Raw genomic sequence first — 72089 nt, forward strand, 5'->3', positions numbered from 1 at the left:
ACACGGAGAGAGACAGAGAGTAACAGAGACAGAGAGAGACAGAGACAGAGAAATAGAGAAAGTCAGAGACAGAGACAGAGATAGAGCCAGAGTGACAGAAAGAGAAAGAGACAGAGAGAGTGAGACAGATATGGACACCCAGAAAGAAAAGGTGACAGAAAGATGGACAAAGAGATACATTAAATTTAGTAATTCTAATAAGATAAAATAGTTTTAAATAATTCCTAGAGAATTAACACCCTCACTCCATTTGACTTTATTCTAATGATGATATAACTCATTATCTATGTGATCTTGAGTAAAATATTTACCCCCTATGGACAACAGATTCTTCATCTATAAAAAATGAGGTTAGAGTCAGTAACCTCTAAGGTCTCTTCCAGATCTAAATCTAGGATCCTATAATACATTTGTCCCTTTCACCTTGCAGTTGTCTCACAGTGGGAAAAACAGGATATAGCTAAAAACTGGGACATCCCTCAGTAGGCAAACATGTCCTCTACTTCATAGTCCATTTCTCTGTCTATAAACGAAGGATATTTTGACCCATCTTCTTCCAAGGACATTTCACAGATGAATCAGCTAATAAAATCGGCTCCTTCTCAGTCTCAGAGGAAAGCTGCCAAAGGATACAAATATAAAATACAATTTTTTTTAATAAGTCCACTTTCTCACAACATTGTCCTAGCAATTCATTCATCCTGGTTTCCATAAGGCACATTGTCATGCAAAATAGGACTAGCTGCACCAAGTGAATTATTGGCAGCACATATAATACACTGGCCAGCCAAGAATGACAAGCCAGCTTTTCTTAACCAGTTTTATGACTAACCTGAAAAAGAAGAAAGTCAATAGAAGAAAGGAAGATAGTGTGATCTTATAAACAGACCTGAAAATGAAATGAGATATTGACCAGAAATTAATTTCAAAGGAAAAATATTGGGGTACAAACTTAGAATAGTGGCATTAAATAGAGTTTTTTCTTCTATTTTAGCTTACACAGGTATGTGATATAAAAAGCAATCTGAATGGTTTTGCTTCTATAACTTGACATGTCAGGACTTTCTATGTGTGCATTTATGATTATCAGAATGAAATATAAGTGCGCAATATATTTTTTAGCTTTCCATTAACTCTGATGGATGTCATCCTAACAGAATTGCTTGTACTGCATGTGTCAGAAAATAAGCACACTGTTTGAATCAACTATCTCACTATATACCCAGATATTATACATGATACTCAAAAAATTTTATAAATAAAAAATGAGATATTGAAATATGTAAATGAATGAACTTTGCTAAGATTCAGCTACTGGTGTAATAAATTATCTACCAGTGGGAAGAGACTTGAAGCATCATTTAATTCAACCCATACCATATCAAAAATTTTCTCTTTAATATCCACAACCACAGGACACTTGATTTCATATGAGGGTCTCCAGTAAAAATAAACTGACTGCACCCTGATGCAACTCTTTTCACATTTGCACAATTCTAATTGTTCTATTGCCCTGTCCTTTCCACCATGATATGGCTCTCTATAACTACCAGCCATGGATTCTAGTTCTGTCTTCAGTGGCCAAATAAAATACATTTTTCTTAATTTCATAACACATATCTTCAAATACTATAAAATACCTATTATAGTTAGCTGATGCAGTGGATAAAGCATGGGCTTGGAGTCAGAAAGAGACAAAACTTCATGAGTTCAAATCTGGTCTCAGACACTTAACTCTGTCTCATTGTCCTAATCTGTAAAATTAGTTGGAAAAGTAAATTGCAAATCAGTCTGGTGTTTTTGCCAATAAAACCTCAAATGGAATCAAGGAATCTGAGAAACATGAATAACAAAAGATTCCTTAAGTCTTTTCATCTCCAAGTTAAACATCTTTTAATCAATTACTTGTTGGGGCTTTCAAGTCTTTTGACTATCTTGGTTATCTTATGTGGACAAACCATAAGTGATCAGTCTTTATTTTTATAATGGTATCTAAAAATGGTCACAATTCTCCATATGTGAACTTAAAAGGTTGAAAAAAGAGGCTATGGAACAGCTTTCATTCTGGACACCACGATTCTATTAATGTAGCCTAAAATTGTATTAGCTCTTAGCACGGCAAAATTATATAATTGACTTAATGTAGCTTTTAGTCCAATAAAATGGCCAGCATCTTAGATTTAGAGTAGGGAGAAACCTTAGCAGTCATTTAATTTAACTCTTTAAGTGAATAGATGAAATTCAAAGACTCACTAACACAATGTCACACAATGAAAGATCCACAATTTGAACAAAAGTTTTCTAACTACAAATCTAGCACTCTTTCCACTATGTCACACTGTTGAACCTACCCCATTTTTAGATTTGTCCAGTTGATTTTCAAGCCAAGTATCATGATTTATATTTATCTTAAGAATTCTAAGGGTAAATTTTAATACATTTTATTCTCTGTCCATATGAGCCATTGCAATTTACTTACTTCCAAATCATTTCCCCAACTTTATCAATTAGTTTAGCAGCTTCTTCAAGAGCTTCCCTTTTTGTCTGTTATAATTTAAGATTTTAATATTATCTTAGATGCCCCCCAATCTCTCTCAATTTCTTAAATTCCTCACCTTCAACAACTTTCTTCCCATTCTACTTCAACCATACATTGACATGATCACACTCTATAATTAACCTTCTTTAGAGATCACACAATTTTCAACTTAATAAACTTCTCTATGTCACCATTTGATCACAACTCTTTCCTTCACTTCTCATACTTTCTCATTTACAAGAATCTTTCTTATTTCCCTTACTTCTATGTAATTTTTTGACTATGTTGTCCTATGATTTATGAAACATTGGAGCTCATATACTTCAATCTGTTCTTTTGACAGGTGAGGAAAATGAGAGAAGTTAAGGGATCTACCCAAGGTTACATACTTAGCAATTGCCAAAGCCAGAATTTGAACTCTGTCTTCTAGCCATGATCATATGATATGCCACAATAATTAATTTAATGAAATATAATAATATACAAATGTAATTATTATTAAATTATACATATTATATATTATGATAAAATATACTTTTGATTTCAAAAATTACTATGTTAAAAGACCTGACCTCCCTGACCTTCTATTATTCATAATCCACAAGTCCCTATTTCTGGGTAATTTGTACCATCTGATTTCACTTTTCTGACTTCAGAGATGTCTCCAAGAAATCTCTGTCTAGAGGATCTACAAATACAGAAATGCAACTTGTCCAAAACTGAGATAATTATTTCCTTATATTTTCTCCTCCTAATTTCTTTATTTCTATCCTTGACCCAGTCTTTCATTTTTATGACCTTGGAATTTTGGTTTTCTGAGAGCTACAGCACTTCCTTACCCCTTATCTAACCTTAATGGTCCCACCACCTCCTCTCTGTTTCTACTTCCTATATATTAATACACTAGCACAAATCCTTATTAGCATCATCCTGAACTATCTATTTCATTAGCCTAATATATCTTCCCTTCTCTGCTCTCTTCTCTCCTGACCATTCCATCTTCCCTACCCTTGCTAGTATACATATTTTCTCATGCATATATCTGGTCACATCACTTCAGTGCTCAAAGATCTTCAGCAGTAATTAATTTAAAGACCTTCACATCTTGACACCTTTTTGCCTTTCCACATGTATCTTACTGCTATCCTTTATGTACTCTGTGTTGAACATATGTTGAACAAAAACAGGGTACCTAGATTTAAATCCCAGTTCTGATACATCTTATTCTCATGGACGTTAGCAAGCAAATTAATTTCTAAATCTCAGTTTCATGAATTTTTAAAATGAATACCGTGCACTTGATGTTCTCCAGGGTCTTTCAGTTTTGACTCCTATGAGTTTATGGTCTATATTGTAATCTTGAAATCTGTCACATATCATCTTGCTCTGTAACTTTGAAAATATTACTTCCTTTGTTTTGAATATCTTCTTTCTTCCCTCTTCATCTGCTGACCCTTTAAACATAAACTCAAAAAAAAAATCAATATGTCTCAGCTTGGCAAATTTTGTCCTACTTTAGAGGTACCAAGAGAACAATAGACTTGAATTTAAAAGAGCTGCTTAGAGTCAGTCTCAACTCTGCCACTCACAAGCTATGACCTTATTTAAAAATCTGACCTTGATTTATTGATAAAAAGGAAACAATAATAGCTATTCTGTCCATTTCATAAGATTATTATGAGGGTCAATAAAATAATGTATACAAGAATGTTTTATAAATTTCTTAATGTAACATCGTAAATCTTTTTTATACAGTGTTATTTACATAGGATTAATGGTTGACCATAAAGAGCAGGATACTTTGTTCTACATATTTATATACTATAAATTTTATATATACTATATATTCATATATACCATGTTAATTTATATATAATATATACTCTCTTTTTTCTTAATTACGAGATTCATGCAATGAAACTTTTTGAAGAGTACCATGACATAATAGATTGTTTTTATTCCAGTGCTTGACTATAATATTGCTCTTAATTTTAAAAGTATTCCTCTATGTTGTTACTTCAACCCTCTCCTTCAAGTATAGTATTGGAATCTCACTGGATTCCAAGGCTCATGTCCCTTTTGAGAAAATATGAGATCATTGGTAATACCAAATTCAATTTGTTTCTGACTGAGTTGACTTAAAGACACTTTGATCTATCATATCCTATACAAGAGCCAGACTTATTGGCTTCTCTGACCCATTTTATCCTTCTACTCTTCTTATTCTGTCAAATGAACTGTAAACCTCCATGTTTTCTTCTCCTCACTGAAAAATGAAGTATTTGATCCTTTATAATTTTGGTCCTTCACCATCATCTTACAATATATTACAGGTAGAAAAGAATTCTGAGGTCATCTAGTCTGAAACTTTCAGTTTACAGATAAGGAATATAAAACATAGGGAACTTAAATAAATCCAATCAGTATCTAAAATGAAATTTGAACTCTAGTTTTCAGACCTCAAAAGCTGTATCATTTCATTGAACCATGTTGCTTGAAGAGCCTTATTTTACAGAGGATGATACTGATTACCTAAAACAAAGTATGGATACAAACTCAAGTCCTCAAAGTCTAAATCACATAATCTTTCTAGTGTCATGTTGCTTCCCTCTTCTGAGTAGGAGGCCAGAAATAGTCCTACTCTATCATTCCTTGTATGCAGACTGAACCTGGAGCACACACAAAAGAAGGTTCTTATCCAGGATTCTTCAGGATAAGACATGTTTTTTGTCTAAGGAAAATACTTTTACTGCTCAGGATTTAGTTTAAGGGGATGGATATAATCAAGTTCATTTATAAAAATAAAGAGTAATCATATCATCTTATGTCCCAGTTAAATTGGTTTTCCTCAGCTGAAAAACTAGAATTTATTTTCCCCTTTTAAAAAACTGGTCCTGAATTAATTATAATTTGTGAAGAATAAATAAAAAATACAAAGTACTAGCTTTGGTTTGTCCTCAATGGTTTGTTTAAGTCAAATCTTTGTCTTGTCCAGGCAAAAATTCTGGTCAAAATGCATATATTTTTTGCTTTTCTAACTGACACTGATGGTGTTAGTGAGGCCTTTTAAGTCTCAGGGAGCTAAATTCTCAATGTTTCTTTGTCTTATAAACCTTTTTTTAATGGAATTGTTTCAATTCCATCTTGGCAAAACCAATTTGCATTTTTTTCTCAGATATGCCTCTCACCTTGTTAAAATTAGCTTTCATTTTCTCAGTTATGTGCTTTACCTTGGAAGGGAACAGTGGGGACTTCACAGCTAAGAGTTCTCACCTGATTAAAATTAACTTCTTTTCACATGGAGTGAGGAAATGTGGCTTGAACTACTTTGTGACTGAAAGAGTACCCATAGGCCAACTATAACCCTGAATTTTCACCCTTTTCCTTAGGCAAGTAAATATCACAATGGATACAGTGCTGTATGGAAGTTGGGAAGAGTTGAGTTCAAATTCAACTTTAGCCACTTTCTAGATGTGTTACCACGAGATGTGTCCCAGATAAGTTTCCTGATCTGAAAATGGAGATTGAAAACAATACATATTTCTCAGGAGTGTTGTGAGACTCAAAAAGAGTTAATATTTGTTAATCTTTTTTAAATGACATTTTGCATAGTACCTGCCTAATAAATGCTACCTAAATACATATTCTCTTCCAGTACTTATTTTCTTATGTGTTTATCCTGAAAAAGCATCATGGTACAAAGAAAGAGCGCTGATCCTGAAGTCAGAAGCCCTGGACTGAAATTTTATCTTTCATGATCTTAAGCAAGTTATACTATTCATGGGTCTCATTTGCTTCATCTATACAACTGAAAAGTTTGGACTAGATGTTTGGAACGTAGTTATTTCCCTCTTTAGTCCCATTTGGCTCTAAAGATATAGTGCCATAAAAAAAAAAGTTTCTGACATGGTACATCAGTGCAAAATAGAATGGAAATTATAGCTAAGGGACAATTTAAATAAACAAAATTTATCTACACTAAAAGGGAGTCAAATGCCATTTAAAATTACACCTTTATTTATAGTTCAATGATGATTATTTCCTAAACTTGAATCTTTCCTAAAAAGGCTAATTAATCCCTTTGAATTTTTTTCAAATATGTTTGATTTATTTCATGAATTTTTTCCAATTATATTTTAAGGTTTTTATTTTTTTTTAATTTTGATTTCCAAATTCTCTCTTTCTCTTCAGTTCATGCCTGACCCATTGATAACATATACAAAGTCATATAAAACACATTTCTACATTAGCCATGTTGCATAAAAGCCACACAGAAATTCCAGAAAAATAAAGCAAGAAAAGTATATCTCAATCTGTACTCAGAGATCATCAGTTTTCTTTCTGGAGATGGATAGTATTTTATCTTAGAGCCATTGGAATTGTCTTGGTTCAATATTGATCAGAAGTGCTGTCTTTCACAGTTAATCACTGTTAAAATATTACTGTCACTGTGCACAATGATCTCCTGGTTCTGCTCAATTCATTCTACATCAATTCATATCAGTCTTCCCAAGAATTTCTGAAATTATCCCTTAAAATTTCTTATAGCACAATAGGAAAACCTTTAAAATGCAAAAGATTTATATAGCAAGCCTTGATCTTGAAAGTGAATCCAGAGTATACTGTGCACACATGCACACACACTCATAGTGAATAAAGTCAATTTTCTACATGACAGAAGGATAAGACATTTTATCCTCATTAGTATATGATTCCGCCTAAACAAAAATGGTAAAAAAAAAAAAGGCTTGTTTATGTTATGTTCTCTGAATGACTAGCTAAAACTATATAGCCTAAAATATTTCACCACCAGAGTTACATTTTTGTCAAAGAGTAATGCAAATTATAGTGGAGCTCAATATGTATTGGAGAGTAGGCATAAGTCCTTGATGACTCAGGAATAGGACAGACAAGAAGAAGGATTGTCAGAATAAAAAACTATGAAATATTAAAACTGAAAGGGATTTTAGAGGTCTTCTAGTTCCTTATTCTTTCTAATTTCTTGACTTAAAATTCCCATAATTGAAGTTCAAACACTTTTTGTGAGGAAGGAAGGGTATAAGAGGAGAGACCTCTGCAGATGAGATGTACCCATTCTCACATTGGGCTTCAGATGGCTGACTTTACAGCATAGCACAGAAGGATGAGAGTAGATGAAGGTATATTGGTGGAGTTATGAATTAGTCCAGAGTTGTCAAATACTGTTTTTGGCGGCATGAAGGAGTATATCTGAGACAAATTAAAAGATAACCAAGATATACGTAACAAAATAAAAATACAATCAGATATTAATATATTTTCAAAAACTATGTATCCTATAGAGATCCTTATGTAAAGTTTAGTGCTTCCCCATTTCTGTGTGACTTTAATACCACTTGATTCTATTCTATTCTATTCTAGAAAATTTAGGAATTATGGGGAAACAGTGACAAAACTTTTTTTTTAACATTTTTTCTTCTTTGTGCTTATAACTTTTAGTTCAGTAAATTCCTAGGCAGGTGGCTAGAATGCTCAATATAGAAGTAGTTTCCATTATTGGAAAACTATGAATGTGGAGAATTTAGAGAAACTATATAGGTCTTAAAAGACCTTTGAAATGTTGCTGAAGTAAGCATAGCCAAGAGAACCATATTATGTCCACATATTGTAAATGGAAAGAACACCACCAGTAAAAGCTGAGTATTTTGAGTTTTGCTCTGCAGGTAAGTTTAACAAATGCACCTCTCCTTGCTTTTTTGCAAAAATTGAGGATTACAAGTGTGGGAATATAACATATTATGTTAGACATTGTTGGTATATCATGTGACTTTTGCTTAGCTGATTGTTTTTATCTTTTTTATTTAATCTTTTTTACAATGGATGATGGATTAATGGATGGGGAGGAATGGAATATATATTTGGAAATAAAAGGAATATCAAGATAAGTTTTTGTTTTTAACAAAATTTAAAAAAAAAGGTTTTGAGAGTTGGGTGCTATACATATAAAAGGTTTCCTCAAGACTATTATGGTATGCTATCAGGGAATGATTGTTACTGTTCAGTAGTTTTTATGTTTTCTGACATTTTATGAACCTATTTATGATTTTCTTAGCAAAGATATTGAAGTGGTTTGCCATTTTCTTCTCCAGCTCATTTTATGATGAAAAAACTGATGCAAACAAGGTTAAATGTTTTGCTCAGGGTCACATAAGTGGTAAGTGTCTGAAGCCACACTGAACTCAATAAGATATTCTTCTTCCTCATTTCAAGCTTGGCACTCTATTCATTGACCCACTTAGATGTCCCAGCACAGGTGGTAGTGTACAAATTCAGGGGTATGGGTAGCAGATGCCAATTTAAGCATTCTTGGAGATGGATTGGGAAGGAGGCATTGAAGTCAAAATTTCTCTTGAACATTTTTTCTAGAATCAACTTCATAGTACCAATGGATTACCCTTTAAATTTAGCATAATCTGGCTACTTAAAGGACAAAGCTTTTTAGAACATAATTTTCTCTTTAATATACTCTTACCTATGAAGCTTGCTATTCAAAAGCAAATTGCAAGATCTTGCACTGCTTCTCATTTTTAATTTGTTTCTAATTGAATAGTGTGTTACCTGGTAAACAACATAATGAAATTTGTTTTATTTCTATTTATGCTTCTACTATTAACTAGCTACCTATTCTGGAGAAACCACTTCAACTCTTTGGACCACAGTTTCCTCATCTGTAAAAATGATGAAGTAAAGGGTATAGCTATCTTTCTTTTCCAGCAAAAAAGTTTTATTTAAGTGGAGCTTTGTCCAAAGGGATATAAAACTATACCTATCCTTTGATGCAGCAGTGTCTTTTCTGGATCTGTATCCCAAAGAGATCAAAAGGACACACATATGCAAAAATGTTAATAGCATTCCTTTTTGTAATGGAAAAGAATTGGAAATTGAGTGAATGTCCATCATTTGGGGAATGGCTGAATAAATTATGATATATGAATGTATAGGAGTATTATTATTCTATAACAAAGGAGGAGCAAGAAGATTTGAGAAAAGCTTGTAAAGACTTAAATGATAAGATGCTGAGTGAGGTGAGCAGAATCATGAGAACATTATGCACAGTAATAAATTTATGTAATGATCATGTGTGACAGATTTGGCATTTTTCAACACTGAGGTGATCCAAAGGCATTCCAACAGATTTGTGATGGAAAGTACCATTCATATCCAGAATGAAAACTACGAATCCTGAAAGTGGATCAGAGAATAGTATTTTTATCTTTTTGTTCTTGTTGTTTATTTACTTGCTTTTTTCCACTTTCTCATGTTTTTCCCCTTTTGATCTGAATTTTCTTATGCAGAATGGTGAATATGGAAATATATTTAGAAGAATTGCCCATGTATACCCTTTATCAAATTGCTTGCTGTCTTGGAGAGGAAGAAGGGAAGAGAAAAGGATAAAAATGTAAAACAAAAAGTTTTGCAAAAATAAATGTTGAAAACTATCTTTTCATGTATTTGAAAAAATATAATAGTACTGGGGGAAAAAAAACTTTGATTTTCTATTTTGCTTAGTAACTGATTAATCTGTTTCTCAGAGCCACAGTGCTGAATTCACATTGAGTTAAATCCTTATCTTTTAAACTATAGCTTTTTATTTTCAAAACATAAGCATGGATAATTTTTCAACACTATTACAGAACTGTGTGTTCCAAATTTTCTCCTTCCCTCCTTCTCCTAAATGGCAAGTAATCCAATATATGTTAAATATGTTAACATATATGTTAAATCCAATATATGTATACATATTTATACCATAATTTTGCTGCACAAGAAAAATAAGATTGAAAAGAAAAAGCAGCCAGAAAACAAAATGCAAGCAAACAACAATAAAAAGAGTGAAAATGCTATGTTGTGATTTGCCCTCAGTTCCCACAGTTATCTCTGTGGGTTTAGACAATTCTCTTCATCACAAGATCATTGGAACTGGCCTCACTGATCTCATTATTAGAAAGAGTCATATCCATCAGTGTTGGAATCCTTACAAACTGCTAACTAATTAGAGTTGATCTAATCTTACAAGAAGATGTTTTGGGCAGAACCTGAAACAATCCCACAAATTCTGGTATGTTGTCTCATTATTGTCATTCACTTGGACAAAGTTATTGATTGTGTCTATGATTTGTTGTTTCATTCATTCATTCTTTAGGATTAGATTATTTAATTTCCAATTAATTTTTGGTCTATTTTCTTCTGGCCATTTATTGAATGTAATATTTATTGCCTCATCAACTGAAAAAAAAAATGTATTTATTATGTCTGCCTTTCTGCATTTGATTTTGAGGTTTTTATGCCCTAATATATGGTCAGTTTTTGTATAGATTTCATGAACCACCTAGGAAAAAAATATATTCCTTTTTGTATCCACTCAATTTTCTACAAAGATCTCTCATACTTAACTTTTCTAACATTGTTTACTTCCTTAACTTTTATCTTATTTATTTTGTGGTTCCATTTATCTAGTTCTGAAAGATCAAGATTGAGATCTCCCACTAGTGTAGTTTTGCTGTCTATTTCTTCTTACTGCTCTCTTAACATCTCCTCTAGGAATTTGGATGCTATACCACTTGGTGCATATATGTTTAGTACTGATATTGCTCTATTATCTGTTGTAGTGGACTACTGAGAAAAGAATACTTGAAGCAAAGACACTTACAGCAGGGTGTTTACTCTGTGTAATTAATGAGATAATGGTCCTCTAGTTCACATATAATTAGTACTTCGTATGGTGATGTAATGGTTCTCTAGATCACACATACCTAGTGTGCTGTAATGAAGTAATCATACCAAGGTATTTAAGGGCTGAGAGGACTGAAAATGAGACATTCCATCTTTGACTATCCTTTCCTTCCTCCTGCACTCCTCCAAGATCAAGACTGGGTCAGACTGTGATAGACACAGACTATGAAGGAGACAGATTGTGAGAATAAAGACTTTAGACTCTATTCCTGACTATCCTTATTGAGATGACCATGTTAGCACCCTGGATACTTTAGAATCAGCCGGAGTCAGGATAAGCAAAAGTCCTTAGTCTTTATTCTTGGTCTTTAAGGGTAGAAGTGAAGGGGATAGAAGCTGGACCTCCACAACCTCCTTCTTCCTCATCTACTACCAAAGTGACTCTGGCTAGTCTTACTCCTCCCCCTAGTCCCTCCTACAATCCTCTCCAATTATCCAGCCAGCCAGGAAGGGCCATTTTCCAAGCATATGCCCATAGAGTATTGTCTAATTGGTAGTTAGCCTCAAGCACTCAGCTGTCCTGACCTCAGTGAATCAACTAAAGAGTTTCAGCCCTCTACACTTATAGTGTCTATCTTGCTGAGAACAAGGCCCATTTGGAGGATCATCAGAAAACTAGTCCAGACATTACATTTTGGCTTCTGATTGTGAGGTACTGAAAGAAGCACGCTACATTTTGAGGCTCTGTTGACTGACTTGAATGTAAATTCAGTGGAGAAGTCCATGTGACCTGAAAATAGAATGAGTAAAACTAGTCACTTTTTCTTCTTAACTGAAATAGGGCAAATACTAAGAAAAGAGCCTTCCCCACCCCAAGGGAAGTGTGTAGCAAGCATAGTTAGGTTAATAAAGAAGCAAAATTTATTGGTAACTTGGGAGCAGATCATTGGACTCTTAGAAATATTAGAGTGCATCTCTCCTTGGTTCTCTAAGGAAGAAAAATTAGAGCCAGATAAATGGAAACTAGTGGGAGAGTAACTAATTGAATATTACAATGATAATGATCCTGATTCAATTTCTGATGAAACATTCTATATATACACAATATAATACAATTAGCTTTAAGGAATCCCACAAGTTTTAAAATAAGGAAAAAGGAGAAAGAGCAGGAGGGGGATAGTACTGATAAAGCCACTGAAAAGCATGAAGAATTGGACAAGAAAGGAGTTAAGTACAGTGCTGATGAAATTAAGGAGTTCTGTACTTCTCAGCAGGAGCCCTTAGGGCATTCCCCCATGACCCTCCCCCTTCAATTTCCTGTCATAGGTGGAGGGAGGAGGAGGAATGGGAGAGGCAGTGACACCATCAGCACCACCCATGCAGCAGCTTTGTCCATCCCTTTTGACATGGTTACAAAAGGCACTAGTTGAAATTAAAGAGGAAGGATGGGATACATCTGATTTGAGTATAAAAGCATATCCTATGATTGAAGAGTTTGACTCTTCAGGTCAAGAAAGAAGAAGATACACTCCTTTTAATCTGAAATTATCAAAGATCTGAAAAAGGCTTTCACTCTTTATAGGTCTACATCATTTTATGTTAAGATGGTATTAGAGAATTTGGCTTATGAAATTTTAACCCCTAGTGATTGGAAACCTATATCAAAGACATGTTTAGAACCTGGACAAAATTTGTTGTGCCTTTCCGAGTATAGTAAACTCTGTAGAATACAAACCAATACAAATAGGCAACCTGGAATTAATATAACAGTCACCTTTGATCACATAGTAGGCTTAGGTCCTTATGCAGACATTTTAGCACAGATTACCGTGTAGCAGCATATGTGGATTGCTATCTGCTTCTGCAAAGCATGGGGCACCCTCCCAGGAAGACAAGATCCAAATGAACCCATTGTTGATTTCATGGGATGTTTGCAGACAGCTGTCATATGAACTATTGGTGAAAATGCAGCAACAGAAATTATGAAAAGACAACTTGATAGAGAAAATACTAATGAGGTTTGTAGAAGAATTATATTAGGACTATACAAGGATGCTCCTTTAAAGGAGATCATAAGATACTGTGCCACAGTGAGCACAAATACCTTTTATACCCAGGCTATGATGCAGACTTTTCAAAATCAGAACATGGGAAGACAGGGCCACTTTTGGCAAGGGACTTCCAGATAGACTCATCAATGCTTTCATTGTGGTAAAGCAGGGCATCTGAAAGCTCGGTGTTGTCATAGAAGACAGGGTGGGAGAACAAGACCCAAAACTCTATGTCCAAAATGCAACAAAGGCTTCCATTGGGCATCAGAATGTAAATTGACTCAGGGAAATGGGCAGCAAGGCTCACTTCCAGGGACTGAGGCAAAAAAAAACACTTGGGGCATGATGACAGCCGATATTACACCCAGAGAGTCTTTAAAAGTTCAGTACTCCAACATGATCAATCAGTAAGAAGCAACCTGCTGGGGGAAAGGGATTTCAATTGGGGAGCAATGAAGAGAATGGCTTTACATGATTCACCTGAAAATGTGTCATGGTAGGTACAGAGCCAGCATTGAGACCAGGAGGACTTCATTCAAGACCTACTTTTAAAATATACTGTCTGTGTTTCCCTAAGCAAGTTGCCTAACCTCTGAGCACTCTACTTCCTAATACTATAAGTTGCAGAGAACATTCTAGTCTGCACTAATAAAAGAAGTTTCTTTACTCATGAATTGGCTCTCTTTATACTATTAATTTTTTTTTTATTTTTGATAAGGATGTACTGGCTCTGGCAGATAGGTTTTATAACCCACCAGAAGAACAGTGTCCAGTGTGAACAGCTCCACCATTTTTAGATAATCACCAGGTGATGTGGAAAGATCCAGAGAGTAGTGAATAGAAGGGACCAGATAGGTTAACTGCATGGGGGAGAAGTTTTGCTTATATATCTACAGTTGGAGAACGAATCAGATGGGTGCCAACAAACCATATTCATCTTGCCCATCAGAAAGAGAAAGAGAAGACCCTTGAAACAAAGAAAAGACCCAAGAAAAGAAAATATTTTTTTCTCTTTCTCGCCTTCTGCCTCTGGCAGTGGCTTTACAGAAAGGGGGAAAAAGGGGGAAAAAATAAAATATAGATTGAAAGTTTGGAAAGTTTTGAGAAAATAGAAGAACAGTGGCTATCACTCCTGTAAAGAAGGGGCCTTGTGTTACTAATAACTCAGGCTTGTGGATTCCTGTCAGAGAAAAAAACATTTTAAAGGTAAATCAAGGATTGGTGCTTAACTCTTTCCTGGCTTAATATTTATCCAGGCCCCACTTTTTCCCTCCTTTGAAATCCCTGACAGATTTGGGGTGCCCCTCCTAGCATGGGCAGCATGACTGTCTTGAGCATTGCTATTCTCTATATAAGCAGAAGCTGAGTTAAGTGCACAAATGATATAGACAACCTAACACAGTGAACTGTTCATCTCAAACTGGATTCTCTGGGTGAGTTGAGGGCCTTTGTACTGCTGATAACTCTGGGGTTGTCAGGAAGAGACTTGCCCTTGCCATAAGTCCTTGCATTATCTAGTTTCATTTTGATTTATTTCCTTCACGTTGGGTTGGCCTAAATTATGGTGCTGAGACCTTCCAAGTATCTAAGGGAGGTAATTCAATAATTCAAATATTCAGAAAGAGATTGTGTAATGTTGTACCTCAGTTTCCCTAGACTGTCATCTTTGTTTATTATCTTTGTATTTTTATGTCTGCCAAATGCCTATCTGTTCTGTGATAACTGTTTCCAAGACAGCTGGTGGAAGCAATTTTTATGGTATAAACTTGTTGCAATCAGTGGTATTATCCTTTTGCCACTATGTTTACCCTGTATAATTACATTATAGTACATTAGTAACCAGAATAGTTCAACAGTCCCTACCAAAATATTGCATACAGAAGATGCTATTAAAATGATCATTATTCAAAGAAAAGGCTGGAATATATTAAAGAGGGATGATCTTGATGGTCAACTTATTTTGAACAGTGTTTAAGTTCTTCATAGAAATATGATAAAAATTATTTACATATTACAAAGGGGTAATTGTGTGTAATAAAGAGAGATAAGGTGAAGAACTTACAGGAATGTATGAATTCTTTTTCTGTATTTTATTTTCATTATTTCTATGTTTCTCCTATGACCTGTATAATATGTGCAGGCTCATATTTAGTTGAGCCTTGGACAGCTATAAACATATTTACTTAACCTGAGCTGATGACATTTATCAGTACTTGACATTTATTGATATTTAGTCTATTAGCTGGACCACTGTTTGCTTGATTAAGCCTGTAAGCCTGATTTTCAGTTTCCTAGAAATCAGGAGATTTCAGGCAGATAGAAACCTTCCATTCCAATCTCTCCAAATAGCAACACCAAATTAGATGCCTCCTCCTCCCCTTCTCAATGTTCTCTTACCTGTGATGTAATCTCTTGTATAAAAGCTATGTATCTTTACTACTTCTTTAGCCCTCCTACTATGAGCTTTCTCTTTCTTATCTCGTGATGGGATGGCTCATCCTCCAGAGGTTTTCAATAAACAACTTTTCTGCTTTTAATTGAATGATCTTTGAGTAGTCATTTTGGGTGAGGGGCTTCTACATCCTTCACAATATCTTAGCATCATTAGTAAAGCCTCAAAGAGAACAAGACTGAAATTTCAATCATAGTTTTTCCCAGCACAAGAATCATTCTTTCCAAAAAGTAAGGCATTAAATATTCCTATAACTTTGTTGAGGCATATAGCAACCACTGGAATCTTTGGGTAAAAAGGTATAGGTAGCTGAGTGACTGTTTTGTAATAATTTCAAAGTGTTTTCCAGAATGGTTGCACCAATTTACCTCAAATGCATAGTTATAATACTATCTACTCACAACACTAAATAGTGAACTTTTTGCTTCTTGCATTGCTATTTGTAAGTCATAGGATTGGCCAGAGTCAACTGCCATGTTACAATGTTTCTTCCTTCCATTGTTCCCTGCTTTTTATCTAAACTCACACTTGCTGCCCGTCATCTCTCAGCATGATTGTGCAGTACCATGAAGCTTATTGGTGCTCACCCAACAGTCTCTGTTGGTTCTTGGCTCTTATTATTTGTGAATCAGGAGCCCATTTTTCCTCCATCTACTGCATATGCACTTAGGATCTACATTCATAAGAAAAGTAAAAATGTATCCTTTTTGAAGCCCCTTTATACAAGAGATCCTTCTAAAATTCTAATTCTAGGATATCACCATCTATCTGGGAGTTCTTATAAATTACTGATATTACTTTAGACATTAGTGTAGCATAGAACAAGAAGATATGAATCCCATGCCTAGTTCTGCAGTTGGAAAGGGGAACATATTATCTTTGTATTTGGTGAAAAAAGACTGGGACCTGGGCCAGTTGACTACTTATATAGCACTCTTGCCAAAAGATCACATCAGTATTGAACAGCTAGTTGATGCAGTAAGTAAAGCATATACAATAAGTAGAGCCTTGGAACTGCAGTCCTGAGTTCAAGACTACCTTTAAAAACTTACAAGTTATGTGACAGAAGCAAGTTAGTTAACCACTATCTGCCTCAGTTAATTTGACTGTTAAATAAGGAAAATAGTGGTATCAACCCTCCAGGAGTTATTGTGAAGTTTAAAAGAAATAACAGTGATAAAATGCTTAGCACAGTGCTTAGCACATAGTAAGCACTATTTAATAAATGCTTGTTTTCTTCCATCTTTGTCCTTGTTATTACTAGATATTAAGCATCTTGAGGACATATACTACTTCATATTTCACTGTATGTCCAGAGTACTTGGCATAATACAGTATAGGCTCCCCTCTACACTTACTGATTGATGGATGACAGCAGAAAACAAATACCAACAGAGTATTGAATGTAGGAGATTCTCCTTGAAAAGCTTTTTGCAGCTGTTAGGTTTTTGTTTGCCCCTATTGCCAACTGTACTGAAAATAGCAAGAGAAACACGGTCAGGTTGACATTTGACATACCCTTTTGCTCCAGGCTATAGGCAGAAAATTAATTCTGTCCTAATTTAACAGGGAAAGAGATTGTTTAACTCTTTGTTAAGGGTAATTATCTTCAGTGATTTTAGCAAAAGAAAAATCAAGGTCATTTTAAAGGAATTCTGAAGCTATGCTGCTAGAAGTTAAAAGCTGAATAAGTGCTGATTTAAGATTTCTATCATCTCAAAATGATTTTTCAATGTGTTTAATAAAGCATGAAAACTATCCCTAATAACTTTACAGAAGGCACGTTTTCAGCATTCTGAGACTACACCTATGATGCTATACTATTTGAAAATGAAAGATCTTATTCAGGGCAGGATTAAGATTAAATATTACCTGTGACATTTAAGGTATTCCCTCTCTTAAACTATATTCTGACTCCCTCTTAATGCCTTCAAGCAGGGATAGAATATTGATTCATTAGGAAATACACAGAAGAGATTCTTGGCCAGTCTCAAACTCCATATAGGGCTATGTTGTAAGTCACAAAAACATTGCAGTCCTACACTGGAGGGGATGAGGGGAAAGGGGAACTTATCAGAAGGCAGAAATTAGTATTTTGAACCTCTCTGAGTTGTGATGTGTGTCCTTTCTGTATTTTTGTTTTTTTTTTATATAAAGTCTATCATAAATTTGATAAATCTGAATAATGATGCTTATGGGTCACCTTTTTGGGAAGGCCATGCACTAATATTTTTAAATTGTACCTGACTTAATGGAAGACAAGCTAGTCAGAATACAGACAACAACTGAATTTTCTGATAGCAAAAGAGATTTCCCCCCAAATTAGACCTGAACACATCTTTCTAGGAGAGATCTTCTGACCCAAGTATTCTGTGATTGTTTTTGGACTTTGCCGCCCTGAGCTGTCCTTTTCCCACACAATCCCCCAAATAATTTGGTTTTTTCCCTTAACGACATGGTGGGGGGAGAGAATAAAGGGAGCAGAGAATGCAAGAAATGAAGGGAAAAGGAAAAATGAGAGAAAAGAGGGAAAGGTGAAGATATAGTAGAAGAGACAAAAATTGAGAAAAAGCAAAGGGAATAATACTGTGACTTAATGATTTTAACACAGCTTAGCTGAGTTTAAAATTGAAACAAATTCTGGACAAACTATATATTGTATATATCACAGATCACAGCACCTCTAGAACAGAATTTCTCTGAGATCAATGCCACATATGAATAGTTTCAATTATTTCTTTGGGTCATCTTCTGAGTAGATTTCTTATCTAGTTGACCAAGTCTGTTCCATGATAAAAGGAAAAAAAAAAGGAAGAGAAAAGGGCACAGGAAAGAGAGAAAGACTGATCCATCTTTTTTAATAGTTGTTTTACATAGATTAATAAATATCTAGTCTAGTCCTCAAAATGCAGTAAAGTTGCAAATATATTGGATCTGATGTGCTTATGTGTGCTCACAATTTATTTCTAAGGGCACCATAGGATTATAAGCTGCTAAGTAAGCACAGTGGCTAGATTGCCAGACCTGGAGTCAGAAAGGTTCATCTTCCTGAATTCAAATCTGGGCTCAGACATTTTCTAAGTATGTGAACCTGGGCAGTCACTTAACTTTGTCTGCCTCAATTTCCTCATTTGCATAATGAGCTGGATAAGGAAATGGCAAACTACTCCAATATCCTTGCCAAGAAAATCCCCAATAGGGTCATAAAGAGACAGACCCTACTGAAAAAATGACTGATCAAAAAAATAATGTAATCCATAGAAACTATTAGAAACTGCTTATTTTTAGCAGAAATTATATTTTTGTTGTTATTTTGGATAAAGTATGTTCTTGAAAGCTATCAGTAGTGACACTAATTCACGAACAGTGTGTTTTCCAATAACAATGTTACAGATTTATAAAAGCTATAGCAACCTTAGAATATATCTTCACCAACCTTCTTTGCAACACGGGTAAGGCACAAGATTTGATATCAGAAATACCTAAATTTAGTCTACTTCCTGGGTGGATAACTCTGGCAGGTCATTTAAGCGCTCTCTCTCTCTCTTTTTTTTAATTTCTATATATAATGATCTAATCTAATCTTCTAATAAAGTCTTCCTAATGAGATGATCTTATTCAGTCAATAAGACTGATTGAATTCAATGGCTTCTAAACATCTTCAATCTTTAAATATGTGATTTATGATTTTAAAATAAGTCTAATATCTAAGTGATACAGAAGATAGAATGCCAGATTAATTCAAGAAACTAAGTCAAAGCAATTTACTAATTCAAATCTGAGCTCAAACACTCGTTATCTCTGTGATCCCAGATGAGTCATGTAACCTCTGTTTGCTTCAACTTTGTCAATCATAAAACTGGAATAATAACAGTACCTGCTTCTCAGAATTGTTGTGAAGATAGCTGTGCATTGCATACCTTCAAAAGTTATGTGAATATTAGTTATAAAGAACCAAAATCTAACTCTGGAAATTTTATCATGGCTCAACTCTCTGGCTATATAAAATAAGATTATTTCCTTTTGTATGATAGGCCTTCAAACTATTTCTTTAATAGTTACCTTGTACTACACTATTCAGAGATCTGTGATTTCATTAATGTGGGTACTTCTTTCACTGGGTTATAAACAATTCTTATCTTCTATCATCTTTCAAATAGATTTTCTACAAAGGATCCATTCAACTTGATTGAAGCCCAGGGATTTTTTACATGTTTTATATACCAAGGGAAGATTCTGGTTCTTGGCTTGCTATTTTATTGCATGTAAATCACAACTTCTTTTTCAGTTACATATTTCCTCATTAACATCCCTTATACCATTTTTGAACATATCTCTCTCAGAAGGGTGCTTTTATTTACTTTCCTCTTGCCATTACCTTTTATATTTCTATGATTTTAACTTCTTTGAAACCGTAGTATTTCTAAAATTTTAAAATCATACTCCTTAATTAGACTACCTAGTTTCCAATTGCATCTTTGGCAATTATTACACATGTGACTTTGAGCAGGTTACCTACCCTCCCTATGGCATAGTTTCATCATCTATAAAATGAGGAAATTATAGTATATCTGAAGTTAATTTGAACTCTAAATCCAGAAATCTATGATTCATGGAGCATTTTCCAGAGAACATATATAGTGCATTAGATGTAAGGAAGAATGTTTCCCTCTTTCACTTGCTGCAGCCCCAGAGTGGCAGACTATAATCACAAACATATTAATCAGGTATACTTCCCTAATTCCTTCAATCATATTTCATGCTTTTTATTTGCCTCAAAATTCTGGTCGAACTTTTCTGGACCTGCTCCAGATCATTAAAGAGGTGCTCTCTTAAACCATGATCATCAGAAATAAATGAAATAGTTGGTGTTTGATCTTATCAAAAAAGAGATAAATTACCATATCCCTTTTTCTGGACACAAAAATTCTATGAATGTATTCAAAATTTGCATTATGCATTCATAGAATTCTACTGAGCTTCCAATGAAGTTGCAATCAATTGAAGCTTCTACATTGTTTCTCAAATGAACTACTATCAAGATATTTCCTCCATTATATACTTACACAATTTATTTAGAAATTAAATGTAATTTCTTCTTCATAGAAACAAAGGCAGATGGAATTTGACTTATATCTAGTTGATCCTCTTTTACTCTTTATTTCATAAATGAAGAGGTCCATACAGTTAACATCAATAAAATTCGTAAACATTTATTAAGCATCTAATATGCTCCAGACACAAAATTAAATACTAGGAATAGAAGGGAAAAAGATAGTCTTGCCCTTAAGGGAGAAATCCAATGGGGTAGACAAGATGTGACCAATTATATATAAAGTTAGCTATATATAGGATAAATAGTAAGAGAAGAAAAGAAAAGGTATTCCAAAAATGGCACCAATAGAAATAACCAGAGATGAGTAATGGAGTAATGGAGCTATTTCAGGACAACCAGGAGACTAGTGTCAGGGTAGTAAGATATAAGAATATCAGAAATACATGAAGGGGCATGGCTATGAAAGTTATGAAATGCTCTGCCAAAAAAATCATTTTGTATTAGTCTTGGAGGCAATACAGAGCCACTGGATTTGATGGAATGGGATTGAAATGGAAATGGGGCTAGGGGTAATATGATCATACCTGTGCTTTAGGAAAATTATTTTAATGGCTGAATGGAGGATAGAACTGGAGTTGTGAGTGATCTAAGGTAGACCAATTTATCATCAGGCTATCACGATAATGAAATGAGGAGGCCCTGCATCAGTGTAGCAGCAGTGTCAAAGGCTATAAGGGAGTTGATTCAAGAGATTTTGCAAAGATGAGATCAATAGATTTTTGGCAATAAGTTAGATATAGAAATTAAGATATAATTAAGCATACAGAATGATCCTGAGTTGAGATTTTGAGTGACTAAGATCATGGTATTGCTTTCTATAGTAAGGGAGAAGATGGGGTGGCAGATGGGAGAGTTTTTGGATAAAAGATGAGTTTCATTTTGGACATGCTGAATTGAAGATGCCTACTAGACTTCTACTGTGAGATGTTTAAAAGGTATTTAGATGGGATGAGATGGGAGATAGAGAGTTTGGGGAATGATAGATAGGTCAGTATAGGAATGGTAATTAAATCCATGAGAACAGATGAGTTTACCAAGTGAGAGAGTGTAGTGGGAGAAAAAAAAAATAGCCCCTTCAGGCAATTGGTGGTTATAGGACATGACCCAGAAGAAAATAATAGATGGGAGGAGAATGAGGTGTCCCAAAAACCTAGACAAAAATAGTCTCAAGGAAGAGAAGGCAATGAACAGTGTCAAAGGCAGTTGAGAGATCAAGGAGAATGAGGTTTGAGAAAAGGTCATTAAATTTTGCAACTGTTGAAAAAGACATTTAAATGGAATATAAGGTTGGGAGCCAGAATGTAAGAGGTTCAGAAGAAAGTGAGAGCAAAGTGGAAGAATATATTGTATTTAACCTTTTGAAAAGTTAAGCTACAAAGGGCAGAAAACATATAGAATGCTAGAAGGACTAAAAGTCTCAAGTGAGAATTTTTGCAAGATGTGAGAGATATGGATATATTTATAGGCAGGAAAGAATGAGCTACTAGCAGGGAGGGATTGAAAACAGATGAAAAACAGGATTGCTATGTGTCACAGTGGAGAGAACATTGGCCCTATATTCAAGAAGACTTACCCTGATTCACTTTATACTTATCAGACTTGGGCTACTCACTTCCCCTGATTGCCCTGACCAAAAAAATTAAAAAGGAAATAATTGAAAGAGTGAAGAAATAAGTGAACCATTTAGCTTTAGTAAGGAGTCAGCCCACTTCATAATGTGAGACAGAAGGAAAAAAAGGAAATACTGGAAAAAGGCACCTGAGTAATAGGAGATGAGAAAGAGGGAAGAAGAGGAAGCTCATAGTGAATGACTTCATTTTTTTCTGTAAAATATGAGGAAAATGCCTTAGTTGAGAGAGAAGGGAACAGAGAATGATAGAAAATTTGAGGATGAATAAAAAGGTTTGAAAAAATCACTGAAGAGAGTGGGATAGGGTCTTTTTTTGTTGTTGTTGTTGTAACTACTTTATTTTTTTTTTCTTTATTAAAGCTTTTTTTTTTTTCAAAATATATGTGTGGATAATTCTTCAACATTAGCCTTTGCAAAACATTGTGTTCAAATTTGCCCCCCTTTCCCTATGCTCTCCCCTAGATGGCAAATAGTCCAATATATGTCAAACATGGTAGAAATGTATATTAAATCCAATATATGCAAACATATTTATACAATTATTGTGCCACACAAGAAAAATCAAATCAAACCAGAAAAAGAAAAAGAGAAAAAGAGAAACAAAATAAAATGCAAGCAAACAACAACCAAAATAGTGAAAATGCTAAGTTGTGAACCACAGTCAGTTCCTACAGTCCTCTCTTTGGGTATAGATGGTTCTTTTCATCACAAAACAATTGGAATTTGGTTTGAAACATCTCATTGTTGAAGAGAGCCATGTACATCAGAATTGATCATTGTATAATCTTGCTGTTGTCATATATAATGATCACCTGGTTCTATTCATTTCTTTTTTTTCCTATTTTTTTAAAATTTTTATTTAATAATTACTTTATATTGACACTCGTTTCTGTTCCAATTTTTTTCCCTCCCTCCCTCCACCCCCTCCCCTAGATGGCAAGCAGTCCTTTATATGTTGGATATGTTGCAGTATATCCTAGATACAATATATGTTTGCAGAACCGAACAGTTCTCTTGTTGCTTAGGGAGAATTGGATTCAGAAGGTATAAATTACCCGGGAAGAAAAACAAAAATGCAGATAGTTCACATTCGTTTCCCAGTGTTCTTTCTTTGGGTGTAGCTGCTTTTGTCCGTCATTTATCAATTGAAACTCAGGTCTCTTTGTCAAAGAAATCCACTTCCATCAAAATATGTCCTCATACAATATCGTTGTCGAAGTGTATAATGATCTCCTGGTTCTGCTCATTTCACTTAGCATCAGTTCATGTAAGTCTCGCCAGTCCTCTCTGTATTCATCCTGCTGGTCATTTCTTACAGAACAATAATATTCCATAACATTCATATACCATAATTTACCCAGCCATTCTCCAATTGATGGGCATCCATTCATTTTCCAGTTTCTAGCCACTACAAACATTTTGGCACATACAGGTCCCTTTCCCTTCTTTAGTATTTCTTTGGGATATAAGCCCAATAGAAACACTGCTGATCTCCAGGTTCTATTCATTTCACTTAGCATTAGTTCATTAACTCTCTCCAGGTCCCTCTAAGATCATCCTTCTGATCATTTCTTATAGAACAATAATATTTCATAATATTCATGTGTCATAACTTATTCAGCCATTCTCTAATTTATGGGCATCCATTCAGTTTCCAGGTTTTGCCACTACAAAAAGGGCTGCTACAAACATTTTGGGGGTTTTCAAAGACTAGCTTGTTATAGTCATTGACTATTTTGTTCTGTGAACCTAAGCTATTGCATTGATCAACTGCTCTATTTCTTAGCCAGTACCAAATGGTTTTGATGACCACTGTTTTATAATATAGTTTTAGATCTGGTACAGTGAGGTCACCTCCCTTTGCTTTTCTCTGCTTTAATTCCTTTGAAATTCTAGACCATTTGTTCTTCCATTTTTGTTGTTATTTTTTCAAGATTGGTAAAATAGTTTCTTTGGAGTTTGATTGCTATAGCACTAAATAAATAGATTAGTTTAGGGAGTATTGTTATCTTTATTATATTTGCTCAATCTCTCCAAGAGCACTTGATATTTTTCCAGTTGCTTAGATCTGATTTTATTTATGTGGAAAGTGTTTTATAGTTTTGCTCATATAATTCCTGACCCTCCCTTGTCAGATAGATTACCAAATATTTTATCCTTTTGCTGTTGGATTTTGTTAATGATACATAAGAATGCATATATATAAGAATGCTTATGATTTATGTGAATTTATTTTGTATCCTGCAACTTTGCTGAAGTTGTAGATTATTTTTAATTGTTTTTTAGTTGATTCTCTAGGTTTCTCTAAGTATACCATCATATCATCTGCCGAGTGATAATTTGATTTCTTCATTTCTTTAATTCCTTTAATTTTTTTTTCTTCTCATTGCCAAAGGTAGCATTTCTAATACAATATTGAATAGTAATGGAATGGTGATAGTGGACAAACTTGTTTCAACTCTGATCTTATTGGGAATGGTTTCAGTTTATCTCAGATACATGTGATGGTTGCTGATGGTTTAACTAGATGCTGCTGACTGTTTTAAGGAAAAGTACATTTATTCCAATTTTCTCTAGTGTTGTTAATAGAAATGGGTTAAAGATTTTTTCAAATGCTTTTTCTTCATCTATTAAGATAATCATATGGTTTTTGTTAATTTGATTATTGATATAGTCAGTTATGCTAATAATTTTCCCAATATTGAACCATCCCTGCATTCCTAGTATAAATCTTACTTGGTCATGGTGTATTATGCTGGGGATGATTTTCTGTAATCTCTTTGCTAATATTCTATTTAAGATTTTTGCATCAATATTTATTAGGGAGATTGGTCTATAATTTTCTTTCTCTGTTTTCATCCTACCTGGTTTAGGTATCAGTACCATGTGTGTGTCATAAAAGGAATTTGGTAGGACTCCTTCATTCCCTATTTTTTCAAATAGTTTATTAGAGTTAATTGTTCTTTAAATGTTTGGTAGAATTCACATGTAAATACATCTTCTTCTGGGGATTTTTTCTTAGGGAGTTGATTAGTAGCTTGTCCTATTTCTTTTTTCTAAAATGGGACTATTTAAGTAATTTATTCCTCTTCTGTTAATCTTTTTTTTTAATTTTTTATTTAATAATTACTTTATATTGACACTCGTTTCTGTTCCGATTTTTTTTCCCCTCCCTCCCTCCACCCCCTCCCCTAGATGGCAAGCAGTCCTTTATATGTTGGATATGTTGCAGTATATCCTAGATACAATATATGTTTGCAGAACCGAACAGTTCTCTTGTTGCTTAGGGAGAATTGGATTCAGAAGGTATAAATAACCCGGGAAGAAAAACAAAAATGCAGATAGTTTACATTCGTTTCCCAGTGTTCTTTCTTTGGGTGTAGCTGCTTTTGTCCATCATTTATCAATTGAAACTCAGGTCTCTTTGTCAAAGAAATCCACTTCCATCAAAATATGTCCTCATACAACATCGTTGTCGAAGTGTATAATGATCTCCTGGTTCTGCTCATTTCACTTAGCATCAGTTCATGTAAGTCTCGCCAGTCCTCTCTGTATTCATCCTGCTGGTCATTTCTTACAGAACAATAATATTCCATAACATTCATATACCACAATTTACCCAGCCATTCTCCAATTGATGGGCATCCATTCATTTTCCAGTTTCTAGCCACTACAAACAGGGCTGCTACAAACATTTTGGCACATACAGGTCCCTTTCCCTTCTTTAGTATTTCTTTGGGATATAAGCCCAATAGAAACACTGCTGGATCAAAGGGTATGCACAATTTGATAATTTTTTGGGCATAATTCCAGATTGCTCTCCAGAATGGTTGGATTCGTTCACAACTCCACCAACAATGCATTAGTGTCCCAGTTTTCCCGCATCCCCTCCAACATTCATCATTATTTTTTCCTGTCATCTTAGCCAATCTGACAGGTGTGTAGTGGTATCTCAGAGTTGTCTTAATTTGCATTTCTCTGATCAATAATGATTTGGAACACTCTTTCATATGAGTGGTAATAGTTTCAATCTCATCCTCTGAAAATTGTCTGTTCATATCCTTTGACCATTTATCAATTGGAGAATGGCTTGATTTCTTATAAATTTGAGTCAGTTCTCTATATATTTTGGAAATGAGGCCTTTATCAGAACCTTTGACTGTGAAAATGTTTTCCCAGTTTGTTGCTTCCCTTCTAATCTTGTTTGCATTAGTTTTATTTGTACAAAGGCTTTTTAATTTGATGTAATCGAAATTTTCTATTCTGTGATCAGTAATGGTCTCTAGTTTATCTTTGGTCACAAATTTCTTTCTCCTCCACAAGTCTGAGAGATAAACTATTCTATGTTCCTCTAATTTATTTATAATCTTGTTCTTTATGCCTAGGTCATAGACCCATTTTGATCTTATCTTGGTATATGGTGTTAAGTGTGGGTCCATGCCTAATTTCTGCCATACTAATTTCCAATTATCCCAGCAGTTTTTATCAAATAATGAATTCTTTTCCCAGAAGTTAGGGGCTTTGGGTTTGTCAAACACTAGATTGCTATAATTGACTATTCTGTCTTGTGAGCCTAGCCTTTTCCACTGATCCACTAATCTATTTCTTAGCCAATACCAAATGGTTTTGGTGACTGCTGCTTTATAATATAATTTTAGATCAGGTACAGCTAGGCCACCTTCATTTGATTTTTTTTTCATTAATTCCCTTGAGATTCTCGACTTTTTATTGTTCCATATGAATTTTGTTGTTATTTTTTCTAGATCAATAAAATATTTTCTTGGAAGTCTGATTGGTATAGCACTAAATAAATAGATTAGTTTAGGGAGTATTGTCATCCTCTTCTGTTAATCTTAACAATCTATATTTTTGTAGATATTCCTCTATTTCACTTAGATTGTCAAATTTATTGGCATAAAGTTTGGGAAAGTAACTCCTAATTATGGCTCTAATTTCCTCTTCATTAATGGAAAACTCTCCCTTTTCATTTTTGAAATTAACAATTTGATTTTCCTCTTTCATTCTAATCAATTAACTACAGATTTTTGTTTTGGTGGGGTTTTTTTTCATAAAATAAACTCTTAGTTTTATTTATTCATTCAATAGTTGTTTTTTTAGTTTCAATTTTATTGATCTCACCTTTTATTTTAGAATTTCAAGTTTAGTATTTGATTGGGGGTTTTTTAATTGCTCTTTTTCTAGCTTTTTTAGCTGCAAATCCAATTCATTGATTTTCTGTTTCTCTATTTTATGCAAGTAAACATCTAGACATATGAAATTCCCCTTTATTACCACTTTGGCTGTATCCCACAAATTTTGGTAGGTTGTCTCATTATTATTATTCTCTTGGATGAAATTACTGGTGTCTATGATTTTCTGTTTCACCCATTCATTCTTTAGGATGAGATTATTTACTTTCCAATTTCTTTTTAGTCTATTTCCTCCTGGTCTTTTATTTAATGTAATTTTTATTGCATCATCATCTGAAAAAAAATACATTTACTATTTCTGTCCCTCTGCATTTGATTTAGAGGTCTTTATGTCCTAATATATTGTTAATTTTTGTATTAACTGCTGAGAAGAAAGTGTACTCCTTTCTGTCTCCATTCAATTTTCTCCAAAGATCTACCATATCTAGTTTTTCTAGTATTTTATTACCTCTTTAACTTCTTTCTTATTTATTTTGTGGTTCGATTTATCTAGTTCTGAGAGTGCAAGGTTGAGATCTCTCACTATTATAGTTTTGCTGTCTATTTCTTCTTGTAACTCTCTTAAATTCTCCTTTAGGAATTTAGATGCTACAGCACTTGGTGCATATATTTTAATATTGATATTGCTTCATTATCTATGGCACCCTTTAGCAAGATATAATTTCCTTGCCTATCTCTTTTAATTAGATCAATTTTTGCTTTCGCCTGATCTGAGTTCAGGATGGTTACCCCTGCTTTTTTTTTTTTTAACTTCACCTGAAGCATAATAGATTCTGCTCCAGCCTTTTACTTTTACTCTGCTTGTTTTGCTCTACTTTAAATTTGTTCCCGTTAAACAACATTCTGTAGGATTCTGGCTTTTAATCTAGTCTGCTATCCATTTACACTTTATGGAAGAGTTCAGCCCATTCACATTTACAGTTAAAACTACTAATTCTGTATTTCCTTCCATCTTATTAACCCCAAATTATACTTTTCTCTTTCCTTTTTCCCTTTCCCTCCTCCTCAGTATTTTACTTATGAGCACTACTTATCTCAAGCAGTCCTTCCCCTTTAGAGACCCTCTCCCTTTCTTATACCTTTCCCCTACTGTTTCTGTTTCCCTTTTATTTAGCCTACCCCTTCCATTTTCCCCTTTTCCCTCCCACGTTTTTATTAGGTGAGAAAAATTTCTCAGTGAAACCATAGATATCTAATATTCTTTCTTTGAGCCAAATCTCATGAGAGTAAAATTCACACCATATTCATCACCCTCCCTTTTTTTCTTGAATTAGGTTTATTGGTTTTCTTTGCATTTTTGTGAGGTGTAATTTCCCTCATTTTGCCTCCATTTTCCCCTTTTTTTCTGGTAAATTCTCCTTTCCACTTCTAGTTTCTTTTTTATATTATAACAGTAAAATCAGATTATATATGTACTCTCTGTGTACATCCATAACTGAAATAGTTCTCAATAATTTTTTTTTTCTTTTTAACTTTTTATGCTTCTCTTGAGTTCTATATTTGGAGGTCAAATTTTTTGTTTAGCTCTAGTCCTTTCATTAAAAATAAATGGAATTCACTAGTTTCATTGAATGTATATCTTCTTTCCTGAAAGAAAATGCTCAGCTTAACAGGGTAATTTATTCTTGGCTGCATTCCAAGTTCCTTCACTTTTTGAAATATCAGATTCCAAGCCCTTCCATCCTTTAAATTTGAAGCTGCTAGGTCCTGAGTAATCCTTATTGTGGCTCCTCAATATTTGAATTGTTTCTTTCTGGTGCTTGTAATATTTTTCCTTAGTCTGATAGTTCTCTAATTTAGCCATAATATTCCTTGGGTTTTAATTTTGGGGTCTCTTTCAGGAGATGTTCAGTGAATTCTTTCAATGGCTATTTTACCTTCTGATTTTATGACATCCGTTCTCTTTGATGATTTCCTGAAAAATAGTGCCCAAGATCTTTTTTTTTTTTCATCATGCTTTTCAGGAAGTCCAAGAATTCTTAGATCATCTCTCCTATCTCTATTTACCAGGTGAGTTGTTTTCCCAAGTAGATATCTTTGCCATATTTTTTATTTGCTTGATTGATTCTTGATGTCTCATTGAGTCATTCATTTCCATTTGTTCAGTTCTGATTTTTAGTGAATTATTTTCTTCATTTACTTTTTTTAGTTCTCTTTGTATTTGTCCAATTGAATTTTTAAATGACTTCTTTTGTTTTATGGATTTTTTCCATTTCACAAATTTTGCTTTTTAAGCAGTTATTTTCTTTTTTCATTTCATAAATTCTGTCTTTCAGGGGGTTCTTTTCTTCTTCCATTTTACAAATTCTGTTTTTCATGCAGATGTTTTCCTTTTCCTTTTTGTCAAATCTATTTTTAAGGATTGTATGATTTTTCCCATTTCACTGTCCATTTTGTAATGAATTTTCTTCAGATAGTTTCTGTGTTTCCTTTTCCAAACCCTCTTGCAATTTTCTCATTTTCTTTCCCCATTTTTCTTCTAACTCTCTTTTGAGATCCTTTTAAAATTTCTTCTAGGAGAGCACTGTGTGATGGGGACCAATTTATATCACTCTTTGGGATTTCATCTGTTGATGATCTGCTTTTATTCTCCTCAGGGTTTGAAATCTATTCTTCTCTTTCACCATAAAAACTATCTATGGTCAGAGTTCTTTATACTTTTTTACTCATTTTTTTAAAGTTGAGATTTGCTTTTAGGGCAAGGGATATTGTCCAAGCTTCCCCTACAAATGGCAGTGGCTGTGCTGGGTCAGTGTTGACTGACTTCCGATGCTGAGTGGATGTGCCTGGTCCTGTGAAATTATAGTGTTTCAGGGTTCACTATTCACCTTTTATCTTTGTGTTGGACATTTTATAACTTCTCTGCTAATCTATTGTCTTGCAACCAAGACAGAGTAGCCAACACTGCTGTAGATTCCTTCCTGTATATTCTCTAGTGTGTGGAGCTCACACTGCTCTGGGACTGTGTGCTGTCTGCATTGTGCATCTGTGCTCAGCCCACCATTCTCTGTAACTGATTGAAACAGAACTTTTCTAGAGATATTTGAAATTATCTTCTGCTGGTAGTTTGTTACACTCCCAATATTTTGTGGATTCTGCTAGTCCAGTACTAATTCAGAGGCTGGATTTGCTAGTTAGTTTGAGGGTCATGAGAAGAAGTCAGAAAAATTGTGTATCCTCTCCTCCATCTTGGCTCTACTCCCAGTAATATTCTGAGATAGGGTCTTAATATAGGAGATATAATGCCTAGAATCAGGGAGAGTCCAATTAAGGTTATGTAGCATGAATTTGTAATGGTCTAAGTCATAAGAGTTGTGTGATTTTCTCTATCTTTGCCTAGCAGCAGCACCTATATTAAAATTAAGGCAGTAAATATTGGAAGTGATCTAAAGTTGAGGTTTGGGTGGGTTTAACTGGTGATACACAGAAGACATGTGGAATTTATTTGGTTCATCAAAAGGTCAAGATGGGGAGAAGAAGAGAGATAAACTAATGAAAAGGATTAGCCTGGAAGAGAACTATGGAGTTAAAGGATTGAGAGTGATAGTAAAAATGAAAAGTGGGATTTTGTGAGGGAAGGAAAAAGGAGCAGGAAAAAGATAGTATATCATAGTTAGATAAAGGGATTTTAGAATTCTTGAAAAGAAATGTTGGAGAAAATTTTGGAACACAAATTGCAAGGGTAAATTTTGAAAACTATCTTTGCAATGTATTTTGAAAAATGAAGTTATTAATAAAATAAGTGATCTGCTAAAGTCACAAAAGTAATAGAAGGAGAGTTTGGATTTAAATCCTAGTACTGATACCAAATCCACTTCTTATACTGAACTTTGCTTTGGTTCACAATTTTATCTCTCAATAAATTTTTGAAACCTAAATTTCATTGTTCAATCTAGTACTTCTCTCAGTTATATTAAATAGTTTATTTTTAAGTACTTAGAAAGGAAAGTAATGGTCATTTAGATACAAGATCAATTCTATAGGAACAAATCATCAATATAAACTTGATTTTTTTGATGGTAGCTACTAGACTGGTAAAATAGGAAAAGGTCATAGTCATGATACAAAGATTTCAGTGTAACATTTGGAAGTTTCTCATTATATTGTTTGAAGAAGTCAGAAAAGCATGAATAGGTAGATTTGTAATTGGCTCCAGAACTAATGAGTAATTGATTCATTTCTACCTAGAAGCAAGACCTTACTGACATAACAGAGAACCTCTTTGGTCTAGTTTTACTCACTAGTTTTTTGAATGAAGACACAGAAAGCATGCTTATAGTATTTTCCCTTTACTTCAGGGACTATTGTATTCAGTTCTGGGCACCACATTTTAGAAAAGACACTGACAATTCAGAGAACATCCAGAGGAAGGTGAAAAGACTGACAATTAACAGCATTTGAAAATCAGTTAAATGAAAATGAATAATTTGGTAAAGAGAAGACTGGAAATGTAAATTATAGGTATCTTCAAGTATTTAGAGGACTGTTCTGTGGCAGAGAAACTAGACTGACTTTGTTTTGCACTCAGAGTGAGAAATCCATTGAATATAATTTGTTACTGTAGTTTTTGCTTTTTTGTTAAGTTAAATTAAGATTATTAGAGGGCATAACAAGAGATTTTGTTTTCTATTTTGATGCGATGATCTTGTTAAAGAGATAGTGGTATCACTTCGATTAGAGAGATTCAAATACTGACTTAATTGCTACCTGCCATTGATGATATAATTGGAATTTTTGTTCAAGTGTGGATTGAATTGGATGAACTTTGAAATCTCTGCAATTTCCAAGACTCTGCAACTCTGTGAATAGTGCTTTAGTGATCACAACTGATATTGCTATTCCCTTATCCACTTGAGGTTTAGTTCTTTTTTTCTCCACAGTTTGTTGCTCATTCTTTTCAGTTATGCATATAATTCAATTTGAAAGAAAGAATATAAGCAAAATAAGAAGTGATTTTTTTTCTGTTTTCCTCTTTGTTATTAGCATTATAGTATCTGTCTTGTTATTTTTTTCTTATCCTTAATATGCCTTGAAACAAAAACAGAAGCAAAAAGTTAAGAGCAACAAAAATGTTTCATTGCCTCTCATTAACAGTTATCAAAAGTCTCAACATACTCTAATTGTATCTTTGCTTCATTAATGTCCCAACTGGCCAACTTTGTGCTCTGAAGTAATACATCCTGCTCAATCTTTATGGTCTGAGAGATCAGATAAAAGACAGCAAGACCTAAAGCCAGGGAATGGCAGTATGGGGTCTTCAAAAAATATAAGTAGTAAAAATTTAGCCAGCACAATAGAGGGATGAGTAAAGATAGAGGAAATTTGGCTGAGGAGAAAGGAACAAATTATTTGAGTATAATGTTTATATTACCATATGATTATACACATACATGTATGTTTACATATGTAATTAGTATTTACATATATGGTGTATTATATTTAATAATATACATGCAATGTACAAGTTACATTCAATAATATAACTAATTTGTAAAACTAATATATCTGTGTACATATATATATGTATATATATATATATATATATATATATATATATATTTATACATGTGTGTAGTATGTGTGTGTAAGAGGATGCTCCAGTAAGATTTCATTAAAGCTGAATGTTTGCCTTAGAGACTAGAAGATAGAGACATTAAGGAGAGCAAAATCTCCTGCCCTAGAAAATGTTATAGGTTTGAATATCTTAATTGACTATGAAGAAGTCATTAAAACAATGAACACATATCTCTAAGGCATAGATTATACAGCTGTTCCTAGTCATTCACCTAAGCATGATTACACAAGGAAAATGGAAGAAGAAAAAAAGACTTATCACCCTAAAGGAACATGGAATTATTTGTAGAAAGAGGGAATTGGAGGTTAGGATGAATTTTGTTGAAATAAAAGACAAGTCTTCTCCCTTCTCTTCTTCAGAAGTGACCACCAGAAGCTCTGAGGAAGTCAAAGGGAAAAAAAACAACTTCTGATTATTCTAAACTAAGACCCAATGCCCCGGAAGAGTCATCAATGAACAACAGAATGATTTTGTAAACTTTATGAGGAACTCAGAAGAGAGAAGAAACTTTTTAGCTCTCTAGTCATGGAGTTATGAGTTGTTTTGACTATGCAAACCATTTACATATATATTTTACTATCACTCTATTCTTATTCCTTGTCCTGGACTATGGGTATATTTATTAGTTTTACCCCATTTTTGAAGGGAAACATTTGGAATGGTTATACTTGCTAGGTCAATGAAGTAAATGCATTGGCTAAAAGATAAACTTTCTGACTATTAGTGGGAAGCCTATAAGGGAAAACTCATTGAGCTATTTTTTCGGAAGAAAACCACTGATAGGGTTCTTTTTAGAGTTCCAGGAATAGAAACAGCATTTGTCTAAGAACTCCACCAATGGTAATCTGGGTTGGGTCAGTGAATTCCACATGTAATAGATATATGGCAGAAACATATATTTAATAATATAATTACTGTTTCACTGTATTTGTTAATGAAAACCAAGCCATCATGTTAACTGGTAAACATGTGAGTAAGCACACACACATACATATATACATATACAAGCATTAGAGGTACATATGAACCCTGGGAGAAATTATCTTTTAAATGGGTTGATATAACAATAAAATGATAATTAAATTTAATTATCTTGATTGAGCCTGATATCAGTCATGTGTAATGGTACTACACATATTATATTCTATTATACAATAAAGAAATTGAGTTTCATGTACATTAAATGATTAACCAGGATCATAGAGCTATTAAATATCTAGATCATTACACATTCAAAGTCAGACCTCCCTTGATCCATAGACTGAACTTTTCCTATCATGCAATGTCAATAGATCAGTATCCCTGAAGCCTCTTTCTTCCTCTTGAGTAGTCATATTAATTGTCAACATTAAGCATTAGTGGAGACAAAAGGATGAATAAGACATGACATTACTTCACAGAGTACAATCTATTATGTATGTGAAAAAAATGGGAAATCACTTACAAAACACAAATAAATGAACATACAAGAAATGCATAGAGCTATATGAAGTCATTGGAAAGAAAAATAATATCAAAACCGGGGTAGGGAAAGCTAGCATGATCTCTGGTATCTTTTCCCACTTTTCCAGGAGATGTATTAAAAGACACAGAAATTTCTTAGTCACTGTCTCTCTAATGCTGTGGGAAGCAGAGTGATGCAGATTGAGCTGAGGAACGCAAAAGGCTGCTTACATGAGGGAAAGAGTCCTATTTGAATTCTAACATTTATTTTCATGCTCCTAACTGAATGGTTTCTCTTCTTTCACATTCATTCAGAAGAATGTGAAATTGCAGATTCTTTGAAACAACAGCTGTAGATATCATCCAGTGTTTAAAGGTCTGATCTATCCCTGAATTTGGTGGATTTTCACATAGCCTATTATACATTGCATTAGCTATTCATACATTTATGTTGATTCCATAAATGAATCATACTTGTCATTGTATGTGTTTAATATAATGAAATGTTTCATTAGAAGCAATAATATATCAATAACTGTGCAAGTTTAATAACTATAGGTAATTCAATGATTAAAGTATCAATACATTGCATGCTCTTCTAAGTCTTCCTGATCCTTGTCTATTCAATCTTAACTTGCAATATGATTACAATATGCAATATATTCTTCTGTTTTTCTAGTCCTGACAGATATGCGGAGAGAGAAGTCAATTCTTTTATAAACTCACTATCTACACAGCCCTTACTCACTGCTGCTCTGACCAGAGTAAGCCGAGAGACTTAAATATCTACTAGTAGGTGGGACCTTGAAGATCTTTGAATTCAAAGGCTATTTTTTTTTGAGATTAATGAATTGAGTATGCAACTAAACAAAGGCTTCTTTGTACATGTGAATCAACTATGACTTAGAGAGAGGGTAAGCAAGATAAGATAAGCAATTAATACAAACACTAGATTTATATTAGAAAACCAAATTTAAAATTCTAATTTTCCTACTAGTATTTCACACAAGTCACTAAACTGTCTGAACCTCATTTTCCTATATTAAAAATTGGGTTGTATTAATGATAGCTTAGATCTCTTCAGGCTCAAAATCCCACTAGAAAAATATGATATATGCAAGCAGAATCAGAGTTCAAATCCAAGACCTGTGACTTGGAATATAGGGTCCTCTCTACTATCTTGCACATCATCTGTGACTATGTATAATCATAACAATAGAACTGTACACAACGTAAAATTTGGAAACTTTAGAAAGAATCTTCTTTTTTGACATTCCACAGTTAATCCAAATCAAAGTGACAGATATGGAGAATTTAAAATAATAATAATAATTTTAAAACTTATGATTTTATGAAGTAGATGCAGAAAGAAATCCAGATGTGTTCCTTGATTCTATTCATATAAATTTCTATTACATTAGTGTTTGCAATATGCATTATGTTTTGATTCCCTGTATTAAAGGAAACAGTTAAAGCAAGTTAAGTTTCAACAGCATGATTTTAATCCAGTAAATTAAAATGTCCAGTAATTTTAATTAAAATTAGGTTTTAATTGATTAAAATGTATGGATTAAAATGTCCAGTAATTTTATTAAAAACAAATAAATTCAAATCTAGATTTCTGTTGTTTGCTTCATTCCTTTCCATTCCAAAGAAATATACTTCCAATAATATAGAATCAGATTTATTTATAAATGTTCACATATACATACATATGCATATATGTATAAGAAAATACAAATGTGTATATGTATGCACATACACTTTTTTTTTAATTGGGTTACCCAATCTTACCCAAACTGGAAATATAGTAGTCCTCATAGGCCCAAGTCCTGTATGGATCCACACAGACGCTTGGACCAGTTCTGTTCTGTCTTGTGCAATTTTAGCCCCATTGTAGCTTATAATTCTTGAACTCAAAGGATCCACCAATTTCAATCTTCTAGTAGTGAGATTTAACAGACATGTGTTACTGCTCCACAAAACAAAATTTCTAGATAAATATCTTCTTTTGAAATAACTTCAATTTTATAAAATATTTGGGAAAATATCTGCCAAGGGAAACAGGAACTATATGAATAAAACTACAAAACACTTTCCACACAATAAAGTCATCTCTAAACAATTAGAAAAATATTAAGTGTTTCTGCATAGGTGGAATGAATATAATAAAGATGACAATACTATCTAAACTAACCTATTTATTTAGTGCTATACCAATCAGACTCTCAAGAAACTATTTTATTGATCTAAAAAAAATAACAACAAAATTCATCTGGAAGAACAAAAGGGCAAGAATTTCAAGACAACTGATGAAAAAAAAATCAAATGAAGGTGGCCTAACTGTACCTGATTTAAAACTATATTATAAAGCAGTGGTCATCAAAACCATTTGGTATTGGCTAAGAAATAGACTGGTTGATCAGTGGAATAGATTAGGTTCACAGGACAAAATAGTCAATAACTATAACAATCTAGTGTTTGACAAACTCAAAGACCCCAGCTTTTGGGATAAGAATTATTTGAAAAAATTTTCTGGAAAAATTGAAAATTAGTATGGCAGAAACTAGGCATTGAACCATACTTAACTGATGGGAGAAATTATCTTTTAAATGGGTTGATATAACAATAAAAATGATAATTAAATTTAATTATCTTGATTGAGCCTGATATCAGTTATGTGTAATGGTACTACACATATTATATTCTATTATACAATAAAGAAATTGAGTTTCATGTACATTAAATGATTAACCAGGATCATAGAGCTATTATTGATTATATTAAGTAAATAAGCTTTTATACAAGTAATACTAATGTGGACAGGATTAGAAGGGAAGCAATAAACTGGAAAAACATTTTTACATCTAAAGGTTCTGAAAAAGACCTCATTTCCAAAATATATAGAGAACTGACTCTAATTCATAAGAAATCAAGCCATTCTCCAATTGATAAATGGTCAAAGGATATAAACAATTTTCAGATGAAGAAATTGAAACTATTTCTAATCATATGAAAAGGTGTTCCAAGTCATTATTAATTAGAGAAATACAAATTAAGACAACTTTGAGATACCACTAACCATCTGTCAGATTGGCTAAGATGACAGGAAAAGATAATAATGAATGATTGGTTGGTGGAGTTGTGAATAGATCCAACCATTCTGAAGAGCAATTTGGAACTATACTCAAAAACTTATCAAACTGTGCATACCCTTTGATACAACAGTGTTACTACTGGGCTTATATCCCAAAGAGATCTTAAAGAAGGGAAAGGGACCTGTATGTCCAAAAATGTTTGTTGCAGCACTTTTTATAGTGGTTAGAAATTGGAAATTTATGGGATGTCCACCAACTGGAGAATGGCTGAATAATTGTGGTATAGGAATGTTATGGGATATTATTGTTCTGTAAGACATGACCAGCAGGATGAATACAGAAAGGCTTGGAGAGACATTCATGAACTGATGCTAAGTGAAATGAGCAGAACCATGAGATCATTATACACTTCAACAACAATACTACATGACGATCAATTCTGATGGACGTGGTTCTCTTCAACAATGAGAGGATCCAAATCAGTTCCAACTGATCTGTAATGAACAGAACCAGTTATACCCAGAGAAGGAACACTGAGAAATGAGTATGGACCACAACATAGCATTTCCACTCTTTCTATTATTGTTTGCTTGCATTTTTGTTTTCTCTTCTCAGGTTATTTTACCTTCTTTCTAAATCCAATCTTTCTTGTGCAACAAGATAATTGTATATATATATATATATATATATATATATATATATATATATATATATATGTATGTGTGTGTGTGTGTGTGTGTGTGTGTGTGTATATACACATATAATGTATTTAACATACACTTTAACATATTTAGCATGTATGGGAATACCTGCCATCTAAGGAAGGGGTGGAGGGAAGAAGGGGAAAAGTTGAAACAGATGTTTTTGCAAGTGTCAATGTTGAAAAATTACCCATGCATATATTTTGTATATAAAAAACTATTTTAAAAAGAATGGGGAGATGGTTGTGCACATTAACATCAGCTTTATAATGATCAACTGTGAAAGTCTTAGCACTCTGATCCAAGATAGTTCCAAGAAATCACTATTTAAAAACAAAACAAAACAAAATGCTATGCACCTCCAGAGAAAGAAATGAACGCTGAATACAAACTGCAGGATAACCTTTTTCACTCTATTTTTGTTGCTTTTTTGTGATATGTCCCAATATAGAAATATGCTTTTACAATTTTTTTCATGTATAATTGATAAAGTTTTGCTTTCTTTCTCAATGATAGAAGAGGTAGGACAGGGGGACAGAATTTGAAATTCAAAATTTACAAAGAAAATAATGTTAAAATATATCTTCTTCTTTTTTTAATTTTAATAACTTTTTATTTACAGGTTATATGTATGGGTAACTTTACAGCATTGACAATTGCCAAACCTCTTGTTCCAATTTTTCCGCTCCTTCCCCGTACCCCCTCTCCCAAATGGCAGGATGACCAATAGATGTTAAATATATTAAAATATAAATTAGATACACAATAAGTATACATGACCAAACTGTTACTTTGCTGTACAAAAAGAATCAGACTCTGAAATACTGTACAATTAGCCTGTGAAGGAAATCAAAAATGCAGGTGGGCAAAAATATAGGGATTGGGAATTCAATGTAATGGTTCTTAGTTATCTCCCAGAGTTCTTCTGCTGGGCGTACTGCTCCATTGGAACTGATTTGGTTTATCTCATTGCTGAGGATGGCCAGGTCCATCAGAATTGGTCATCATATAGTATTGTTGTTGAAGTATATAATGATCTCCTGGCCCTGCTCATTTCACTCAGCATCAGTTCGTGTTAAGTGTCTCCAGGCCTTTCTGAAGTCATCCTTTCTGAAGTTGGTCATTTCTTACCAAACAATAATATTCCATAATATTCATATACCACAATTTATTCAGCCATTCTCCAATGATGGACATCCACTCAGTTTCCAGTTTCTGGCTACTACAAAGAGGGCTGCCACAAACATTTATGCACATACAGATCCCTTTCCCTTCTTTATGATCTCTTTGGGTTATAAGCCCAGTAGTAACACTGCTGGATCAAAGGGTATAAAATATATCTTCTTAAAAATAAAGTGTAACCATTTTAGATTAAAAAGAAGAAATAACTTCAGTTCATTTTTTACCTCTCCTCTCTGAGCCCTGTGAAATATTTTAGACTAAAAACTCAAGTTTTCCAATTGCATCCAGGGACATTTCCAGTTACCTTGCCTATGCTTTGCAGCTGGATTTCAAATGACTCTAGAGGAGAGAGTAAAGCTGATGGACTACCCTGCCTCATTTAAATCCAATTCCCTTGAAAACTGAGATATCACCTTGCTGATACCACCTTGGCCTTTTTAAGAATGAAGGATGAACAACAAATGGCATGAAAAAAGCATAGCAGATCATAAAATAGGATATACCTCTCCATATAAAGTCATTAGGTTTGTGGTGGGTAGAGTGATATAAGGTTCTGTAACTTTGGAATTAGTCCTTCAATCTCTCACAGCCTGTTGGTTCATCTGTAAAATAGGGCTAACACTTATACCACATACTTCAAAGGATACTTGTGAGAATTAAATGAGATCATATATGTAAAGTGCTTTCTAATTATAAAGTACTATATAAATATAAGCCAATTATAATTTATTTGCACATCTTATGTGGGAGAATTGGAAACTCAGTGATTAACATTTTTATCAGCATTTATGAATTTTTTTCTCTCTTTGTAATGATCTTACATTTATTCCTTCATAATGCTGAAATTTAGGAACAAACTAATTTGTGTTATGGGCTCAGCATTTTATATTAAGTGCTTAATAGTTATTTTACATAATTGTGATATTTCATGGGACAGGCTTTGTTCTGTGTTAAGTGCAGTCATTTTCCCTAAAATTCGGCTCCGGATTCTAATTATATCAGGGAGATTAATCTAGGTTTGATTATGTAACTTTTTACAAATTACTGTACTTCAGCAAGTCAAACAGCCCATGTCTATTAAATGTGGAAATTGGACTAGATTATCAATTCTCAAACTCTTTGGTCTCAACTTTTCTTTGCCCTTCTAAAAATAGTAAAGATCCTCTAAAAAGCTTTTATTTATTTGAGTTGTTTATCAATATCTATCTAAATATATGTTGCTATTTACTACATTAGAAACCAAAATGTCTTGATATCATCATAAAAATAGTTTTGATCACAGATCCTTTGAAAGGGTTTTGGGAACTTCCATGGATCTCTAAACCATACTTTTAGAACCAATAAGGTAGATGATTGCTAACATCTTTTTCAGATCTAAATTCTTCCAACTCTATCTTTTAATTGGTCTTATTAACCTAGAAAGACTTCAAGTATGGCTCAAGTCTGAAGAGTTAACATGAGATAATCATATTTAAAGTTGTAAGAAGCCTTGGAGTTCATCACAATAAGGTAATTGGGGCTCAAGAGAAAATAAGTAATTTGTCTGATTATATAGCTCATATAGGTCAGAGTCAAACTTGAACAAATCCACACTTCTGCCTACTTTCTGTTTCACAATACTGCCTCAGTGAAGAAGTATTCATATTAATTCAAGCATTAATTTTTGAAGCAGCAAATGCAAAATCATTTAAAGTTTGCTCTGTATATGCCTATATATACTCCTAATTCATTATTCAACCACATCTGGTGAAGACCCAGTCTGAATCTGAGGTCAAATTTGAATTACACACAAGGATACAAATTCAGGAAAGAATCATCTTCTTCTTAATGGGACCTGTGAGAATTTATGGTCTGCTGGCTTATCTGTGGAGACCCAGCATTATTTTCATGTCATGATGAGTCTTCAAAATAAAACTTCAGTGATGTTTGTGTTGACTTTGTATTGATAAGAGGAAAGAAAAAAAAAACAACTCAAAACACTGTATAGCAAGCTTTCAATCAGTTGCCAACATGTCTAAATGACATATTGATATCCCTTGTCTTTAAGAATCAGAGGCAATACTTGTATGTGTCTATCTATAAGAATTAAAAGATCCTTAACAGCTCTCAGAAATTATAAGTTAATGATCTGGCCATTATGGAGAGCAATTTGGAACTATGGACAAGAGGCTGTCACAATGTGCATACCTTTTGATCTAGCAATGTTTCTATTGGGTTTATATCCCAAAGAAATCTTAAAGGAGGTAAAGGGACCCATATGTGCAAAAATGTTTGTGGCTACTCTTTTTGTAGTGGCAAAGAACTGAAAACTGAGTGGATGCCCATCAGTTGGAGAATGGCTGAATAAGTTATGGTATATGAATGTTCTGGAACATTATTGTTCTGTAAGAAAAAATTAGCAGGATGATTTCAGAGAGGTCTGGAGAGACTTACATGAACTGATGCTAAGTGAAATGAACAGAACCTGGAGATCATTGTACATGGCTGTAATGGGCTGAGGCTTGAGTTGATGCACTGAGGTCCCAAGCACATGAGGCTAAATAGTAATTGGACCATACTCTATTAATATATAAGCTTGGAGAAAGAATGGCCTCCACCCACTCTTTGTGCAGGTCCTGATGTGTTGTATAGGAAATGATGATTTTGGTGGGTGGAGGCAGGGGAGTGGAAAAGGAAGGGGAGGAGGGATTTTTGGGATTGCCATTGCCGCGATTGGCTCAGCTTACCTCTCTCTCTGTTAGCTGGCTTCCTGTCACAACTGCCTATATTTGCTATCGCAATCTTTCTTGCCTATATTTGCTATCGCAATCTTTATTCACCTCTTCACTTCAATAAATATTGAAGATTTTCCCCTTAACCTGAATTCCTGACTCCGGCTGATTTTAAATACGGGGTCATTACACATGGCAACAACAAGATTATACAATGATCAATTCTGATGGATGTGGCTCAATGAGATGATTCAGATCACTTTCTATAATCTTGTGATGAAGAGAGCCATCTACACCCAGAGAGAGGACTGTGGTTCACACCATAGCATTTTCAGTCTTTTTGTTGTTGTTTGCTTGAATTTTATTTTTTCATTTTTTCCCTTTTTGATTTGATTTTTCTCATGCAACAACATAATTGTATAAATATCTGTGCATATATCAGATTTAACATATATTTTACCATGTTTACCATATATTGGATTACTTGCCATCAAGGGGAGGTGGTGGAGAGAAAATTTGAACACAATATTTTATAAGGGATAATGTTGAAAAATTATCTATGCATATGTTTTGAAAATAAAAAACATTTAAATAAAAATTTCATTCCAAATTCAAGGGAAAAGTGAATACAAAGAAAATAATTAAAACTCAAAGGTAGTAAAACATAAAATACACTTAGTAAAAATTTCTCTTTCTGTACTAGTATTTTGTTAGTATAGTGTTTTCAAATACTCATGAGTAAACATTCTATTAAAGACTAAGTATATATTTTAAACCAAAAAAAAAATGTAAGTTAAAATATCAAAGCAATTTAGCAACTGCCATCATGTTTAGGCAAAAACTTGTAAAGATTATTTTCTGGTGTGTTTAGGTAAATCAATACAACAACAGTTTATTATTTTTTTTAATCAAGCATCTATTGTGTATCAGCTACTATTCTTGTTGGGATGGATACAAAGTAAAGAAAAATGAAACAGCCCCTGGTCCCAAGAGATTTACTTTCCTCTGATAGACAACAATTTCTTATAAAAGTATATAATCAGTCTAATAACTCTCCTGTCCCACTCTTTCCTTTGGAGCTTTCCAAACACTGAGCTAGCATTGGCAATTGTGTGTGTGTGTGTGTGTGTGTGTGTGTGTGTGTGTGTGTGTGTGTGCCAATCTCATTATCAATGTGTACACCCCTGGAAAGTATACTGTTGAAACAAGTGAACTTATTCATCCACATATCCATCTTTGACTATAATAGGTGGTTCTACCTAAAGGTGATGTGATATTAGTTGATGGAGTACTTGTGTTTTGTTGGTGTTGATTATTAAGCCAAAATTAGCACAAGCAGCAAAGAATTGATCCACATTATATTTCATCTCAGCTATGGAGGCTGCACTGAGTACACAATCAAAAAACATGCACCAACACTCTGCACTTTAGTTTTGGCATGTAGCCTTTTCTATATGAAGAATTTACCATCAGTGTGAAAGCTGTTTTTTATATACTTGCTCCCATGCTTTTTTAACTATCTTCCAGAATATAAATAGGTAAAAGTCCAGAATCTGATACAGAAATTAGAGGAATGATTTCTAATATTGCTATTGTTATATAAAAAGAAGTTGTGGCTATCAAGCAGCATAATAATGGAGAGTTAGAAAGGATAATATTAAGAAGAAAACCATTTATTTTCAAATTAGTTAGGCATTGTCAATTCTGATTGCTAGTCAGCTTGGACTTTTCAGACATAATTACTAAAGACAATGTAGATAGGAAAGGTTATTATGAATTATGTGGTTTATTATCTGTCCAAAGAATATTTGGCTAGAAGTGGCAGCTTTTGGCTTTGTTCCTCTTATTTCCATGTGAAGCTTTTATGAAGTAAAAAGGAAGAACAAAGAATTATCAATAGCACCATACAAAAGAAATTGATCAAGCATTAATAAGGTTGAGGAGATGTTGAACAGGAGGTCCTAGAACATTAGTTTGTAGATTGTTTCTCAGAGTACATGGTGGCATTCAATGCTGCCCAACCAGTACAGTGATGCCTTTGGTGTATCTTTACATCTTTCTTTTTTTTTACGTGTTAAGTATTATTAGTTTTTTTGTATCTTTACATCTTAAATATTGTCATATCTTCCTGCCACTTTTTGATGGGATCAATGGCAGTGAAAACATGAATAGAAGAATGAAAGGAGACTTGTTAATTGTTTAATAAAGGCCAATCACTGTACTAAGCAATGAAATGCAAATAAAATCAAGACCATCTCTGATCTCAAGGATATCAAATGCTAAATAGGGGATAAAACACAAATAATAGCTCCATGGTTGATGAAAAGCCTGAAAGTCATAAAGAAAAAAGCAGTTCAAATGTCAAAACTTCATAAGTTGCATGAGCAAGTTAGAATGATTTAAACATATTTAGAATAATTTTATCTAACATTAGCAAATGCAAGCTAACTCATATTATCTGATTCTAGAAAAATACTGCATTAACTAGAAAGTAATCAATCAATAAGCATATAATGACTACCTCCTTATGCCAGGCACTGTTCTATGTATTGATAACATAAAGGCAAAAGTGAACAGTATCAAAACAGAAGGATCTCACAATTCAGAGGGAGTTGGAGAGGGGAAATATAATATTTATATTGATATGATACATTGTTATTCAGAGATGATATTACTAGTAGTTGTAGGCTCAGAAAAGAAATCTTATAGAAGAAGGGACTTGAACTGAATAGTGGATGAACTCTAAAAGACAGAGTTAAGGAAGCAGTACATTCTAAATGTGAAGAGCAAATAATGAAAAGGCACAGAGATGAAAGATGAACTAATACATATAAAGAACAATAAGAGGAGAGTTTGGCTGTATCAGAGTGTACATGAAAGGGAGTAAAATACAATACAGCTCAAAAATAAGTAAAACTCAAAAATAGGCTATGGTCTATAAAATGTAGAAGTTATTAAGTGTTTTAAATGACAAAAGAGTTAATGTTTGCTTTTAGACATGATAGGGAGCCACTGGAATATACAGAATAAGGGCAAAGGGTATGTCATAATTTTAGCTAAATTTAGGGAAAATGATATTGCTATGTCTGGGATTAATTGACATATGGGGGAAACTTGAGGTAGGAAGATGAGTTAAGAGACTATTAGTAATCCAAATGAATGATAATAGAGGCCTGACTTAGGCTGGTGGCCTTACTAGTGGAGGAAAGGCAATAGGTTCAAAAGATATCATAGTTGTAGAAATAACAAGATTTGATGATTGATTGGCTATGAAGGGTGAATAACAGTGAGCCTATAAGGGGGACACCAAGGTTATAATTGATCATCTTAGATGATTAGAAAGTGAAACTATGTGGTTGAAAGGATGGCAGTTTCCATAACAAAAAGAGGGAAGTTAATTAGAGAAATTCCTTTGGAAAAAAAGAAGGAAAGAGAGTGGGTCCTGTTTTAGACATGTTGAATTTTAGCTGCTTTTGTGACATCCAACTGGAAATGTCTAACAAGCAGTGATAATACACAATATACAAAGGGACAGAGAGGGGTGGGAAGGGAGGAAGGGAGGGATAAAAGAGGAAGAGAGGAAGAGACAGACAAACAGAGACAGAGGAATGTGTGTGTGTGTGTGTGTGTGTGTGTGTGTGTGTGTGTGTGTGTGTATATATATATATCTATCTCACATATAGAATAATATAGTATGCACATGTAAAACATAAATAGTAACATAATAATGTTATGTTATTATAATAACAACATATATAATAATATATTATTATGTTACCATACATGTTCTATATGTACATTCTATATTATTCTATATGTTTTATATTATATATTATAACATATATATTGTGACATATATTATTATATGTTACTATATATGTTACATATGTACATTCTATATGATATATATCCATCCAGACCTGCTCACTGGAGGATTTCAGTATCAGCCTGAATCCTGATCATGGGTGAGGAGTAAAGGGGTGGAACTCTGGAACTCTCAAAGATGGTCAAACAAGAATTTGTTTATCCACAAATTTCTAAGCCTTATATACCTTAATATATATAATATTAATAACATATATATAATATTAATAATATATACTTATATAACTATATTACACTGTACATGTGCTAACTATAGAATACTATGCATGTAGCACCATATAAACAACTTGCAATTGTGTGCAGATGTTTCCTTACCACTTTAATGGCTTTAATTGCAATACAGGTTATCATGCCCCCTGACTTCTCAGGAAGGCCAAGATGCCTTTAGGAGATAGGGAGACATGTCAGCATGTTTCTTTTTACTGAATCAAAGGGTCTTACAATTTGCCCAGAATTCCCCACTGTCTTTGACCATCTACATATATAGTGCAAGGTGCAATCCACCCAGCATCTGGAGAAAAGTCTTCTGCCATTTTTGATGTCATTTCAAGAAGAGATGGTAAAAAAACATTCCTGCTCTTTTTTCTTTTTACATCACTGCCCTATGAATTACAGTTGCATTTGAGTGTCCTTCTTGAGGCTGGGGAGTGATTTCACTTCTCTCAAAATCAATGCTATATGTTCGTATCCTCTTTTGGGGTTTCATGTTCCTAAAGAGCCAAGACCAGGAAACACTGAGGGATGTTTTCCTTTTTTTTTAAACAAAGTTGTTTCATTAGTCCCACTTTGCTGAGTACCTAAAAACTATAATATTTGCTCCAGTGAGTTCCTAGGAAACACCTGGAATATAAATTTATATTGATGAATTCAATCATCACTAAACCAGATATTTAATTCTTATCTTACTTGCAGCATATATTATGGTTAGATTTGTGTAGATTTTGGAAGAGAATGGGACAGAGATATGAAAAGAGGTTGCCCAAACTGATATCCAGATGGTGGGAGAACAAGTTAGACAAAAGGGGACTGGAATTGCTAGTCATAGACAATCTACAGGAGTTAAGATATGGGATTATTATGAGTGATTGGTTTTTAATGGGGTGAAAAAAGGGAGGTACATCTGAAGGAAAATTCAGGAGCAAAAAATTCACTTTCTGAGAGGATTTAGATACTGGCTGAAGGGCTGGGTCCTAGGTAAGGAAACAGAGACAGTGAGGTAAGAGTGGAATCAACACAAAGGCACATTTGTTGCTGATCCTGGAATGTCCTTACATTTTCATTCCATTTACTCTGTATGTATTGTACATAATCAATTGTTTGCATATTGATTTCCTCATCAGAATGAAAGACCATTATTGGTTTGGAGTTTGGGGGAGTTGGTTTTCTTTGTGTGATTTATCCCATGCACAGCATGTATTAATATTAAGCTTGCTAAATAAATAATAATAATAATAAATGCTTGCTAAATCATTGACTGATTGCCCTAGAAATTTCCTAGGTGGGACTTTAGGAACTGGAACATAGTAGAAGAACACTCCTAATTTAGTGAAAGATTTACTGTTGATTCCCTGTGGTGAATTTTATAACATCAGCATGCCTCTTCAAAATCTGGGCTTTTATTTTACTCTCATAGATCTAGAATAGATCCTCAGAGACCTTCTAATTCAATTCCTTATTTGACAGATGAGGAAACTAAGGTCCAGTCAAGTTACATGACTTGCCCAAGCTTCTATGGGTAATAAACATGAGAATTTTATGCTAAATTGTAATGATTGTGCTAAACATGAGAATTAATCTTACAAGTCTCACTTCTGAGTTCCACATGATAGCATCTTCCTATCCCTGTGCAAAGGCAAAGCAGATTCTTTCCATATTGATTTGCTACTTCTCCAATTCATCTTCAATCATTATGCCCTGCAGGGAAGCTCAAGTGACTCTCCTACCATCACTACACTGAATTAAGGGGTAGGCTGGTAGCATAAGGGGACTATATAGGAGCTAGTCTTAGAATTTGACTACAATTAGGGTACACAAAGCTGATGAGATCAGGACTTTCTTTTCTATTCATAAGGCTTTTCAATCAAGTTGAAATCCTCTTGATTTTCATTGCCCCATATTTTTTTTCTTTCATTCATATTGGTTATCAGTGTTTCACTGCTGACCCTAAATCCCAGAAGTCTCAGAAGTGAATTTTCTTAGTAAGCATTTCCTATTAAAGTGCTGTAATCCATTTTGAATTACCTGTGTAGCCAGCCCTAATGTGATTATTTCACCACTTGATGCACTTTGTAAGCTGCCCACGGCTGTCATTAGGCAGAGACTTGCTGAGCACAGGCCCCAAACACACCATTTCTCTAACAAAGAAAATTGATCCTTTGTAAATGCAGTCTTTTAGTCAGGTTATCATTAAGAACATAGGTGTTAAGTACGATTCACTATGTGTGGCTCATTTATTTCCCTTTGCAAAGAATCAACCTACATTTTGCATTGCAATTCCAGATCACCATTAGAATTTGACTTGCATATCTCCCTTGAGGAAGCAATCCAGGGTTTGGGAATCTATTTGTATATAATCTCCCTGTGAGCTATAAGAAGACATATGGAGAAGAACATGGGACTGTTGCCAAAGATCCTTGATGTCTTAAAATCAATTACTTCCACATGCTTTGTCTGCATTACAACCTAAGAGTGGGGGAAAGAGTCTATTATAAGAATAAGAATTATAATAAGAATAAAAATGTAAATTAATTGAGATTCACCAGAATCAGTATCAAGAAACATGGCATAGTCAGGGTGTACTTGTAAATGTGTACAGTGAAGCTAAAATTAGACTTTGAGAAAGGAAATTCTGTGTTTGAATCCTACCATACATGTATTCTGTGACCACAGAAAAGTTGATCTTACTAAGCCTCAATTTCTTCATATGTAAAATGAGAGTAATAAATCCTTCCTTATATGGTTATCATGAGACTCAAATGGCTTAATAAATGTGAAGTGTTTTGCAAATTTTAATGTGCCATATATTTATTATAGTCATTTATAATTATTAGGATATATCATAATAGACTTAAAGGAACAGAGAAATAAGAAGGAAATATTCTATGAGATTATAAGAGCTTTTTTCCTCATTACAACTCCTGTAGACTAGAAGTACTAAAGGCAAGTCAGAAGCCCTGAATGCCACCAAAAATAGATTAAAAAATAATTGGAAAATATCTTACAAAATAAATAAGAATAGAATAGGACATAGATCATGTTAATGTTTTTCTAAATCAATGTGCACTCTTGGGAATGCTTAAGTGTTGGAATCCTTACAAACTGCTAACTAATTAGAGTTGATCTAATCTTACAAGAAGATGTTTTGGGCAGAACCTGAAACAAGGTACTAAGTAGAACTTAGAACTTGCTTGTGTTTGCACCTTTACTCATTGGAGTTCACAAGTTTGCCAGATTCAGAATGTAGCCAAGAATAAATTACACTGCTAAACTGAGCATTTTCATTCAGGGAAGACGATGGACATTCAATGAAACTGGAGCATTCCATGTATTTTTGATGAAAAGACTAGAACTAAACCAAAAATTTGACCTCCAAATATTAAACTCAAGAGAAGCATAAAAAGGTAAAAAGGAAAAAAAAACTATTGAAAACTATATTTCTGTTATGGGTATACATTGAGAGAACATATATAATCTGATTGTACTGTTATAATATAAAAAAGAAACTAGAGGTGGAAAGGGGATTGTAACAGAAAAAAAGGGGGGGAAGTGGAGGTAAAATGAGAGAAATTACACCTCAGGAAGAGGCAAAGAAAACATATTATAATTGAGGGAAAGAAGAGAGAGTGACAAATATTGTGTGAATCTTATTCTCATCAGATTTGACCCAAAGAAATAATATAAGATACATATGTTTTCACCAAGAAACTTTTCTCACCTTGTAGAAAAGTGGGGGGAAAGGGGGAAAAGGGAAGGGGTAGGTAGGACTGCTTGAGGCAAGTAGTGCTCATAAGTAAAATACTGGGGAGAAGGGAAAGGGAAAAAGGAAAGAAAAAAGTATAATTTGGGGTTAATAAGATGGCAGGAAATACAGAATTAGTAATTATAATTGTAAATGTGAATGAGGTGAATGCTCCCATAAAACATAAATGAATAGCAGACTGGATTAAAAACCAGAATCCTACAATAACTTATTTACAAGAAACACTTTTAAAGAAGAGCAATACATACAGAGTAAAGGGAAAAGTCTGGAACAGAATCTATTATGCTTTAGTTAATTTTTTTTAAAGGAGGGGTAGCCATTCTGAACTCAGATCAAGCAAAAGCAAAAATTGATCTAATTAAAAGTGATAAAGAAGGAAATAACTTGCTATTCATAACTTGCTAACAGATACCACAGATAATGAAGCAATATCAATATACCAAGTGGTGTAGCATCTAAATTCCTAAAGGATAAGTTGAGAGTTGCAACAAGAAATAAACAGCAAAACTATAATAGTGAGAGATCTCAACCTTGCACTCTCAATACTAGTTAAATCGAACCACAAAATAAATAAGAACAAAGTTAAAGAGGTAAATAAGATACCAGAGAAGTTAGGTATGATAGATCTTTGGATAAAATTGAATGGAGATAGAAAGGAGTACACTTTCTTCTCAGCAGTTCATGGAACCTATACAAAAATTGACCATGTATTAGGACATAAAGACTTCAAAATCAAATGCAGAAAGGCAGAAATAGTAAATGCATTTTTTTTCAGATCACAATGCAATAAAAATTACATTTAATAAAGGGCCAGGGGAAAATAGACCAAAAATAAATTAGAAGCTAAATAATCTCATCCTAAAGTATAAATGGGTGAAACAGTAAATTATAGACAAAAATAAATAATTTCATCTAAGAGAATGACAATAATGAGACAACACACCAAAATTTGTGGGATGCAGCCAAAGAGGTAATAAAGGCAAATTTTATATCTCTAGATGTTTATTTGCATAAAATAAAGAAAGAGAAGATCAATAAGTTGGGCTTGCAACTAAAAAAAAAAAAAACCTAGAAAAAGAACAAATTAAAACAAATACCAAACTTGAAATTCTAAAAATAAAAGGAGAGATCAAGTGAAACTAAAAAAAACTGTTGAATTAATAAATAAAACTAAGAGTTGGTTTTATGGGGGAAAAAATCCAACAAAATGGATAAACCTTTAGTTAATTTGATTAGAAAAAGGAAAGAGGAAAATCAAATTGTTAGTCTCAAAAATGAAAAGGGACAACTATCCCCCAATGAAGAGGAAACTAGAGCAATTATCAGAAGGTACTTTGACTAACTTCATGCCAATAAATTTAACAACCTAAGTAAAATGAAGGAATATAGATTGCCCACAAATACAAAAATATAGATTGCCCAGATTAACAGAAAAGAAAATAAATTGCTTAAATAGTCCCAACTTAGAAAAAGAAATAGGACAAGATATTAACTCCCTAAGAAAAAATCCCCAGGACCAGATGGCTTTACATGTGAATTCTACCAAACATTTAAAGAACAATTAATTCCAATAAACTATTTGAAAAAACAGGGAATGAAGGAGTCCTACCAAATTCCTTTTATGATGCACACATGGCACTGATACCTAAAACAGGTAGGATGAAAACAGAGAAAGAAAATTATAGACCAATCTCCCTAATGAACATTGATGCAAAAATCTTAAATAAAATATTAGCAAAGAGATTACAGATAATTATCCTCAGGATAATATAGCATGATCAAGTAGGATTTATACCAGGAATGTAGGGCTGGTTCAATATTAGGAAAACTATTAGTGTAATTGACTATATCAATAATCAAATTAATAAAAATCATATTATTAGCTCAATAGATGAGGAAAAAGTATTTGATAAAATCCAATACCCATTCCTATTAAAAACTAGAAAGAATAGGGATAAATGGAATTTTCCTTAAAACAGTCAGTAGCCTCTATTTAAAACCATCAGCAACTATCATATGTATTTGGGATAAATTGAAACCATTCCCAATAAGATCAGGGGTGAAACAAGTTTGTCCATTATCATCATTATTTTTCAGTATTGTATTAGAAATGCTATTTTAGGCAATAAGAGAAGAAAAAAAATATTAAAGGAATTAGAGTAGGTAATGAGGAAACCACATTATCACTCTGCAGATGATATCATGGTATACTTAGAGAACCCTAAAGAATCAACTAAAAACATTTAGAAATAATCTACAAATTCATCAAAGTTGCAGGATATAAAATAAATTCACATAAATCATAAGTACTCACATATCACTAACAAAATCCAACAACAAGAGATATAAAGAGAAATTCCATTTAAAATAACTGTCAAAAGGACAAAATATTTGGCAATCTATCTGGCAAGGGAGGGTCAAGAACTATATGAGCAAAACTACAAAACACTTTCCACACAAATAAAATCAGATCTAAGCAATTGGAAAAAAATTAAGTGCTCTTGGATAGGTTGCATGAATATAATAAAGATGACAAAACTACCTAAACTAATCTATTTATTTAGTGCTATAGCAATCAAACTCCAAAGAAACTATTTTACCAACCTTGAAAAAATCTTGAAGAATAAAAGGTCTAGGATTTCAAAGGTATTAATAAAGAGAAAAGCAGATGAAGGTGGCCTAGCTGTACCAGATCAAACCATTTGGTACTGGCTAAGAAACAGATAAGTTATCAGTGGAATAAGTTAGGTTCATAGAAAAAAATAGCCAATGACTATAACAATCTAGTATTTGGCAAACTGAAAGGTCCCATCTTTGGGGAGAAGAATTCACTATTTTACAAAAACTGATAGAAACTAGTATGGCAGAAAGTAGGCATAGACCCACATCTAACACTGTATACCAAGATAAAATTGAAATGGGTTCATGATCTAGACATAAAAAATGATATTATAAACAAATTAGAAGAACATAGGATAGTTTACCTCTCAGATTTGTAGAGGAGGAAGGAATTTGTGACCAACGAAGAACTAGAGATCATTATTGATCATAAAATAGATAATTTTGATTACATTAAGTTAAAAAGGTTTTGTACAAACAAAACTAATGCAGAAAATATTAGAAGGGAAGCAATAAGTTGGGAAAACATTTTATAGCCGAAGAATCTGATAAAGGCCTCCTTGCTATAATATATAGAGAATTGACTCAGATTTATAATAGTTCAAGCTAATCTCTAATTGATAAAGGGTCAAAGGATATGAACAGACAATTTTCAGATGAAGAAATTGAAACTATTTGCAGCCATATGAAAATATGTTCCAAATCACTATTGATCAGAGAAATGCAAATTAAGACAACTCTGAGATACTACTACACACTTGTCAGATTGGCTAAGATGACAGGAAAAGATAATTACAAATGTTGAAACTGATACATCATTAGTGGAACTGTGAATGGATCCAACCATTCTGAAGAGGAGTTAGGAACTATGCTCAAAAAGTTATCACACTTTGCATATCCTTTGATCCAGCAGTGCTTCTACTGGGATTATATCCCAAATAGATCTTAAAGAAGGGAAAGAGACCCAGATGTGCAAAAATGTTTGTAACAGCCCTTTTTGTAGTAGCAAGAAACTGGAAACTGAAGGGGTGTCCATCAGTTGGAGAATGGCTTATTAAATTATGATTTATGAATGCTATGTAAACTATTTCTGTAAGAAATTACCAGCAGGATGATTTCAGAGAGGCTTGGAGAGACCTACATGAATTGATGCTAAATGAAATTAGCAGAACCAGGAGATCATTATACATGGCAACAACAAGACTATACAATGATTAATTATGATGGATGTGACTCTCTTCAACATTGAGATGATTCAAACCAGTTGCACTTGTGCAGTAAAGAAGAGAGCCATCCACACCCAGAGAGAGTATTGTGGGAACAAAGTGTGGAATGCAACATAGCATTCTCACTCTCTCTAATGTTATTTGTTTGCATTTTGTTTTCTTTCTTAGTTTTTGTTTTCCTTTCTTCCTAATCTGATTTTTCTTGTGCAGCAAGATAACTATATAAATATGTATACATAAATTGGATCTAACATATATCTCAACATATTTAACATGTATTGGACTAACTGTCAGCTATGAGAGAAGGTAAGAGGAAGGAGGGGAAAATTTGGAACAAAAAGGTTATGCAAGAGTCAATTTTGGTAAAAATTACCCATGATATACTTTATAACTAAAAAGCTTTAATAATAATAAAAAATGATACATATCATTAAAAAATTTTTTTAAAGAGAATCTTCACTGGAGGATCTAGAAGAGCAATATTCCTATCCAAGCCCTTTGCTCAAAGTAATTTTCTATTCTATTTCTAGAATGTTCCTTGTCTCTCTCTTTGCTAAATTCTTGACTATTCTTAAGAATCCCCCTGAAATTCCATCTCTTCCTGGAAGACCTTGCTGATTATCACATCTCTTCCCTCCTTGATTCTCTCTTTTGGACCTCACAAACACTGTTTTATATCGCTCTAGTGTACAACTTGTATCTAATAAGTATCATATAGTTAAGTGTTTTACCTCTTTTCTAAAATGTAAGTTCTGTGAAAACATGGATTGTGATAGCTATACTTTCTATTTCCTTAAAATATAGTACAGAACACATCATGAGCATTAATTGGATGTTTATTGAATGAATGAATTTTCCTCTAGAGGTGAGTCTGAAAGTTTATCACTTAGTTATAAAGTTGCCTACCGAGCTTCTCACTATTTGAGACAGCTTTGACAAAATAACTATGTAACATTCAAGAGGAATTGCCATAAGAACTCAGTTTTAAGAGTAGAATGTCTTCTTGGGGGGAGAATCATTTCCTGAAAGTCTTTATCTCAAAGATATTTATATTTCTATTTTACCCTTTGATGAGGAGAAGAAACAATTTCCCCTGAAAAAACTTTAAAGAGTTGGAGACTCATAAATCCCCACTGAGTAATATGAGTAAGAACAGTAGGTCAAACATTAGATTCTTACATCCCTTCATAGGAGGTGCAGCTAGATTGAGAATAGATTATATATCATAGAGAAAACAAGGGGTGTTTGTGATTTTTTATTTCTGTGGTGACTTGCATGTAGTCATAATACAAACTGAAGAAAATGTTGGGTTATATTACTCATGGTTTATTGAGATATGGTCTACTTGATATATTAAAGAATGAGATGCTACTAAATCCTCTAATATGTCTCAATTATTAGAAAACAGTTGTAAAAGAATGCAGATGGACTTACCAAAAAAAAAAATCTTGGTAATGAGGGTGTCTTAATGCAATTTGAGTGAAGTTCTAGATTCCATAGTGTGAAAATGGATAGAATAGTCAGCAGAGAGAATGACAGGCAGATTTATTGAAGAAAAATACTCATAACAAGAAGTAGCTATCAGGAAAGGCAAATATAAATCAGGTCTGCTAAGGTCTCAGATGTGATTGGGTAGCAAAAACCAGTTAATTCTTGCAGATTTTTAATAAGGTTTTTATCTGAGTCAAGAAAAAGTAAGTTTTGGGAGCCTGGACCTGGTGAAAAGATCAAGTTTTCAGGATTACTGCTGATTCACACTGGCGGGCTGAGGAGATAGGAAGAGACCTGGGACTTTGATGATCACTTGATATCCAAACTTCCACTGCTGAGGAAGGAAGCTTCTCCTCCTCCTCCTCCTCTTCGTCCTCCTCCTCCTCCTCTTCCAACTCTTCCTCCTCCTCCTCCTGCTTCTCTTCCTCCTGCTCCCCCTGGTTCTCCTCCTGCCTCTGCTTCTCTTCGTCCACTTCTTTCTTTTTCTTTCAAGTTATCATTTGCTAGGGTGGTTAGATCAGTTGTTCTACCCTGCCAGCAGCTCTTTCATTTAACAGAGAAGGGATGCTGTGTTAGAAGGAGTCACACAGTCAAAATAGGAACAATTCTTAAATACACCCAGGACAAATAGAAAAAATCCACCAAAGGCAAGTAGACAAACAAAACTCCCTTCTAAAAGAGGTCAAGGCAGCAAGAAGTGGATACAGGAGGGGGAAAATTGACAGCACAGAAGTATGAAGTATTAGGTCAGGATAGAGTTTGCCTGGAAAGTTCTTGTAGTCATGATATTTAACAGTTTTCTACATTATTTTTTTTTATTATAGCCCTTTATTTACAAGAGATATGCATGAGTAATTTTTCAGCATTGTAGTTTTCTACTTTAACTAATTTTTCTTATGAATTAGGTGATAAGTCCAGTTATTTGTATGCTGCACAGAAGGGACAAATATTCTTAGAACCCTCTGACTTTCAATTTGTTCTGATAAAAATTCTAGCTGCTCCACCTTAGTTAAAGTGCTGAGGATTCAAGTTCACTGTGACAGGGCTATTATTCAGAATAATTTCTAGATTATTTTGCAATCCCTGAGTAATGCATAATAATATCATATAATCATAGGTCTATAGCAGATAAAAACCACAGTGGTCATCTTGAGGAACCCCTTCATTTTACAGATGAAAAAACTGAAAGCCTAATGTTTAAAATGTTTGATAATAGTGCTATGATAAAGCAAGAGATGTCAGAAATAACTAAACTCTCCAAAGAAGTGATTGGGGATTCTGGCAGCTAGAATATGTCTAGGAAATTTACCTTCAGTGAGCAACAAAAAATGGTATAACCCTTTTAATAAGAGAGATGTTCAGATTATGTGCTAATCAACTATGACAAACTTAGCTCTTCTCAGCAATGCAGTAATGGAGACAATTCCAATAGACCTGAGATGGAAAATGTCAACCATATCAAGAGAGAACTATGGAGACTGAGTGTAAATGGAAGTAGGGAATTTTCTTTTTTTGTTTGTTTAATTTTTTCTCATTTTTTTCCTTTTGGTCTAATTTTTCTTGCACAAGATGACAAATATGGAATTATCTTTAAATTCATATTGCTTGCTCTCTTGGGAAAAAGGAAGGCAAGGAAGGGAGGGAGAAAAATTAGAATAACAAATTTTGCAAAAATGAATGTTGAAAACTATCTTTACATGTATTTGGAAAAATAAAATATTGAGAATCAGGGAGAGACAGACAGACACAGAGAAAGCTAGAGAGACAGAGATAGAGAGAGATTCTCTCTTACTGGCATACTGGTATGAGTCACACACAGTGTTAGGAATTGGAATATTAGACTTCCACATTCACTGGTATAGGAGAAGACACATAGTATGATTATTCCAGAACCTGAATGCTCAATTATTCTCTGGAGTAATCATAGACATCAAAAAGTAACATGCCTCCAACTCTTACCAAGTAAGGAATTTTTCTGTTTCATTATGTATAGGCAAGGGTTAAAAGTAGTCAGTCAATAAACATTTATTGTTAACTATGTGCCAGGCATTGTGTCAAGTGCTGGAAATAAAAGTAAAGGCAAAAGACAGTGCTTACTCTATTTTTAATAAAGCAGACAGAATATTCACTACTATATAAAAACAAAATGATGGATGAGGAGGGGCTAGATAGAAAGGAGCAAGGAAAGGAGGAGGAAGAGAGAAAGAAAGAGGAAGAGAAAGAATAAATTAGAGAAAAATCAATAAATGCAAGGAACTAGAATTAGGGAAGATATAGAAAATTTTCTTATAGAAAGTGAAAATTTATCTGGAACTTGAAGGATGTCAGAAATTCAGAAGACAGACATGAAGAGGGCAAGAGCTCCAAGCATGGGGAATAACTAATGAAATATTAGTTATTATTATTTATTGTGAATTATATTATTTATTATAAATATTAGCCAGTACTGAAATGTGTCATGGGAGGAAAACCAAGAACACCAATATCACTGGATTACAGTATATGTAGGGGTCAGTAAGTTATAAGAAGACAAAAAACTAGGGTTTTGAATATTTGACCCTAAAAGTGATCAACTAGAATTTACCAAATGAGAAGGAGAGGTCTGATATGGTCAGACCTGTCTTTTAGGAAAATCAGATTAACAGCTGAGTGAATAATAGAATGAAGTGGGAGAGATATAAAGTAAAGAGATGATATAGATTATTTAAATAATCTCAGTGTGATGTGATAGCCCAACAGTGTCAAAATAGAAAATGGAATCATATACAAAAGATGTTTTTAGATTAGAATTAACAGAACTTGGTAACAGATTGGATATGGAGTGTGAGAGAGGGTAAGGAGTCAGGGATGACAGCTAGGTTGCAAGTCTAGGCAAAAAGAAACAAAGCTATGACCTTAAAATAAATAGAGAAGTTAGAAAGAAGGAAGGACTTAGTATGTGGGGGAGAGAATGGTTTCTATTGTGAACTTGCTGAATTTAAAATATCTGTGGGACATACAATTCAATACATACAATAGGGAGTTGAGGATTCAAGGCTGGGAGGCATGAGAAAAGTTAAGGTTAGATAAGTAGATTTCAGAATCACAAATACAGAGAGATTATTTGAATCCATGGGACCCAATTAAATCATCAGTATAATAGTATAGTGGTAGAATATAAGAGAGGCTGGGACTAAATCTGGGATGATACCCAGTTATAGGAGTGACCTATATGAAGATCTAACAAAAAAGAATGGAGAAAGAACATTCAGGTAGGTGAATGGGGAGAACCAGGATAAAATATTGTCCTTGATCTCTAGAGAGAAGAGAATAACAAGAAAAAGAGAATGATGACAGTGTCAAAAATTGCAGAAAAGTCAAGAAGGATGTGTTGGGAGGAGGGGGAAGCCATTAAATTTATTCAAAATTTTGGTGATAACATTGGAAAGAGCGGTTTCAGTTGAGTGATGAGGTAAGCAATCAAACTTCAGCAAATTAAGAGAGTGATAAGAAATGAAGTAAAGACAATGATTGTAGGCAACTTTCAAAACATGTAGAAAGCAGCTAGGAGGGAAATGAGGATTTTTGAAATCTGGAGTAGTCAGGGGTATGATTAAAACAGCCAGTGGACAGTGAATGACTGAAGATAAGTGAGAGAGTAGAGATAATAAAGGGTGCAATCTGCTGGAGAAGATCGAATAAAATCATAAAAAAGATAAGTCCTAGCAAGGGTCAATTGTTCATGTGATACAAAAGGAAAAGAAGAAATAGTGGCAGAAGACATAAGCTGATGACAAGGATATAAGAAGGACCTTTGGGAAAATAGCATCCATTTTTTTCAATAAAATTTAAGACAAGATTGCCATTTGAGCAGATAGAGGAGATAGAGTTATGAGAAATTTAAGGGAGAATTAAGAAGTTTTTGGAAAGCTGATGTGATGAGTGAAATGGGGAGTCAATTATAGGGTTGGGGGTGGGACAGACAACCTTTCCACATTATAGGCCAGTAGAACTTATATAACATAAATTTGTAACTGATGCACTTACTATAGTTTTTTGATTTTCTTCAAATTTATTTGGCATACATGTGTAGATATACCTATATGTATGTATTGTGTGCATTTCATACTTGGGTGTATTTATGCACATACATATTGTATATGTGTGTTTATTTATATTTATATATACATACACATACTATACACACACATACCAAACCCATGTACATATGTACATAAATACATATACATACATACAATCTATACTAGCATATGCTAGAGAGGCTAGAGGAATCAGGAAAATCTGAGTTCAAATTTTATATAAGGCATATAGTGGCTTGAGACAAATCATTTGACTTCTTAGTATCAAGAAGTAACTTTCTTAAAACTATCATTTAAACTTAAATAACCTATCTGATTCAATAGAGGGAATTTTCACAACAGCAGTGAAGCTGCCCAAGCTAATAAAATCTATACATTGGCTTCTGAATTGTGGGTGGGAAGGTAGAGAAAAAGGTTCATATACTATGTCCAAAGAGTCGCCCTGGGCAGTAAGTGCTAAAAAAGCTCAAATGTGGGAGAAAAATGTGATATCTGGGATCAGAAAAGGCTTCATGAAGGAATAAAATTTGACCTGAAACTTTAAAAAGGACAGATTTTAGATAATGTTGTAGATGTTTATTAAATATCAATTGATGACAGTTATCATGGTATGAATGTTCAAATTTATATCTTGGATACATTTCTACATTTGCTTCCTACATTATAAGTTTCATTCATTCCTGACAGTGCCTTATTCAGAGAGGAGATAATCCATTCAGTGTTGATACTAATGATGATACAAATATTTTCCTTCTATATCCCTCCTGTGGATCAGACTCAATAATTCCCTTTAAATAGAGATATTTAAGGTTAAATTCAGAGGATTGTACTCACTTCAGGGTTAAAATTAATGTTCTGTAAGCTACTAAGAAAAATAGAGAAACAATTCTAAAAAAGAAGGATTTATCTTTCCCCTGACATAGGAAGAAATATATTCTCTGAATGTGGAAATATAATTCCTCCTTGGGTTAATTATGGTTTCTGTGCATTCTCTTGGAGGGGAATATATCAGCTGGCCATAATTTTTCTAGTTCAAGACTTGAATTTTGGAAAATAAATCTTGAAAAGAAACTGTATCTTTTATGGTCCAATGTAAAGTAGTTTCTCAAGTGGCTCTGTATAGTGATGCTAAGGTAGGAGGCTAGTGAGGGTTGGAGTTGGGGAGACAAAGAACTTTCCAAACTATACTTCTGCCACATATTTCCTATATGATCTCTGATAAGATATTTCCTGGTTCATAAAATAAGGGGGTTAAAATGAATGACCTTTCAGATCCTTTCCAATTCTGAATTCTATAATTCTATGATATTACATAATAAATGTTAATCCAAGAACCCAAGTCAAATTCATATTTAATATATATTGAACCTTGTGGCATAGGACAAAAAGGAAAGATCATTAGCATTTATATTAAAGACATATGCTAAATGAAGTTCTAAAGTTGACTTCAACAAGTCCTACAGTCAAACAACTATCCAACAAGTGATTTCATAAGTTGTGGCTTGTCATATCTCATCTTGGTTAATACTTGACTGTAGCTAATGAATGGTGAAATTAACTTCCTAGTCTATTACCTTGACATTAATGAAAGGGAAATTTTTCCCAGCAAAAGTCATGCTGCTAAGTCATTTCCTTTCCACTCATTCTCTGTCATTTCTGTAGCAATATTCTTTATTCTCAATGCTGTGTCTCCGTTAAGTACTGCGTAAATGTAAGTGTAAGCTTAGTGATTCAGCACACACACAACACATGCACACATCACATGTTAATTAATTATTAATTTAAATGTATTACATTAGTATGAATTCAGAGTGTAAAATGCGCACTGCTCATGTATACAAAAAATGGTTCTGTATTTTGTATTATTAAAGCACTTAATGATCTCTCTCTCTCTCTCTCTCACACACACACACACACACACACACACACACACACCACAAAGAATTTATGTAAATTTTCACGCCCTTTATACTTCTTGTTTCTTTACTGGGCCCTCTGATTTTATGCTTCTTTCTATTCTAGTTTCAGTAAGGGATACCACTTCTGATGAATAGAATGATAAGATCTGTTTTCATCTTAGTCTCCTCTATCTGGCTTATGACAGATGGTATTCTCTCCTTCTCCCTGATAATTAACAATATATTATATTATCTTCATTTGTCCACACTGTTCTTTTCTCTAATGAACGTATCCCTTCAATTTTCTTAAAATTTAAGTATGACCTTGTCCTTAGTCATCTCAATAAACTACAGATATTTCCTATTATTTTTATGAGCAAATAAAAATTGCTCTGTTTACACTATAAAGCACTTTAAAAGCTCTAACTCATCTTTCCAGCCTTATTGTACATTATTCTTGTTCATGTACACAACAGTATAATCAAATGAAGCTCCTTACTTGTCCTCTTAGTTCTCCATTGCCTATCTCTTTGCATTTGTAATGACACTCAGCCATAACTGGAATGCACTCCTTCTCACCTGTACCTCTTACAATACTTAGCCCTTTTTAAAATTCAGCTCAAGTATTCCCCAACTGATAAAAAAGATATGATCTATGCCCAAAGAATTATGAAATTATTCATATTCTTTGAAATACCAATACCATTACTAGGCACAAATTCCAAAAGAGATTTTTTTTTAAAAAAGTAAAAGAAGATATATGAATAAAAATATTTATAGCAGCTCTTTTCTCAGGGCAAAGAATTGGGAATTGAGGATAAGTTCATTAATTGGGGGATGGCTGAACAAATTGTGATTATAAAGGAATATTTTTATTCTGTAAGAAATAATGAACAGGATGCTACCAGAAAAACTGGAATATCCTCCATGAGCTCAAGCAAAGTGAAATGTACTGTGTGTATAGTAATAATAAAGTTGTGGGATGATCAGCTGTGAATGACTTTGCTGTTCTTAGCTCTCGGTGATCCAAGACTACTCTAAAGGACTTATGATGAAAAATGCTATCTATAATGCAGAGAAACAACTGATTTATGTCTGAATAAAGACTGAAACATACATAATTTTTTTTACTTTCTTTTTTCTTAAGAGTTCGTTTAAGGGGGGAATCCGTGTTTTCTTTTGCAGCATGACTTTTATGGAAATATTTTGTACAATTTTACATGGACCTTTTCAATGGGGTGAGAGGATAAGAGGGAAATTTGGAACTCAAATTTTAAAAACAATTGTTTTACATGTAATTGGGGGAAATTTTTAAAATGTAAAACAAAAGAAATTTAAAACCTTCATAAGATTAGCGAAGTCCCAGAATCCCTAAAAATAAATAAAAGATAGATAGATAGAGATGATAAAGCTCAAACACAAATTCATATGAGAAATATTTTCTAATCCTTCCTACTACTAATGTCTTCTCCCTTCAAATCACTCTTGATTTTTAAGTTCCTTTGGGCAGGTGCTATATTCTCAAGGTCTAACATAGTTCTTTGCATAGACTATATACTTAAAAAAAAGTTTTGATTGATTCAAGTTTAACTTTGGATTTACCATTTGGAATCCTTTACCTGTATTTTCTCTCTTAGAATCACATTTCTTTTTTACATGAGTTCTCCTCTCTTCTTTCTGTTCTGTCTAAACAATAATTTTTATGGCATTTTGTGAAACTCCACCCTCTCCCACTTATGTTTGATCAAGATGAAGTCCTGCTAATTTTGAAATGTAATTTTGCCTGAAAATATCTCCTTCAGAAAGTTTGATATAATATCTGAATTTTAAAATGTGACAGAAGTCATACAAGTAAATTTTAAACTTCTCAAAGGGCTTTATAGTAAGAATGTAACCATCTCATTGGTAAGTGCATTTTTCTTGAAGTCTAAGATTCCTTAGAGCATAACCTGATTATAACATGTGGAAAATTCAAATATCATGAAATGTTTCATTAGTGAAGGACCATCTTCACAGTGAAAAGATAGCTAGGGGGAGAAAGCATAATCCAAACCATGAGAAAGGGATAGCAAAAAGTTTCTGTTCACAAAAATACTAGGTACAAAAGTTACCACAACGATTATTTCCACAATATTCAAGTTGGAGGGGTGGGGTTGGGGGTGCGAATGTATCATTTATCTCTACTTGAAAACTTCTAGTGGTGGGGAATCTACTTTCTGGGGCAGTGCATTACTCTTAATTTAATACAAAACAAATGCTTATTAAATTCCTAGTAAGTACAAAACATTGTGTTAGGTTCTATAAAGTCAAAATGATAATAGAATAGTCCCTCATATAGCTTAAAATCCATGCAAGAGTTTATATTTTATTTAAATTAACTAATCATTATTTTCATCATTTGTAAAATATGATTATTGATTCTAGTACAACCTCAATCATTAGCTAGTAGTGAGGAAAACATTTTTTAATGTATTACTTATTTTAAACAACATTTAAATAATAATTAAACATTTAAATAAACATTTATTTTAAATTTTGAATTCAAAATTATCTTTTTCTCCCAAGTACTTCCCCCATTAATTGAGAAGGCAAACAATATGATAATAGTTATACATGTGAAATAATGCAAAACACATTTCTATATTAGCCATATTTGCCCCAAAACTAGAGAAGATAAAGTATATAAATTATACTTTAATTTTTACTTAAATCTTATCAGTTCTCTCTCTGGGGGTGGACAGCATTTTTCATCATGGGTACTTAGGAATTGTCTTGGATCATTATCATGATCAAAAAGTCTGTCTTTCACACTTGATCATTGTTAAAATATTGCTGTAACTATGTACAATGATCTCCTGGTTTTGTTCACTTCACTTTGCAGAAATCATGTGTCTTCCCAGGACTTTTTCTGAAATGATTTCCCTATATCATTTCTCATACCACAGTAGAATTCTGTCACAATTATATATCATAGTGTGTTCAGCATTTCCAGAATTGATGAACATATTCTAATTTTTGATTCTTTACAAATGTCAAAAAAGCTACTGTAAATATTTTTGTAGACATAGGTCATCATTTCCTTTTCTCTGATTCCTTTGGGATATAGACTCAGGAATGATATTGCTAAGTCAAAGGGTATGCATAATTTTATAGCTTTTTAGACATAGTTGCAAATTGTTCTCCAGAATCTTTGGTCCTGTTCACAAGTCCACCAACACTGAATTAGTGTCTCTATTTTTCCTCATGCTCCCCAGCATTTGTTGTTTTTCTTTTCTGTCATGTTCGCTAATATGATAGATATGAGCTATTTTAATTTGCATTTCTCTAATTAATAATGATTTTGAGGGTTTTTTTTAACATGACTATAGAGTTTTAGTTTCTTCTTCTGAAAACAGGCTAATTATATGTTTTTAACATTTATTCATTGGAAAACAACTCTTATTTTTATAATTTTGACTAAGTTCCCTATATATTTGAAACAATGAGCCCTTTATCAGAGAAACTTTGTGAAATTTTCTCCTTGTGTCCTACTGTCCTTCCAACATCACTTACCTGTATTGGTTTTGCTTTTAATTTCACATAATCAAAATTATCCATTATACTTCTTCTGATGCTGTCTATCTCTTGTTTGGTTAGAAACTCATCCCTTATCTAAAGATGTGATAGATAAAATTTTCCATGCTATTTTTATTTGTGAATGTTTTCAACCTTTATGTCTAAATCATATGCCCTTTTTGATCTTGTCATCGTATATAGTGTGAGATGTTAGTCTATGTTTAATTTTTGTTAAATGTTCTCCAGTTTTCCTAGAAATGTTTGTTAAATAATGTGTTCTTGCCCCCACCACAAGTTTAGATTTGGGAGTTTATCAAACATAAGTCATTTCCTACTGAGTATTGTGTACTTAATCTATTCCATTAATTCACCAGTTTATTTCTTATCCAGTACCAAATTATTTTGATGATTACTATGGTGTAATATATTTTGAAAGCTGGTACTTCTAGTTCAACTACCAACACATCTTTTCCCAAGCATTCCTTTGAGATTCCTGATCTTTTGTATTTCTAAGTTAATTTTATTATTAATTTTTCTAGCTCTATAAAATAAATCTTTGGTAGTTTTATTGGTTTGGAATTGAATAAGTAAATTAATTTGGGTAGAATAGTCATTTTTATTATATTGGCTCAGTCTACCAATAAGCAAGTAATTGTTTTCTAGTTCTTTAGATATGTCTTTATTTGTGTGAAAAATAATTTGTAGTTGTGTTCATATAGTCCCTCAATTACCCTTGCCAAGTATACTGCCAAGCATTTATTTATATTTGCGTATATTTAAACATACATACACTCATATAAATATGTACACATGTGTGTATTTTTCTCTCTTTGAGCTCACTCAATGAGTGAGATTCAAGCATTAACCAGCATTTTCCCCTTCATTAAAAAAGTTCTTCCTTATACAGCTCTTTTATATGAAATAATTTTCTCAATTCTTCTTCTCCTTTCCATCTTCTTGCAATGCTACCATGTTTCCCCGATAATAAGACACTGTCTTATTAATTTTTTTTTGGACAGAAAAACCCCAGAGGGCTTATTTTCAGGGTAGGGCTTATTTTAATGAACATTGGCAGCAATTTTAATAAACAGGTAAATGTGAACAAAAAAAAGTACCTTTATTCAATAATGATCATGTCATCTTCTTCAACAACATCGTCATAAGTGTCCATACCCTGAATTCCATCCTGGATGTCTTGCGCCTCTATTTCCTTCAGAAGAAGTGGACCCAATCTGTCATGTCCAGCAATATAGCTCTCTTTAAATTAACATGTCTTGTCCAGGTAACCTGCTCATAGTGCCTTGGCAACACAGCTGTCAGTAATTTTATCCCATGACCTCTTCACCCAAGTCACGACTTCTTGCAGACAGGGCTTCACAAAGTTTCTGCGCTGATTTCTTTCCATTCTATTTTCAGTGTAGTCATTGACTTCCATGCACAAATGGTCCTTGAATGGCTTGTTTATTGCAATATCAAGGGTCTGGAGATAGGCAGTCATTCCTGCAGGAATCATTACTTGATCTATTCTTCTCTCTGCAAGGAAGTTCGTCATTTCTTTAGCGTGGTGAGTGCTGGCTGAATCCCAGATTATCAGACCTCTTTGGTTATCTCGCATAAGTGGCAGCATTAAATCAACCCACTTTCTTATAACGCTTGTATATACCAGGCTTTTTCATTTCAAGAACATAAATGCCTGATACATGTTCAATCTTATCTTTCTTGCCCCTACTGATGATTAGAGGTGTGGCTTTTTTTCCATCCAAACGAATTGCCAAAACACAGGTGACCCTTGCAGACAGAATAATAAAATTATGACCATCAGTCCTTCTTTTCACTCCATCATGCCCCTCAATAATGTTTTAACCCCATCATGCTCCCTGAGTGCTCCTTCTATCCTCCATGATGCCCCCTGATTTCTTCTTTTATCCTCCATCATGCCCCTTTTATCCTACATCATGCCCCCTCACTCCCGCTTACATATCGGGTTTTTATGTTGTCCTGCCTCAGCTCTCCTCCTCGGCACTGCTCTCAATGGCGCCAGCAAGCAAATCACTGGGGAAGAACAGGATGACGCGCTCACTGCTGCAGCTCTAATTGGATGCAGCTTGGAGCATAGCATGTGTTTCACTTGGGGGCTGGGGGGAGGACAGGGGACGGTGCATACAGAGAGTACCGTAATGTAGCGTGTACCGCAGGGGATCACCTTCACTACAGTAGCAATCTCAATAGGGCTTATTTTCAGGGGAGGGCTTATTTTAGAGGAATCTTACACAGTAAGGGGAGGGCTTATTTTCGGGATAGGTCTTATTATCAGGGAAACACAGTACTCTCTTTCTTATCTCTTAATTAGAAAAAAAAATCCCAATATAATTGCAGAATTGGATATGACCTGTTATTTTTAAGTTGTTTGGAGGGGAATGTTCTAAGAGTTCCTCTGTGTTGATGCCCCAGCACCCCATCTTTGTGGAAAGTATTTTGATATATTAAATATAGGTGATATATAAAACAAGTGATTGCATGATGGATGAATGAATTAAGCTATTACAATTTATTACCGTCAAGAAATTTCAAAAATTGGAATTAGTCTTTATTGAATACTTTAAAAATTCCATTTTCCCAAGAAATTTCCAGAGGGTGGGAAAGGAAATGGAGAGGACTACTTCTCATTTAATTTCATCCCAATTTTAGGAAAAAAAACTATTTAAAGTGGTACAGATTATGATATTTTAAAAGATTGTAACAATGCCTCAGAGGATCAAACTAAGCAAATGCTTTTCCTTTTCTCCCATTTTTCTTTAACTTCACAAAGTTTATCAAATTTGTATCATCACCCATTTAAATATATGTTATATATGTATAAATACAAATATATTTAAATATTTATAATATATACATGTATATTTCTAAATATTATTAAAGTATACTTCATTATATAAAATATAATAATTAATTGTCTTCATTTGGAGAAGCATCCCCTCAAATTAATTATAATTGGTTGGGTCCAGACACTTAGGTATTTGTAAGTAAAGAGTTTTAACAAATATATTAATCAAATCTAATTCAATTTACCAAATATTTAATAAACATCAACTATATTCAAAATATTTTAAGAAGCATGGAAGAATACAGAGATAAAACTAAACATAGTTCCTGTTCTAAAATAGCTTATATCCTATTAGAATTTTTTAAAATATAAGAATGTTATACTATTTAAAATAATTACTTTGGGAAGATGTATATCATTTCTTAAAATGCTATCATTTCTTAAAATAAACATAAAAATGATCATTGCAATTTCTCTTTGGGAATAGAAGTTTCAAGTATGAGAACAATTAACCAGCCTCCTTCCCATCCTAACAGTGTTTGTCTCTGCCCCTAATAAAGTAATTTCATCACAAATATGGTAGAAAAAAATTTTTGCTACTTTGAGATTTCAAGAATTATAATTCTGTTTGTGAATTACATTCTACTTACAAATCAGTTTGTTTCTGATTAAAAAAAGAGAAACACATTTTCAGAGAATTATGTGAACAGCTATCAAAATCCATAAACTGTGGGATTATAAATATAATAAACACTTTTCCAAAGCAAAAATTTTAACATACAGTGTGTCGGAGGATATTTCTTTTTCAAAGCTTCATTAGATGTATGTATTCTTTCAATAAGGACTATCCTGGAAAATCAGAATGGTCACCATAAGTATAAGTAACCATTGGATGTCAACTAATGAAGTTTCCACAGGCCAAAATAAAAAAAAAATTGTCCTTAGTTTCTTTTTTTCCAAGAAATCTTAGTATTTTCAAAAATATTCTTATATATCTGTCTTATTCCTGGGTGGTAGAGGACCTTAGTCTTCTCTTCATTTTGCAACAAGGTATAAAGGGAGAGAGAAAGTTCAGTAGCTTTATTTAAAATTACTCTCCTCTTGTTCTCTCTATACCAATAAACTGCTCTCCTGAAATTCCTCAGTCATACCACACCATCTACTATTGCCATACTCTTTTACTAATTAAAAAGTTTATTGCACTTATAATAAGCTTCTTCCTCACATATGACTCTTAAAATCCCTTCTTTCCTTAGAAACTGATCTCAGGTACTACATTCTGTCCCTCCCCCAAACTATTAAATACCTGCCTGAAAAAATCTACTGTATTTTTACATATATGAATATATGTTCATCCTGTTCTCACTGGAGCCCCACCATTATAAATTCCCTGAGGAGAACTAATTCTGTTTTATCTTTATATTCCCAGGGCTTAACACAGTATCTAGCCCATGAGAAATACTTTGTAAAAGTATCGATTTATCAGTTTGTTGAAAACATAGGCCAATTACTCAGATGAAAATTTTTGAATCAAAACCCTCCTAATCCAGGACTTTTTGCACTGAATTCTATCTTCAAAACTCAACTTCCTGAAGTTGGCAACCCTGACCTAGGAAAATCACCTTTCTTAAATGTTTCCTAGACATTTCTCCTAACTTTATTTCAATCTACTTACTGAATGTTTTGCTGACTCATATCTCCCTCCTACTGAGAGGAGTTAGGAATGACCAAGAGGAGTTAGGGGGAGTCAAGGAGTGACTGGAGAGAGCTAGAAGAGATATGTAGTGCTTAAATAAACATTTGCTGTATAAATCAAACTGGTGTGTCCCGGGTGCTCTGTGGGGAATAGATCACAGCTCGAGAAGAGCGGTGCCAGAGATATCCGAAGACCTGGAATGGTAAGAGTCCAGTTGAGACTCTCTTAGTGAGTAGAGGGACCCTTGCACCTTCCCTGTTTGGTTAAAATAATATGAGTTGGAGGGAAGGGAAGAATAGAAGATAAGGAAAAAAGCTAGAACTTTCCTATAACAGATTAAGTGATTTTATGTAGGCATCTGTGTTTATATTAAGTATACAAAAGATTGCCCATATGTCAGTTCTTCAATAAATCGTTAATCCATGACAATAAGGAAAATATTACAAAATAAAAAGTTTCTACTATTTATCATCACTCCTGTTTCTTCTGACCAAGACAAAATGACTTCTGAAATCCCTTTAAGCTCTAAGTCTATTAGCCTAATTCCAATCTTGACTCTGACCCCTTCCTTCTTCTACCTGTTTCAACAGCACTATTGTATCTAAAGGGAACCCAGAATTTGAGGTAGGGAGAGTAGTGACATATAACCTTTTGGGGAACTATTTCTCTCACTAACAACTCTCTAGTTCTGCAGCTATGATCTCTGTCATTATTCCCAGAAGAATAATCAACATTATTCCGCAGGCCCTGACTCATCATCCCTATCACATTCTAGAACAAAGTACTTCTTTCTGACTAGCACTCTACCATGTCTATGATTCTTCCTTCCTTATTATAATGGAAACTTCAGAGATTAGGAACTGTCTTCATTGTTTATTGGCAGCCTTAGGAATTAATATAATACTAGTGCATAAGAACCACAAGCCTTTTTTATTCATTGATTCAGTCATGTGAAGATTTTTCACTAAAATTAGGAAGAATCCCTTGAATTATTGAGATGAAATATGAAAGAGATATGCAGATTTCTTGATAGCTGAACCTGGTCTTGGTGCTTTACAGACAGATTTTTGTGAAGTCAGAGAACAATATGATTAATAGGAAGGGGAATCAGTTTCAAGCCTGAATGTCTCTTGTCTGCCAATCCATCTCTAGAGACACAAGAGAAGAATTGCATTTCTTGCCAAAGTGAAGTTCACTCTGAATACCTTCCCCAACTCATCCAAAAACTGAGTAAGATTTATTCTTACCTAAGAGCAGTCTAACCTAAACTCCTGACTCTATGCAGAGCTTAAGGAGATTTAGGATTGGAAAATTTAGTTGGATTCCAATTTATGTCTATTATCTAAAACTCAAGAGAGGGTCTGAACTTAACACCATATGCCAGAACATATGCAGAATTTCAGGAAAAGGCACCTCTGCAGTGGCCAGAGAATCTCTGAATGCTGGGACATACTGTCTAATCTTGCCTGTAAATAGCTTTATATAACTTTTTAGGAGATGGTTGCTCCTGGTAAGTCAGTTTAAATGCACAGGGCCTCATTTAAGAATTTCCATTCAGAGAGAAGAGAAGGGAGAACACTAGCCAGAATGGAGATAAAACCAGGAAATTGCCTCAACTCTTCCCAGTTTCCCTCTGAAACAGTATTAAATAAAGACACTAAAAGAATTCTAGAATGAAAAAATCCACAAAAATATGGAGTGAAATTATTTTCTAGCCCAAGATAACTTGGACTTCAGGAAATGCCTGTTTTACTTGGGTAAAAGAGGAGCACAACTCAGCACAGGTGTGTCATGGCAAGCCAGACCCCACAGTTCTGGCTCAATAGTCCTGTGGCACAGATGACCAACTGAGATTCCTCCAGATTCAGTACACCAGATAACCTGCCAGCCCTGAAATCCAATGTTTAACAGCAGTGACTAGATTGGTACATCCTAGCACAGTGGGCAAGCCATCAGCCCCAAAGATTCCAGATTATAAAGCTAATGAGCAGGCCTTCAGCTTGTGTATTCCAGGAGCACAGCTCAACTTTTTAAAAATGAGCAAAAAACAAAGATGAACCCTGAAAATAGGGAATATCAAACACAATCTCATAAGAGGACAACAATTTTGACCTCAAAAGAAATAAAACACTAACATGAAAAACCCTAAAAGAGAATAAGAATTGGTCTCAAAAGTAGAAAGTCTTTTTGGGAGAACTCAAAAAGAATTTTAAAAATCAAGAAAGGGAGAAGAAAAAAATTGTATAAGAACTAAGAAACAATGCAAGAGAATTATGAAAAAGAGTCAAAAACTTACAAAAGGAAAGACAAAAAATGACTTAATAAAACAACTCCTTTAAAAATAGGATTGGCCAAATGGGGAAGATATCCACTGAAGAAAATAATTCCTTTAAAAGTAGAATCGGCAAAAATGATAA

Source organism: Antechinus flavipes, chromosome 4 (genome assembly GCF_016432865.1).
Source record: "Antechinus flavipes isolate AdamAnt ecotype Samford, QLD, Australia chromosome 4, AdamAnt_v2, whole genome shotgun sequence".
Classification (NCBI taxonomy): Eukaryota; Metazoa; Chordata; class Mammalia; order Dasyuromorphia; family Dasyuridae; genus Antechinus; species Antechinus flavipes.